Source organism: Mytilus trossulus, chromosome 5, assembly GCF_036588685.1.
Source record: "Mytilus trossulus isolate FHL-02 chromosome 5, PNRI_Mtr1.1.1.hap1, whole genome shotgun sequence".
Taxonomy (NCBI): Eukaryota; Metazoa; Mollusca; class Bivalvia; order Mytilida; family Mytilidae; genus Mytilus; species Mytilus trossulus.
Genome location: NC_086377.1, coordinates 65,435,842 through 65,507,252, shown reverse-complemented (window position 1 = coordinate 65,507,252; position 71,411 = coordinate 65,435,842). Strand labels below are relative to the sequence as shown.

At 33.4% G+C, this 71,411-nt stretch overlaps 2 protein-coding genes and 2 long non-coding RNA genes across 4 annotated transcripts; 1 reads left to right on the top strand and 3 right to left on the bottom strand.

Annotated features, from left to right (window-relative positions):
- Positions 1-4,078: 4,078 nt before the first annotated feature.
- Positions 4,079-15,007, bottom strand: LOC134719081 (uncharacterized). The gene is made up of 5 exons (XR_010107500.1): positions 14,806-15,007; positions 12,987-13,038; positions 7,816-7,869; positions 6,945-7,012; positions 4,079-5,758 (listed from the first exon to the last, which is right to left on the bottom strand). It is a non-coding gene; the product is annotated as an uncharacterized LOC134719081 (long non-coding RNA).
- Positions 15,008-19,068: 4,061 nt separating this feature from the next.
- LOC134719080 (uncharacterized) lies at positions 19,069-51,714 on the bottom strand. Its single transcript, XR_010107499.1, has 3 exons — positions 51,595-51,714; positions 24,737-24,938; positions 19,069-19,453 (listed from the first exon to the last, which is right to left on the bottom strand). It is a non-coding gene; the product is annotated as an uncharacterized LOC134719080 (long non-coding RNA).
- Positions 42,244-46,397, top strand: LOC134719258 (uncharacterized). The gene is made up of 5 exons (XM_063582262.1): positions 42,244-43,326; positions 44,107-44,190; positions 44,721-44,804; positions 45,335-45,418; positions 46,381-46,397. Exons 1-5 carry the CDS (start codon positions 42,894-42,896, stop codon positions 46,395-46,397), a joined length of 702 nt encoding a protein of 233 aa, XP_063438332.1. The 5' UTR covers positions 42,244-42,893.
- Positions 51,715-62,215: 10,501 nt separating the features above from the next.
- On the bottom strand, positions 62,216-66,736 carry LOC134718206 (uncharacterized). The gene is made up of 3 exons (XM_063580699.1): positions 65,226-66,736; positions 64,150-64,423; positions 62,216-62,971 (listed from the first exon to the last, which is right to left on the bottom strand). Exons 1-3 carry the CDS (start codon positions 66,695-66,697, stop codon positions 62,216-62,218), a joined length of 2,502 nt encoding a protein of 833 aa, XP_063436769.1. The 5' UTR covers positions 66,698-66,736.
- Positions 66,737-71,411: the final 4,675 nt, after the last annotated feature.

Sequence of the window (71,411 nt, the reverse complement as noted above, 5' to 3'; positions counted from 1 at the left end):
TCCTTACTTATCACTAAGTATCATAAGCTTTAACAATAACAAAATAGAAAATAGATAATAAAAAAAAGATTACATTGTGTTAAAACAAAGGAAAATAGATATTTTTGTTCACAAATTATGATGTTGTAATTTGCATACAGATTAATTAACTAAATACAATGAAAACATGCAATAAGTTTTTTTTGGACAGATACAGAGCTCATGTATCAATGAAACAGATTATTTTAGATTATGTTGGTTGTGATAGATGAATTATTTCATACTATTTGGTGCTATATACAGTACTTAATGTTTCTATTCAAATCTATATGGTGTTATTTTAAGTACTTATAAATAGTAAAATCTATCTGTTGTCATATTAAGTACTTTAGGCTACTGTTTAAATCTATTTTGTGCAACATTTTAAAAGTACTTTGTTTCTAGTAAATTCTATTAGGTGACTTATAATTACTTTTATTTCAAGGATATTATGATTATTTATTATTACAAATGTTAATAAACAAACTGATATCGTTGCACAATTTGTTCATATGAATTAATAAATGTCAGGGATTGTTGGAGTATTTAACGATGTTTGCATGTTTTAATTTCTAGGACACCTTCATCAGAATAAGAACTACAGATGAGTACAAAATGATGAAGTAATAATTTGCACTTCAAAGTGTCAACAGGGGGAATAATCATAAATAGAAAATGAAAGTAGGTATGAAAGTAAACTTTAAAAAGAATGTTAAATAAAATTTGTTTAAAAGTGTTTAATCAATTTTGCAGAGGTACATGCTTCCAATTGGCTTCGCTCAGAGTTACATGCCTCTAATTGGGACCGCTCTGCCAGTGGTACATTACTTCCAATTAGTGTTAGCAGACAGAGATATATATGCACTGCTTCCAATTGGCTTCGCAAGGACAGAGGGTACACTCCCAATTAGCTTCACTAAGAGGTACATGCTTCCAATTGGCTTCGCTCAGACAACCGTACATACTTCTTCAAGTGTTGAATTGGTACAGGACTGCAAGTCTGTCTATTTCCATTGTAGGAAATGATACATAATTGCAAGTAAAATGTCGTCCAAATTATTAAAAAAACATATTTTATTAAACATTCTTGATCAAGTTATCTTTCACATCTACTTTCACTACCTATTTATAATTTCTCCTGATGGTGACATTGTAAAATACTATTTTTTTCTTCAGGCTTTAGTATACCTCTGTAGTTTTAATTCTGATGAAGGTACCATAGAAACCAAATTATGTCTATCTTATCAAATCACTGCAGCAATCCCTAAACTCTTGTTCTTATAAATCATTTTATTCTGTGATTTATCAAAACCCAACCCTTCATACATGAATCGCTTTCAGATTATATCGTATTGGACTTTGGATTGATTGATTGTTGGTTGCTTTACATCCAGTGTCATATATTGCATGCATGTTCAGGACGAAGTTTTGGGTAGAAGATGAAGCTGGACAAATAAACAAAAGTTATCCTCTTTAACTGATCATTACAAATTAAACAAAGAAAAATCTTATCTTGCAGGTTCTTTAACTAATATTTATGCTAGATTTCAAAATATCATTTAAAAATTGAAATTGTTGTCCGAGGGTTATTTTCAAATCACACTTAAATATTTCATAACATGTTGAATAATCTTGTCAATTAATAAACTTAAATATGTCACATCAGATAAAATAAAAAGGTTGATACAATAAAACTACATAAAATTACAGAATGAATAATCATTACAACTGTATAAAAATACCTATATACCTATTAACAAATTGAGCATTACACACTAAATGCTTTGGTTTTTGAGTTATAAGCCAAAAACTGCATTTTACCCCTATGTTCTATTTTTAGCCATGGTGGCCATCTTGGTTGGTTTGGCGGATCAAGACACACATTTTTTAAACTAGATACCCCAATGATGATTGTGGCCAAGTTTGGTTTGATTTTGGCCCAGTAGTTTTAGAGGAGAAGATTTTTGTAAAAGCTAACGCCAGATGACGGACGCCGGATGCAAGGTGATGAGAAAAGCTTACCTGGCCCTTTGGGCCAGGTGAGCTAAAAAACAAAATATTTCATATTTTAAATAATAATTAAACAAAAACTTAACACTTCTTAACAAGTTTTCTTGCTATTCCCTGAAATGAGGGAAACTTTTGCCTCATAATTCAAAATGAATAAATGACACAACCTAATGTTTTTATAAACATTTACCAGTGCACATGTTTTTATAAAACAGACCAAGAAAGCTATTGTCCAGCTTGCACATTTTTGTGTGATGCATATACATACACTTTTAATTGGATACAAACAAAATAAGCAGTAGTCCGGTGAAATTTAAAATTGGTACTATGAATCAGAGAGGAGCATAAGTTGAGGATCAAAATAAGCAGTAGTCCAGTGATATTTAAAATTGGTACTATGAATCAGGGAGGAGCATAAGATAAGAATCAAAATAAGCTAAATATTGATGGTTGTTGAACTCCTTTTAAAGATATTTGATATCTAATACATGTATTTTAAAAATGATGGGAAATGGCTGACACAGACTTTTACCATCAAATAAGCATTGGCATTTTTGGGGTCTAAAATCTTAAGAAAAGAAATAGAGAATCTGCGTAAATTTTGGTAAATGACCTTTTATGAACTTTTAAAGTCTTAAAAATGAAAAGAAAAGTGAGTGATATAGTGCAAAATATTTTTCACTGAATCATAGAAAGAAAGCATAGGAGTTCAAAAATAATAATCTGACAAAATTTCCTAAACCTGACATGACTGTAAAAGGGTTTCAAATTTCATGAATTTTAACACTAGAAATAAAAATTCATAAGATTTGATCTTAGTAAATATAAAGTTTCACAACATTTTTGACATAGCAAATCAATGTGGAATAACAGCTCAAATCTATATATAAATTTTCATAACAATCCTAGCACAAAAAGAATATTTCTAACAAATACTAAGTTTAATTCATCAAATTTGACACTAAAATCTATTTGTAGTAGCATATTGTATCTATATGCATTTTGATTACAATCTCAGCATGTTTTGATTTTTTTTAACAAAAACTATGTGTTTACTGTAATGGATTATTTCCCTTTTGTATCCTTATTTATCACTAAGTATCATAAGCTTTAACAATAACAAAATGGAAAATAGATAAAAAAAAGATTACTTTGAGTTAAAACAAAGGAAAATAGATATTTTTGTTCACAAATTATGATGTTGTAATTTGCATACAGATTAATTAACTAAATACAATGAAAACATGCAATAAGCTTTTTTTTGACAGATACAGAGCTCATGTATCAATGAAACAGATTATTTTACATTATGTTGGTTGTGATAAATGAATTATTTCATACTATTTGGTGCCATATACAGTACTTAATGTTTCTATTCAAATCTATATGGTGTTATTTTAAGTACTTATAAATAGTAAAATCTATCTGTTGTCATATTAAGTACTTTAGGCTACTGTTTAAATCTATTTTGTGCAACATTTTAAAAGTACTTTGTTTCTAGTAAATTCTATTAGGTGACTTATAATTACTTTTATGTCAGGGATATTATGATTATTCATTGTTACAAATGTTAATAAACAAACTGATATCGTTGCACAATTTTTTCATATGAATTAATAAATGTCGGGGATTGTTGGAGTATTTAACGATGTTTGCATGTTTTAATTTCTAGGACACCTTCATCAGAATAAGAACTACAGATGAGTACAAAATGGTGAAGTAATAATTTGCACTTCAAAGTGTCAACAGGGGGAATAATCATAAATAGAAAATGAAAGTAGGTATGAAAGTAAACTTTAAAAAGAATGTTAAATAAAATTTGTTTAAAAGTGTTTAATTAATTTTGCAGAGGTACATGCTTCCAATTGGCTTCGCTCAGAGTTACATGCCTCTAATTGGGACCGATCTGCCAGTGGTACATTACTTCCAATTAGTGTTAGCAGACAGAGATATATATGCACTGCTTCCAATTGGCTTCGCAAGGACAGAGGGTACACTCCCAATTAGCTTCACTAAGAGGTACATGCTTCCAATTGGCTTCGCTCAGACAACCGTACATACTTCTTCAAGTGTTGAATTGGTACAGGACTGCAAGTCTGTACTATTTCCCATGTAGGAAATGATACATAATTGCAAGTAAAATGTCGTCCAAATTATTAAAAAAAACATATTTTATTAAATATTCTTGATCAAGTTATCTTTCACATCTACTTTCACTACCTATTTATAATTTCTCCTGATGGTGACATTGTAAAATACTATTTTTTTCTTCAGGCTTTAGTATACCTCTGTAGTTTTAATTCTGATGAAGGTGCCATAGAAACCAAATTATGTCTATCTTACCAATCAATCACTGCAGCAATCCCTAAACTCTTGTTCTTTTAAATCATCTTATTCTGTGATTTATCAAAACCCAACCCTTCATACATGAATCACTTTTAGATTATATCGTATTGGACTTTGGATTGAGTGATTGTTGGTTGCTTTACGTCCAGTGTCATATATTGCATGCATGTTCAGGAGGAAGTTTTGGATAGAAGGTGAAGATGGACAAATACACAAAAGTTATCCTCTTTAACTGATCATTACAAATTAAACAAAGAAAAATCTTATCTTGCAGGTTCCTTTAACTAATATTTATACTAGATTTCAAAATATCATTTAAAAAATTGAAATGGTTGTCTGAGGGGACGGGGCTATTTTCAAATCACACTTATACATGTCATGAAATGTTGAATAATCTTGTCAATTAACAAACTAAAATATGTCACATCAGATAAAATAAAAAGGTTGATACAATAAAACTACATACAATTACAGAATGAATAATCATTACAACTGTATAAATATACCTATATACCTATTAACAAATTAAGCATTACACACTGAAGATTCAACGAAAGCAAGCCAGAAATCTAATATGTCCATTTTTAGTTGCTTAAGAGCAAAAACAATATGTTCAGTTTTGTCTTGATTTAATGTAAGCATATCTAATTTGAACTCATCTATGCAATTAAATATGTCAAACCAGCCTTGTGGTAATCCTCATACAGAGCCTTGTTGTAATCTTAATAGAGAGCCTTGTGGTAATCCTAATAGAGAGCCTTGTGGTAATCCTAATTGAGAGCCTTGTGGTAATCCTAATTGAGAGCCTTGTGGTAATCCTAATTGAGAGCCTTGTGGTAATCCTAATTGAGAGCCTTGTGGTAATCCTAATTGAAAGCCTTGTGGTAATCTTAATAGAGAGCCTTGTGGTTATCCTCATACAGAGCCTTGTTGTAATCCTAATGAGAGCCTTGTGGTAATCCTAATTGAGAGCCTTGTGGTAATCCTAATTGAGAGCCTTGTGGTAATCCTAATTGAGAGCCTTGTGGTTATCCTAATAGAGAGCCTTGTGGTAATCTTAATAGAGAGTTTTGTGATAATTTATGTTCAGTTGCTTCAGTAAAATCTTGTCAATAAAATGGCATAACAGATATTCTGTAGAAGTATTCAAGATGTTCAATCAGAATCAGCTGGTCAATAACTTCAAATGCAGCAGATAAGTCTCACATACCAAGAATAGCACAACAGTTGTTATCAAGTGCTAGCTCAATGTGATGAACTTTATTGAAAGCTGTGTCCTTTGAATGAAAACATGCACGGTAGGCTAACTGTATGTTAACATTAAGATAAGACAAAATTAATTCCAATTCTTATATGCAGTCACAGTTATCATGGTAATGGTAGGCTGAAAAAGAATTAAGACACTTTCAATTTTTCTGGCATATAAAGCAAGTGGAATGATTGTCTATTTTTTAAAATGTTCTGTACCCAGTCAGGAATATGGCAGTTGATATCAAATAGGTTTTTTTCGCAGATTTAGGCGGGATTGTGGCAGGATGGCGCCCCCTTAAAATTTGCAAAGCATGGGTGTCCTCAGAAATAAAAAGTATTTGTTGAGAGGACGAAAATTTAAAAAGTAAGTTTATCACAACAAACATGATTACTTAACAACAAACCAATGGTTTGTTTAAGTTCTATAAATATAATATACTTCAAAGGAAGGTGTCAAACGCACTACAGCAGCATTTGATGAAAAATATCCTATAGGCTGGTTAGCTGTTAAAGTAAAACAATTGTTACATTGTAGTTGTGGTTTTTATAAACAACTTCTTTGATAATCGAAGTTCCAAAACATCCATAACTCCCTTTCCCACGAATTAGGTGAAAGCGCCCTGCTCGGGGATGGTTTGGATATTTCATCATGGCACGGCCAAAAAAACAGTTTAGGTTTAATTTTTTTCTTAATGAAAGATAGAAATACCAGACTGGTTCAAGCAATAGCTTAGTTTATTATTTGTATCATTATTCAATATCTCTGTGTCAATATATGTTTCTCACTTATGACCTATAAATTTTGCCGAGGCATGAGGTTGGTGCTTCGATAACAGTTCCGGGTAGAAAACTTCAGTGACTGAATGTTCGGCTCTCCCTTAACAGTCACACGTTTAGTAAGTATGGTTTTGAGAAACAATGATAGTCCGTCGGAAAAGGACGATAAATGGCTGACCTGTGTTAAAAGAGAGAACTATCTCTTGCACGTAAAACCCTTATAGATTTCGAAAAAGAGCAGGCTAGTATGCTGGTACAAGACAACACTTGCACTCGTAAAGTGGAAAGGAATTCATATAAGTTGTAATAACTAATTGTTTCCCAACCCACTATAAATAAACCAGTTTAAACTAAACAGTCAAGAGAATGTGTAATTGTGGTACAATAGACATTTATGGTTAAATTCCTGTAAAAAGGGTTGGATCAAAATGGAAATCAACCTCACACCATGGCAAACTATCGTAACAAGTATGAGAGCTGTCTATCAAATGTTTCCAGGTGTTGCAATCACAAGGTGATACTAGTACAATACTCTTTCTTACCTTAAAAGTCAACTCCAATGACTATTTAAAACATCAATCCATACTGACAAATTATAATAAATGCTGGCCTAAAAAGTAAAATGATAAGTCATTCGAAATTTGTTAAAAAAAAAATCAGTGTTCAAATATTATTAGATTCCTTTAACTTTGGATTGAAGAACATTTGTATTTATTGTTGTTAACTATTTTCATGAATTGATGGACAATTATATTTTTGTGGGTAACATTTTCAATTTATTCAGGATTTTTGTGGGTAACATTTTCAATTTATTCAGGATTTTTGTGGGTAAAGATTCCCATGGATTAAGGAAGAATTGTACTTTTTGTAGGAATTTGATTCAGTTTTTTGCCAAAGTCTGCATACAAGCCATAGAAAATTTGCTAGGAGATGAAGGGAACACAGTTTGACATCATCCCAAAAACACAAAAAATATGACATCTACTAGACTTTGACACGAACGTCAATTGTATTTGTTATTTTCATATATTTCCTGTTTACAAAAACATTGAATTTTTGAAAAACTAAGGATTTTCGTATCCCAGCCAGGAATAGAATACCTTAGACATATTTGGCACAACTTTTCTGAATTTTAGATCCTAAATGCTCTCCAACTTAATTCTTGTTTGGCATTATAACTATTTTGATATGAGCTTCACTGATGAGTCTTATGTAAACGAAACGCACGTCTGGTGTACTTAATTATATTCCTTGCAGCTTTAACTATCTATTTCAAATCTTTAAAAACTTCAAAGTCATAAAAATATGAAGAAAAAAGGTTTTCTCACCTCTTTCAGCTTTAAAAACTAGAACACTTCCTTTAAATTATTTTATTCCGAAAATAAAATGTGTTTCACTAGAAGAATTACATACCTACTAATATATATGCAGTATTTGTCCGAGTCCACATTCATGAAAACATTGTCGCTGAAATAACATACAAAAGAATAAAAATGAACACAAATATATATTTTACAAATCTATGAAATCAGCAGCCTAAAATTTAGTTTTCTAACATTTTTTTTTATATTAATTTCAACCTTAATTTTGTTTTACTATTTGCTCTTTCAGTTATCTTCCATTGAATTAAACTTCCATTTGAAAGAAAATCCTATCTCAGATTACTTTTTCTAATAAAAATTTTATTCCTGAAAAATGGTTCTCAAAAATTCAAAAATGACAAACCAGAAAACAGTGGGATAAAAACCAGCTTAAATTGGAGGATTCACTTCTGCTAATGCCCATACGAGAAAGTCAACCTACTCTCTTAACAAAACTTTTCTTGCTAGATTAATTCTGATAGACATATCCAATGGAATTGAATTTCTAGGCCAAATTGGCTCAGCTGGACCAACATTGCGAATGGGAAGAAGGTGTATAATATCTCATACTATAAGTCTTATACCTTCCAAAAGAAAGTTTCTAAAAAAATATTCTCGTCAAGAGGATAGCTGACCTTAGATTTTCTGCTTCAACCCATTAAAGAAAACCATAGTGGTGATGGATAGATTGTGAAGATTGAAGTCCAACATACTGATGGTGTGAGGATAGTAATATCTCACACTATCATTCTAAGGCCTTCAATATGGAGGATCCTTGACAATCTTCTAGTCAAGAGACAGCTTCCTCACATGACAGAAAACCAAAGTGGCGAAGTGGAAGGGAGTAAAGCATCCTAGTCTGTGAAGATTAATGTCTAAGAAATTGATGGTGTGAGGATGATTATATCTCACACGATCAGTCTAATGCCTTCCATATGGAGGATCATAGACAATCTTCAAGTCAAGAGGACTTCTGAACCCAATTCTTCGGCTTCATCACATGGCAGAAACCAAAGTGATGAAGTGGAAGGGTGTAAAGCATCCCAGTCTGTGAAGATTGATATCTAAGACACTGATGATGTGAGGATGGTTATATCTCACACTATCAGTCTAATGCCTTCCATATGGGGGAACCTAGACAATCTTCTAGTCATGAGGACTGCTGAACCCAAATCTTCTGCTTCATCACATGGCAGGAAACCAAAGTGATGTAGTGAAAGGATGTAAAGCATCACAGTCTGTGAAGATTGATGTCTAAGACACTAATGGTGTGAGGATGGTTATATCTCACACTATCAGTCTAATGCCTTCCATATGGGGGATCCTAGACAATCTTCAAGTCAAGAGGACTTCTGAACCTAAATCCTCGGCTTCATCACATGGCAGAAACCAAAGTGATGAAGTGGAAGTGTGTAAAGCATCCCAGTCTGTGACGATTGATGTCTAAGACACTGATGGTGTGAGGATGGTTATATCTCACACTATCAGTCTAATGCCTTCCATATGGGGGATCCTAGACAATCTTCAAGTCAAAAGGACTTCTGAACCCAAATCTTCGGCTTCATCACATGGCAGAAACCAAAGTGATGAAGTGGAAGGGTGTAAAGCATCCCAGTCTGTGAAGATTGATGTCTAAGACACTGATGGTGTGAGGATGGTTATATCTCACACTATCAGTTTAATGCCTTCCATATAGAGGATCATAGACAATCTTCTAGTCATGAGGACTGCTGAACCCAAATCTTCTCCTTCATCACGTGGCAGAAAACCAAAGTGGCGAAGTGGAAGGGAGTAAAGCATTTCCAGTCTGTGAAGATTGATGTCTAAGACATTGATGGTGTGAGGATGATTATATCTCACACTATCAGTCTAATGCCTTCCATATGGCGGATCCTAGACAATCTTCTAGTCATGAGGACTGCTGAACCCAAATCTTCTGCTGCATCACGTGACAGAAAACCAAAGTGATGAAGTGGAAGGGAGTAAAGCATCCCAGTCTGTGAAGATTGATGTCTAAGACATTGATGGTGTGAGGATGATTATATCTCACACTATCAGTCTAATGCCTTCTATATGGAGGATCCGAGACAATCTTCAAGTCATGAGGACTGCTGAACTCAAATCTTCTGCTTCATCACATGGCAGAAAACCAAAGTGATGAAGTGGAAGGGAGTAAAGCATACCAGTCTGTGAAGATTGATGTCTAAGACATTGATGGTGTCAGGATGGTTTTATCTCACACTATCAGTCAAATGCCTTCCATAAGGAGGATCCTAGACAATCTTCAAGTCATGAGGACTGCTGAACCTTAATCTTCTGCTTCTTCACATGGCAGAAAACCAAAGTGATGAAGTGGAAGGGTGTAAAGCATCCAAGTCTGTGAAGATTGATGTCTAAGACACTGATGGTGTCAGGATGGTTATATCTCACACTATCAGTCTAATGCCTTCCATATAGAGGATCATAGACAATCTTCTAGTCATGAGGACTGCTGAACCGAAATCTTCTGCTTCATCACGTGGCAGAAAACTAAAGTGGCGAAGTGGAAGGGAGTAAAGCATCCCAGTCTGTGAAGATTGATGTCTAAGACATTGATGGTGTGAGGATGATTATATCTCACACTATCAGTCTAATGCCTTCCACATGGAGGATCCTAGACAATCTTCTAGTCATGAGGACTACTGAACCCAAATCTTTTGCTTCATCACATGGCAGAAAACCAAAGTGATGAAGTGGAAGGGTGTAAAGCATCCCAGTCTGTGAAGATTGATGTCTAAGACACTGATGGTGTGAGGACGGTTTTATCTCACACTATCAGTCTAATGCCTTCCATATGGAGGATCATAGACAATCTTCTAGTCATGAGGACTGTTGAATCCAAATCTTCTGCTTCATCACGTGGCAGAAAACCAAAGTGGCGAAGTGGAAGGGAGTAAAGCATCCCAGTCTGTGAAGATAGATGTCTAAGACATTGATGGTGTGAGGATGATTACATCTCACACTATCAGTCTAATGCCTTCCATATGGAGGATCATAGACAATCTTCAAGTCATGAGGACTGCTGAATCCAAATCTTCTGCTTCATCACGTGGCAGAAAACCAAAGTGGCGAAGTGAAAGGGAGTAAAGCATCCCAGTCTGTGAAGATTGATGTCTAAGACATTGATGGTGTGAGGATAATTATATCTCACACTATCAGTCTAATGCCTTCCATATGGAGGATCCTAGACAATCTTCTAGTCATGAGGACTGCTGAACCCAAATCTTCTGCTGCATCACATGGCAGAAAACCAAAGTGATGAAGTGTAAAGGTGTAAAGCATCCAAGTCTGTTAAGATTGATGTCCAAGACACTGATAATGTGAAGATAGTTATATCTCACACTATCAGTCTAATGCCTTCCATATGGAGGATCCTAGACAATCTTCAAGTCAAGAGGAATGCTGACCCCAAATCTTCTGCTTTAATCACATGGCAGAAAACCAAAGTGATGAAGTGGAATGGAGTAAATCATCCCAGTCTGTGAAGTTTGATGTCTAAGACACTGATGGTGTGAGGATGGTTATATCTCACACTATCAGTCTAATGCCTTCCACATGGAGGATCCTAGACAATCTTCTAGTCATGAGGAATGCTGACCCCAAATCTTCTGCTTTAATCACATGGCAGAAAACCAAAGTGATGAAGTGGAATGGAGTAAATCATCCCAGTCTGTGAAGTTTGATGTCTAAGACACTGATGGTGTGAGGATGGTTATATCTCACACTATCAGTCTAATGCCTTCTATAGGGAGGATGAAAGACAATCTTCTAGTCATGAGGACTGCTGAATCCAAATCTTCTGCTTCATCACATCACAGAAAACCAAAGTGATGAAGTGCAAGGGAGTAAAGCATCCCAGTCTGTGAAGATTGATGTCTAAGACACTGATGGTGTGAGGATGATTATATCTCACACTATCAGTCTAATGCCTTCCATATGGAGGATCCTAGACAATCTCCTTGTCATGAGGACTGCTGAACTCAAATATTCTGCTTCATCACATGGCAGAAACCAAAGTGATGAAGTGCAAGGGAGTAAAGCATCCAAGTCTGTGAAGATTGATGTCTAAGACACTGATGGTGTGAGGATGATTATATCTCACACTATCAGTCTAATGCCTTCCATATGGAGGATCCTAGACAATCTCCTTGTCATGAGGACTGCTGAACCCAAATATTCTGCTTCATCACATGGCAGAAACCAAAGTGATGAAGTGCAAGGGAGTAAAGCATCCAAGTCTGTGAAGATTGATGTCTAAGACACTGATGGTGTGAGGATGATTATATCTCACACTATCAGTCTAATGCCTTCCATATGGAGGATCCTAGACAATCTCCTTGTCATGAGGACTGCTGAACCCAAATATTCTGCTTCATCACATGGCAGAAACCAAAGTGATGAAGTGCAAGGGAGTAAAGCATCCCAGTCTGTGAAGATTGATTTCTAAGACACTGATGGTGTGAGGACGGTTTTATCTCACACTATCAGTCTAATGCCTTCCATATGAAGGATCCTAGACAATCTTCTAGTCAAGAGGCGAGTCCTGGATACCGAAAGTGTTAGGAAGGTTATATCTCACACTATCAGTCCAACTTTCCGTATAAATGACCCTAGACAATCTTCTAGTTAAGAGAGGTGAAGTAGTGAAGGGGAGAAGCAAATTAGCTACGGTTCTACAAACAAATATCAAAAGGTAGTTTGGTGGATTTTCCTCAACAATAGTTAGAATTTCAGTTCTATTGGATTCGTCTATAAAAATAAGATCTGCCTATAGAAAGCTTTTGTTAAAAAGATAGGGTTAACTCATATGGCTATAGCAGAAGTGAATTCTCCAATTTGAGCAAGTTTTCTAGATCGGTAACATCCAATGTCTTTTGCACAGACGAATGCTTACCATCATAAAGCACATGTCCTACCGGAAATTCAGCACTATATCTATAATTTTGATGTACAATAAAAAAAAATGCCTGACCAAAATAAAGTCATCCTACAAACAAAGATGGTGGTCCTCATACTGACAGTACTATTTTTTAGGACCATATTAAGAATACAGTAGAAGATTTAAGTTATAAGTATTATACCTTGTGGTGATTGTAAATTAGTATTGTACCAACAATAATCCAAAAGACTTGTATGAATTTAACCATTTTTGACCTTGGAGAATATATTTTATCTACAGGTTACCTTTTCTGTGGAAGGACATCCTGATACTGGCTTCAGGATTCGGAAGAGCAATCTAAAGAAGTAAAAATAGTTTTTCATCAGTATTATCGGTATACAACTCAATGCTGTCAGACAGACATATACATCTTCCAATATTTCAAAACACAAATTATAATTGACCTATTGCTTATTATAATTGAAAAAACGAAAAAAAAAAAAATATATAGTATTGACCAAAGTACCATGAGGTTATGGTTATAAAAATGTATTTTTGGATACAATCTTGTCATAAACAATCTTCCGTCCAAGTTTGGTAGAAAAGCAGGATATTTTAAGAGAGTTATCAAAATTTCAAAGACTAACCACAGAGTAAATATTGGTGGATGCCGCCACCTTTTACAACGACAACAATGACAGAAAGTAGGATTGATTAAGGTCTTTCCTTTTACAAAAGGGAAAGACCTTACTGTATTTCTTCTGTTTATTATTATTCTTTTTCCGCCAAACTTTGACGAAGTTAGCAGCCTAAACCATAAGACGTGTCGCTTTCATGTTCACACTTTGTATCGGTGTCATGAATACCTATCTGGAACTCACCCTATTAGTCGAAATATTTTGTCGGTTCGGAGTAATTCCTCCGAAACCAAAAAACCTTGTTATCATTCCAACACCGTAACCGTAATAGGTAGAAAATAAACGAAGGGTGAAATTTGTTCAGGACCAGACCCCGGTTCTTCGTTACATTTGGATCGAAAAGATTCAACGACTCATTGGTAGGGTTATGCCCCTATGAAAATTAACCGGTGTCGGTGGACAACCAAAACTCAAAAACCGTAAGTCGTAAAGACCTAGGATTTTCACCATTCATCATCAATTCATGTGACTTTGAAAAATACCTTAAGGTCAAATGTGTATGTTGACCTTGACCTTTGACCTAACACCTTGTTATCAGAACAACTCAGAAACCATTATACTTACAGAAGTTTTATTTAGTGGAAAATGTTTGGGTCATTACGGGGCAACTTTGTTACATTTTGACCGAAGAGATTTGACCTTTTTGTAAGGGGCATAACCCCTGTTTTTGGTTTCTGAAAAGACAAAATCAGCTTTTACTATATAACCAAAGGTCCTAGGCCCATGGGGTCTTCAGCAATGACATTTGGGACCAATGACCTTGACAAAGGTCAAAGGTCAAGGTAATGTACCAGATAGCGAATTTAGTGATTTTAACCTTATTTAAGAGATTTTCAATGTGTTTTAAAGATTTTCAGTGTGTTTTAAAGCTTTTTAAGGTTGACCTTGACCTTTGACCTTAAAACTTTTAAGTCGATATCTCAAAAACGATTGTACTTACAGAAATAGTAAATAGTGAAAAACGCGTTGAGGTGGATGAGGCGCAACTTTTTGACATTTGACCGGAGAGATTTGACCTTTCTATAAGTGGCATAACCCCTGTTTTAGGTTTCTGAAAAGACAAAATCAGCTTTTACTATATAACCAAAGGTCCTAGACCCTTGGGGTCTTCAGTAATGGCATTAGGGACTAATGACCTTGACAAAGGTCAAGGGTCATGTCCCAGATAGCGAATTTAGTGTTTTTAACCTTTTATAAAGGATTTTTAGTGTGTTTTGGAGCTTTTTAAGGTTGACCTTGACCTTTTCAATACATTCTACGTCTGTTGGAACATGTATTTTACATTACAAAAGGAAAGACCTCTCAATTGTTCAAGAACAATTGACAGTTTAATTTGTCTTGCTTTTTTGTCACAGGCTCGACAAAAAAAAGGCAAAATTCTAAACGTGAAAATAAGTGCTAAAAAGGTCAAATGTTATAAACTAACCTGTTTGCTTGTGCTCGCCAGCTCAGCTGTGGCCTATCTGGACTTAAAAGTGCATGTAGACAAAGGTAAATGCCAACTGCAATACACCTGCCTCTTCCTTTCGATATACCAGTTTCAATTCTCTGTTATGACTTTGGCATAAGGTATTCAGCCAAGTTGTTATTTTTTTAAATAAAAAAAAGGCAACTAAAATGTTGATGAAAGTAAAATATCCGATTTACTATTTTGTAATTTACAAGCATTGAGAGTCATTAAATCATCCCCATTTAAAAACTTTACAAAAATATTAAATCATTCCAATTTAAAAACTATACAAAAACAGTTACACATTCCGATTTAAAAGCTTTACTAAAAACAGTTAAACTTCCCCATTTAAAAACTTTACAAAAACAAAAACTATATGTAAACATCCCCAATTATTTATTTTTTTTACAAAAATCAGTTAAAATCCAAGTTATTTTTTTCCTAAACCAGATTAAAATCCCAATTTAACAAGTTTACAAAAACAGTTTCACCATGTTCAACATCCCCATTTGAAAGCTTTACAAAAACAGTTAAACGTTCGAATTTAAAAACTTTACAAAAACAGTTAAATATTCCCCTTTGAAAGCTTTACAAAAACAGTTAAACATCTGAATTTAAAACCTTTACAAAAACAGTTTAACATCCAAATCTAAAAACTTTACAGAAACAGTTGAACATCCAAATTTAAACCAGTAATAGCAATTACTTGGTACAAATGGTAGTTACGGAGTGACCTAAATCGGTCAAATTGAGCCATCCAACTCTCAGTTAGTACCAGTAATAGGGCATACTTGGTAGATACAGAGTGACCTAAATCAGTCAAATTGAGCCTCCTCACTCTCAGTTAGTACCAGTACTAGGACATACTTGGTAGATACCGAGTGACCTTAATCGGTCAAATTGAGCCTCCTCACTCTCAGTTAGTACCAGTAATAGAGCATACTTGGTAGATACCGAGTGACCTAAATCAGTCAAATTGAGCCTCCTCACTCTCAGTTAGTACCAGTAATAGAGCATACTTGGTAGATACCGAGTGACCTAAATCAGTCAAATTGAGCCTCATCACTTTCAGTTAGTACCAGTAATAGAGCATACTTGGTAGATACCGAGTGACCTAAATCAGTCAAATTGAGCCTCCTCACTCTCAGTTAGTACCAGTAATAGACCATACTTGGTAGATACCGAGTGACCTAAATCAGTCAAATTGAGCCTCCTCACTCTCAGTTAGTACCAGTACTAGGACATACTTGGTAGATACCGAGTGATCAAATCGGTCAAATTGAGCCTCCTCACTCTCAGTTAGTACCAGTACTAGGACATACTTGGTAGATACCGAGTGACCTAAATCAGTCAAATTGAGCCTCCTCACTCTCAGTTAGTACCAGTAATAGAGCATACTTGGTAGATACCGGGTGACCTAAATCGGTCAAATTGAGCCTCCTCACTCTCAGTTAGTACCAGTAATAGGGCATACTTGGTAGATACCGAGTGACCTAAATCAGTCAAATTGAGCCTCCTCACTCTCAGTTAGTACCAGTAATAGAGCATACTTGGTAGATACCGAGTGACCTAAATCAGTCAAATTGAGCCTCCTCACTCTCAGTTAGTACCAGTAATAGAGCATACTTGATAGATACCGAGTGACCTAAATCAGTCAAATTGAGCCTCCTCACTCTCAGTTAGTACCAGTAATAGAGCATACTTGGTAGATACCGAGTGACTTAAATCAGTCAAATTGAGCCTCCTCACTCTCAGTTAGTACCAGTAATAGAGCATACTTGGTAGATACCGAGTGACCTAAATCAGTCAAATTGAGCCTCCTCACTCTCAGTTAGTACCAGTACTAGGACATACTTGGTAGATACCGAGTGACCTAAATCGGTCAAATAAAGCCTCCTCACTCTCAGTTACTACCAGTAATAGAGCATACTTGGTAGATACCGAGTGACCTAAATCGGTCAAATTGAGCCTCCTCACTCTCAGTTAGTACCAGTAATAGAGCATACTTGGTAGATACCGGGTGACCTAAATCGGTCAAATTGAGCCTCCTCACTCTCAGTTAGTACCAGTAATAGGGCATACTTGGTAGATACCGAGTGACCTAAATCAGTCAAATTGAGCCTCCTCACTCTCAGTTAGTACCAGTAATAGAGCATACTTGGTAGATACCGAGTGACCTAAATCAGTCAAATTGAGCCTCCTCACTCTCAGTTAGTACCAGTAATAGAGCATACTTGGTAGATACCGGGTGACCTAAATCGGTCAAATTGAGCCTCCTCACTCTCAGTTAGTACCAGTAATAGGGCATACTTGGTAGATACCGAGTGACCTAAATCAGTCAAATTGAGCCTCCTCACTCTCAGTTAGAACCAGTAATAGAGCATACTTGGTAGATACCGAGTGACCTAAATCAGTCAAATTGAGCCTCCTCACTCTCAGTTAGTACCAGTAATAGAGCATACTTGGTAGATACCGAGTGACCTAAATCAGTCAAATTGAGCCTCCTCACTCTCAGTTAGTACCAGTACTAGGACATACTTGGTAGATACCGAGTGACCTAAATTAGTCAAATTGAGCCTCCTCACTCTCAGTTAGTACCAGTACTAGGACATACTTGGTAGATACCGAGTGACCTTAATCGGTCAAATTGAGCCTCCTCACTCTCAGTTAGTACCAGTAATAGAGCATACTTGGTAGATACCGAGTGACCTAAATCAGTCAAATTGAGCCTCCTCACTCTCAGTTAGTACCAGTAATAGAGCATACTTGGTAGATACCGGTTGACCTAAGTTAGTCAAATTGAGCCTCCTCACTCTCAGTTAGTACCAGTAATAGAGCATACTTGGTAGATACCGAGTGACCTAAATCAGTCAAATTGAGCCTCCTCACTCTCAGTTAGTACCAGTAATAATGGTTACTAGGTACATATGGTGTGCTGAAGAATATTTTTTTTTCTCGGTCAAACTGAGCTGCCTCAGTTTGTGGATACGTTGTGTAACATATGGTAGGGGACGTTACTATACCTAAATGGGAGGTATAGTATCTGTGAACCCTAAACACAGATGGCGACTTAACTTCCCATATGTTTACACAAGTATCCATTTATACATAATGTTTTGTTTTTCATGTCAGTCACTGAAAAATTATAACAACTGAAGAACCTAATGCAATTCAATAATATTGGTATAAAAAATTATAAGTTTTTTTCTTGGTGTTATAATTGTCAAGTTCTAATAACCAGTCCATTATCATTGAATTAGTACATATTTTTGTTTAGCGGCCAGATGAAGTAAGCTGAGCGTCTGATTTTCTCGATGTATTGAAGACCCATTAGGTGGCCTTTGTCTTGTTTTCTGCTCTTTAGTTGGGTTGTTGTCTCTCTGACACATTCCCCATTTCCATTCTCAATTTCATTTTTCAATTTTAGTTGAAAGTATAGGGAAAGTTGTGGTCATAGGGTAAACACTGTGTGACAGAAACTGAACAATACAGCTCAACCAGAAATACACGAAGATGTCAAAACAGTTTTTAACAGTAAACTATCATAACTTTATACAGCATTAATAGTATTCAATTTGGTGACTTTTCTTATGTATTTAATTCCATGATAATTTATCATTGATTCATTATCTTTGATACATGATTAATAAATGGAGTATGTGAATGTCTCATTGGCAATCATTTCACATCTCCCGTGTCATCATTGGCTGAGAGTACAACTGTAGTATTTTGTGTTGCTTACAAATGAAACAAGTGTGGCATTAGCTCCAGTAAATCAATCTATGAACACATATACAATGTGTCATACACAAACATCTTATAGAATCTATGAACACATATACAATGTGTCATACACAAACATCTTATAGAATCTATGAACACATATACAATGTGTCATACAATTACATCTTATAGAATCTATGAACACATATACAATGTGTCATACACAAACATCTTATAGAATCTATGAACACATATACAATGTGTCATACAATTACATCTTATAGAATCTATGAACACATATACAATGTGTCATACACAAACATCTTATAGAATCTATGAACACATATACAATGTGTCATACACAAACATCTTATAGAATCTATGAAATAAAGATAATGGAAGGATACATACATTTTCCAAAGGTCTATTTGTGTGGTATGTCTCTACACTAAGCATATCAATCAAGAATCAGTTTATAAGAATTATGTAATAAGTGGCATGAAAAAAAAACCCAACTTTTCTAACATTTCTGTTTTCTTCTTTAATTGATTAAGGGTTACAATCATGTATTTATAAATAGTATTAAAACAACCATCAATTCATACACAGTTAGTATCTAAAACAAATTCTCTTCAAATCACAAGAAGAAAGTAACATTTACATATATTCATGTCTTTAAATGCACACACATTTGTTTGTAACATCTGATTCTTTGCCTTGTAAGTCTTGATGAATGTCATACAAATGTTAGTCAGATACATCCACTCTTTGTAATAACAATCAAATATGAATTATTGTCTCATGATTCAGTGCTGTACTAAGAAGATTCATTAAAAGTTGAGCTCTTTTCCTCTGTGATTCCTCTTCAAACAATATCTTGTTCTGAACTTCTCTCTACATACTGAAAAATAAACAAAAAACAGTATTCATTATCCTAGCTACGTTATCATGATTATGCTACTGGTTGGAATAAAATCATCCTAAAACTAAACATGCATATGCAAACATTTTTAAATTTGCTAATGAACATGATTGTGGTTGGTTCATGTTTGCCATTTTAATTTTTTTAGTATGGTATTTTCTGTTCATCCTGTGGATAAATTTAACTCCTTTGTTTAATCCTTGGTTAAGGGGGCTCGCGGGTCTAAATAATTTTTTTTATTTAATATAGGCCTGATTTCGCTATATTTTTCTATAAATGAATTTTATTTTATACTATATAGAAAAATGAAACAAAAAATGGGGTCACCGTTCATTTACGCTCACAATCTTCATTCGAAAGAAGCATACATTTTTGATAATGTCCTTTTTTTCTGTTGAACTAATGGGAGAAAAAGCGGTAATATGGAAATAAAAAAAGAAGTAAATTACAGAAAAATCGCTTAAACTTTACAATTACTTAGTTTATGTACAGCTTATTCGAAAACAACAAAATAAAAAATATCGGTCACCGATGAGTTGAAAAAGATATTTCAATTTTTAAATAAGGCAAAAAATGGCATTTTTGCACCAAAGGGAGATATTTTGGAGCTTTTTCAATGATATCTCCATTTAAAAAGTCACCTGGGGCCAGCAAAAAATGATTTTTTGGGATGATATTTGTACCATATGATAAAGTAACAACTACTAAAGGTAATTAATAAATTTGTAATGAAAAATAAATGTTTAATTTTTTTCTGAAAATCTTATACCCACGAGCCTCCTTAAATGATTTAGATTCAACCTTGCTTCAGACCTCTATTAATAGTTTAACCAACGGATATTTTGTCTAAAGTAGGATTCCCTGTTTACTACAAGATTGGAAAGGTCTCTTAATGTTAAATACAACATTTTCTCTGTTTTCTACCATCAATGTAGGTAATCAAAAACTAAATGTTACGTTTTACAGTCCTTTTTTGCATCGAGGTTTACCTTTACCTATCAGACATTTTCAAATCAACATTTCATTTATCCTGTCGTATTCTACATTAATAATCAAATTGATTGCAGCAAAATTAAACATCTTTAAGATGGAAAAACATTGCCTGAGAACAGTCCTTCGTGCAGAGTTGCAATAGGTGACGAACACCACTATGTAATGGAATGCAAGTCTACTGACAACAATAAAGCATAAATTAAAGAACCTTAGTGAGCATGCTCACATACCCCACGTCCCCACATTGTCATTGGAGAAATTAAATAAGTGTAAGGAAAAAAAATTGTATAAGAAAAAATATTGAATAATAATTTCCTGTAAATATGCACATCTACATGCATAGTGTGTCCTTATTATCTTCAAAGTTTCATGAATTTCTGTTGTGTGGTTTCAGAGGAGTTGAGATGACAAACTGTTCCAGAAGCACATTGAAGCAAATAAGTTCAAAGGGGTGTAACTCCTAGAAAAAACAAGTGAAACTGCGAGCTATTGCTCACTGATGATACCCCCGACGCATGTGGATAATATTAATAGTGTAAAAATATGAAAGTGTTCGGGAAACAGGAAGTTGTCGAGTGATGAATCTGAAAACGCATCACACAGTATAGCTGACTTATATAAATCCTGAAACCAAATTTCAGAAATCCTTGTATTGTAGTTCCTGAGAAAAATGTGACGAAAATTTTCAACTTGGCTATCATGTGTAAAACCATACAAGTGTTCGGTAAACAGGAAGTTGTCAAGTGATCAATCTGAAAACGCATCACACAGTATAGCTGACTTATATAAATCCTGAAACCAAATTTCAGAAATCCTTGTATTGTAGTTCCTGAGAAAAATGTGATGAAAATTTTCAACTTTTTTAAAGAGGGGGTATATAAATGAATCATAATTTCCTGTCGATATGCACATCTTCGTAGTATGTCCTTATTATCTACAAAGTTTCATAAAATTCTGTTGTGTGGTTTCAGAGGAGTTGCGATGACAAGAAACAGGACTGACGGGTCAAAATCTTTATACCCTCCGCAACCCATTGTGTGGGGTATAAAAAGAAGATGTGGTATGATTGCCAATGAGAAAACTATCCACAAAAGACCAAAATGACACAAACATTAACAACTATAGGTCACCGTACAGCCTTCAACAATGAGCAAAGCCCATACAGCATAGTCAGCTATAAAAGGCCCCAATAAGACAATGTAAAACAATTCGAACGATAAAAAAACTAACGGCCTAATTTATGTAAAAAAAATGAACGAAAAACAAACATAAACGACAACCACTGAATTACAGGCTCCTGACTTACAGGCACATACATAAATAATGTGATGGGGATAAATATGTTAGCGGGATCTCAACCCTCCCCCTAACCTGGGACAGTGGTATAACAGTACAACATAAAAACGAACTATAGCACTACTTATTGATAAGCTGTTAAAATACAATGCTATACTGAACCAAAAACAGAAATCTAAACTTCAAAAGTTGTGCCAATTTATTAGAATTATAAATGACAAACTGGATTCTCTCTGATGTTAACCTGTCAGCTAAACTGATCATACCATTGTAATACATGTATAACTCATATTTTTATGCACAAATGTACAATGCAATGTAATGTTAATTAATATGTTTTTTTCTGTACATATATACCTTTGTTCAACCTACAGGTGATACCAGAACAAGACAGCACATGCTGAAATGTCTTTATTTATCATTGATATTGTATTGATAGTCCTAAATATAAAGCTTTGTCACATAATCTTAACATTTACCAGGAAACTTAAACATTGACCAATGAACCATGAAAATGAGGTCAAGGTCAGATGAATAAAATTGAGAATGGAAATGGGGAATATATCAGAGACAATAACCCGACCATGGAAAAAAACAACAGCAGAAGGTCACCACCAGGTCTTCAATGTAAAGAAGTTGTTGAAAACTGATTATTTAAGTGATTTTTTTGTGTCCAAAAACCAAAACTTTGCACAAATTTATTAGAACAGAAAAACTAGAGGCTCTAAAGAGCCTGTGTCGCTCACCTTGGTCTATGTGAATATTAAACAAAGGAAGAGGATGGATTCATGACAAAATTGTGGTATTGTGTTTTGGTGATGGTGATGTGTTTGTACATCTTACTTTACTGATCATTCTTGCTGCTTAAAATTATCTCTATTTATAATGAACTTGGCCCAGTAGTTTCAGTGGAAAATGTTAGAAAAAATTTACTAATTTTGTAAATTGTTAAAAATTTACAATAAAGGACAATAACTCCTTAGGGGGTCAATTAACCATTTCAGTCACTTGACTTATTTGTAAATCTTACTTTGCTGAACATTATTGCTGTTTACAGTTCATCTGTATATAAATATAATATCTATAATAATATTCAAGATAATAACCGAAAAACAGCAAATTTCCTTAAAACTAACAATTCAGGATCAGCAACCCAACAACGGGTTGTGATTCATCCAAAAATTTCAAGAGCAGATAAATCTTGACCTGATAAACATCTTTACTCCAGATTTGGTCTAAATGCTTTGGTTTTTATGTTTTAAGCCAAAAACTGCATTTTACCACTATGTTCTATTTTTAGCCATGGTAGCCATCTTGAATGGTTGGCCGGGTCACCGGACACATTTTTTAAACTAGATACCCCAATGATGATTGTGGCCAAGTTTGGTGTAACTTGGCTCAGTAGTTGCAGAGGAGAAGATTTTTGTAAAACAAAAGCTGGACGATGACGGACGCCAAGTGATGGGAAAAGCTCAATTGGCCCTTTGGGCCAGGTGAGCTAAAAATCAAACTTGATCTGTTACTTCGATATTTGTTTGGTAGGGGTGTGCCATTTTTGCCTCAAAAAAACGTACCCATATTAATATAACATTCACTGAAATTCAGTACCTATAGTTATATAAATATTTAAGAGAGAATGACCCATACTTATATATAATACAATATTCAAAATATGACCCATGCTTATACAATGTTATATAAGCACTAACTCATCATCACTCATAATTCATAAATATTCCAGCTACCCTTAAGTTTTTATATATGAATTGACATCGTTTGATGCACAAATATTTTATAATGTAAGATTCTAAATAGCATATTTATATATGATATGTAGATCACACCCCAAATCAATATACAGTTATTAAACATAAATGCATTTTAATATAGGATGTCATTAAAAAGGAGGGTCATCCTTATATAAAATCTTGCAAAATTATAATGACCCATATGTTTGGCACATCCCTGTATACCCAATAATAGGAAGTTACCCCCCCCCCCCCCCTCTCCGTGGGTAACTCCCTGGATCAGTTTAAAATACTGATCCAGAGTCAGTATATTTAGATATCCAACCTGTGTGTACAATTTAATATGTAAATGTGTTAATTTATTTTTGTTTTTGCACAAAAATATTTTTGAATTATTGCACTCATTCGTTATTATATTTTATTAAGTGTGACTGTTTGCGATGCGCTGACATACATGTATAGTCATCAATGTGCTGATGGATCGTCGTACGATATAGATCTACTAAATTACTACATTCTTAGTATCCACTACAATAGGTTAGGAGTAAACACCCAATATGGTGGTTATTTCATCCCATGTACAATGGTAATCACTCATTGATTTATAAATGAGGTATATCTATTACTATAAAGTTTCTATAAAATTTTCATATGCTTAGGCAGCAACCATTTGATTTTCAGGGGGGACTATGGTTTTTTTTGGAAAAAAATGTTTGTTTCCAGGTTTTAGTGAAAAAAATAATTTGTTTTGGACCCCGAGAAAAAAAAAATGTTTGTTTCACCCTCAGCTGCCACGATATGTAATGTTAAAATTGAAAGAAAAAAAATGTTTTCGGTTTGTCGCTAAAAAAATAGATTGTTCTTCGCCAAAGGCGAAAAAAAAGTTTGCACAGAAAAAAAAACCATAGCCCCCCCCCCCACAAAATCAAATGGTTGCTGCCTTAGCATTGAAACAAGAAATGGGTGTATATTCTTTAGACAAACACAAGACTACTGTGGATTCATTTATTTTCGCGGTTTAAGGAAAACTTGCATATTGGTGGATATTAAATTTCATGACCAGTATAAAGGCAAAGTCTCCATTCATTCCTTTTGAAAATTTGTTATTTGTTGAATATTCAAATTTGTGGTTCCCTTATTTCAAAAAATCCCTGAAAATTGGTATCCAATGAATATCAATAAACCCACAGTATCTAAAACAAGACATACTGAAACGACGTCTCACCTAATATCACATAAACTTCACTGTCGTCACTATCCCTATACATGTCGAGCTTTCTGCAACAAAAGTGACAGGCTCGACAAAAATGAAAACACTGATCTTCTACCATGTATATTTATACAAATGTCCATCTCCTATTATCAGATTATTTGGTAACATCACCGACACCAGATCACCAGATCATTAAAACATCAGCTTTCTAATCCTGTACAAAATATAAAATAACAGGTCTACATAAGTCTAATGAACTAAATTATAACTGCAGTTACTGTGAAAGTACTTTAAAAAGTGGGTATCAATTTTCGTGGTTTGAACAATATTTACATGTTCGTGGGTTTTTAAATTCGTGGATTTTAGAAATCTATATAAAAAAAAAAAAAAAACGCCTTTAGAAACGAAGGTAACAAATAGTTTGGATCATGAAGGAAATTGCAAAGTAAACATTGACCGTGTAAATCGTAGTGATAACACCAATTAACCCAAGATAAAGTGATCACCAGATTAAAGACCATCAAAGGTGTTAATTAGGCCATAAACATGTCACCTAAGGCTAAAGAAAACAGTAATATAAACAAATGCTATAAACGTATCTTATATTGTCCAAGAATTCTTAATAAAGCCCAGCATGAAATTATTATTTCCCATAAGTGCGAGGACTATGAGGATATAAAATGGACACTTTATCATACTAGCATATCAATACCGGAAAGATGCCTTTCATCAATCAAAACTATTTTTTATTAAAAGATCAAAAGTTGTACAGTTTAGGTTATTAAAGATTAAATGGGTAAATCCTGCATGCAGTTGTAGTTCTGTGACCGCTATTAAGGTATTCTCAGTTTTGACGTTATTCAATATATCATTTTCTAGATCATATCAGTAGTCAAACATACCGATGGGGATCTTTCAATGTCTTGATTTAGACAATGGTTGTTTTATTTCGTTGGACACTTAAATTCGTGAATAAAGTCATCCACGAAAACCACGAAAATTGGTACCCCACGAATAAAAGTACTTTCACAGTACATTACATTAAGTATATTATTATTCAAAGACATTATTTTGGACCTTTTGTAGCTGCATGTAAAAATACATGTATCATTTAATATCCATCTTATATTATTTCATCGAGTTCATTGAAATACTATTTTAAAATAATATAGCATTTACTTACAGCGAATTTAGAAATTTGGTTGAATACAGGGAACCATTGAAGCATTCTCAGAGCGGGGCCCCTGACTGAAAATTTCTGGATCCGCCATTGTTACTAGCTATCATATAATTCATGCACATTCATTGGGACTTCAAAAAAATACATTTTCTCTCTATAACAGTCTAATTCAAACATGACACTATTGTAACACAACTATAGGAAATGTGTGCAAATATTTAGGACTTCAAATCAAATAATTAGTATCTGAACTATACTATCCAGAATATAGCAATAAAAATATTTCAAATGTAGCTGCTGTTTGTATATGTTATTTATACAACTTTTTTTTACATTTTCATGTTTTTAGAAATCCCTATAAATAAGTTGAGAAAACTGACCTTATGTTTTTATCGAAATTAAATTAAGGTGTCCACCAAATTATGAATACTATAACAGCATAACACTTTCTCTCAGTTCAAAATAAATCCTATTCTAACCAAACAATAGAATTTCCCTCCAAAAAATGGACATATGACTTAATTAACCAATTATCATACAGAACAGAGTTTTCATAACACAAATTAGTAAAACCTAGAGAGTTACATGTATAACCAATATATCAGAACTCACTGAGCCATGACAAAGTCTTACAATAAATATAACCACTGATGCATAACTTAAAACTACTCAATAAATATAAAGAATTAAATATGTCAAACTCATCAGATATATACATGGTATATATAAGAAATTATGTAAAAATTTAATACAAAAATAAAAATATAAAAAATTACCTGTTAACCACATATATATACACAATCAATCCAAAAACAAGTTGCTTTCTTTAAAAAAAAGAAAAGCAATACATGAACCTAAGACCGCTGACTGCCGGGTCACCAAAAGATTGTTGCTGAATTTGTGTTTGCTTTTGAATTGAAATAATTGACTGTGAATATAAGAAGTCAGTTGAAAGTATATATTTCCTCTTCTATTTGAATAGTTATTTTAAAGCTCGACTATTTTATTTATTACTTGGGAATGTACATAATTTTTCCGATTATAACCCTTTGGCAAATCCTAATTTCTACTAACTGGATGACTTATGCAAATTGCACAAACCTACTCAGTTTGCTTTGGAATGTGGAATTCTGGATGCATTTTTAACAGCTGGATAGTATTTACCTGTGAAATAATATCTGTCTTATTAAATATTCATGTTGTAAGTCATCTTGTTATAAATTTAAATATTTACTAAATTTATCTTACTTTCCGTTTTATGGATATATTACAATAAAAAAAATATTAATAATTACTCATAAAACCTAAATACTAAAATGGTATGAAATAATTAACGTAGAAGTATAATGATTAATTGTTTCTAAACATTTTTTTTGTAGGATGCAAGAATTTATTTAGATTTAATTTTTATGTTTCCTTCACAACTGAATATCTAAAAATACCAAAGCAGAGTATCTTATAAAATACTTATTTCTTAATTGCAACTCTGAAAATATTCTGATTTTAATCATTGTTAGTTTCTTCAGAAACATAAATACAGTACATATTTTTGTATATATTTCTTTGATTCCGATTGAATTAAATACTTTTGATAAGAATATTAACTTTCTGTTTTTCGATCAAATATCAATATTTTATTTTAACCAGGTTCTTCTCTCCCGTAAGTCTATGATGGAATACACACTCAGTATCCCGTGGTTAAATCTTCCAACATAATTAATTCACATGTTATCGAGACAACATACAGTACCACGTTATAATTGACCCAGATACACACAGTGTACAGTAGTCGTTTTAAAACAAAAATAATTGTGTCGTCAAGGGTCATCAAGGGACCATATCAAAGACGTAGATAACAACCTGTTAAGACCTGTATAAATGACAGAAAACTTTCGAGACGTTCCGAGAATTTTATTCTGACTTCCAGCCGAGAGATATCGAGTGGCCCATAGACACATCCAAAACTCACCAATATATAAGCATGAACCCCTCAGGGGGTTCATGCAAAAAATCATACCAACTGCAACAGAAAAGAGGTTAAGTACCAATTAATAATCCATTTGAATTTATTTTAAACCACCATTGCACATCTAAGCAGTTTAGGTAGGGCAAATACACTTTTGCCAACTTTATCAATTTAGGTAATATAAAAAAGAAGATGTGGTATGATAATGCCAATGAGACAACTGTCCACAAGAGACCAAAATGACAGTCATTAACAACTATATCCATACGTCCTTCAACAATGAGCAAAGTCCATACCGCATAGTCAGCTATAAAAGGCCCTGATAAGACAATGATTAAAACAATTCAAATGAGAAAACTAAAGGCCTTATTTATATATTAAAAAATGAACGAAAAACAAATACATAACCAAACGACAACCACTGAATAACAGGCTCCTGACTTGGGACAGAGGCACATACATAAATAATATGGCGTAAGGTCAGTTCCCTTTTACTTTATTCAAATCATTGCATGCATACTTTACCAATTTAGAAACGGCCAATTCCCTTTAAATCTATTTTAATTCACAATTGACAACCAAAAACAGCAAAATTTCCATAAAATTTCCATGATTATCAATTCCGCAGAAGCAAACCCAACAACCAGTTGTCTGATTCATCTGAAAATTTCAGGGCAGATAGATCTTGACATGGTTAACAAATGTTACACAGTCAGAATTCATGCTCTAAATGCTTTGCCATCTTTTTAAACTAGATACCCCAAAAATGATTATGGCTATGTTTGGCCCAGTAGTTTCAGAGGAGATGATTTTTGTAAAAGTTAACAACAATGGACAACGGACGTCAAGTGAGGAGAAAAGCTCACATGGTCCTTTGGGCCAGGTAAACTTAAAAGGTGATGTCCCATTCTTTTTGCAACAAAAAAGTTGGGGCCCTATGTTAGTTCATGCATTACAAAGTCACACCAAGTCTTCAAACCAATATTCCAGACAAGCAATTCAATTAAAATTAATGTTCTTTATTTAATTTTTTTAATTATCTTTTTTTGTGATTTGTTCCTTTATAATATCATGTCCAGCCAATTTGTTGTTCCACGCTTAGTTATTTTACAAATCTTTATAATCTCTTGCCATGCTTTAATTTATTAGAGAATTTTTTTTAGCCCAGGTTTAGTCCATTGAGGGGGAGTGGTTCCTAACCTAGAACAAACATGATAAAGGGGTCTAACTACATGTCCCCTTTAAAATGCATTGATCGTCAAACTAAAAGGGGACTCGATTCCCGCAACACCCCTCCCCCTGAATCTGCCACTGTTTTTATTCGTGTGGTTTATAATCACGGGGGGGTCTCTTCCTATATCATTGTATATAAAGGTATATACATATTATGTGCCGCTGGAATGGGTCCCTTTTTTGATCCGTCAAATATATCAATGGGGTGCAATTTTACCGAGGAAATATATCAATAGGTAGTAATTGACCGATTGTGATATACAAATGTATCAATGGGTCATAAATATATGAATGGGTTATGATTTCGCTGTGAAATATATGTATAGGTAGGGATTTCACAATTATTCAATATATGAATGGGGGGTGTTTTTAAAATCCCAGCTGCACACCTGTACCCAAAATCCCATGTTGAGACCCCCCCCCCGTGTTTATAATACACTAAAAAGATTTTTTCTTATGCCTTTTGTTACTTCATCTTTCCTGATACATGTACATGCATATATATATAATACTTAATACATCAGTCACTCCGTGTTGTAATTTTCAAAATTGATTTGAATGAATATCAAATTATTAATATGGGAATAAAAGCTGAATCTTTCTCTTGATTTTAGAAGCATGAATGGAAAAAAGTGCAATGTAAATCAGGTTTTAAATTGTTTTCTGATCATCAATGTGATCCATTCTTTTTAATTCTCTTTTCCTTGTCAGTAATACAATTATAGCATATCCATTGTACATGTATGTATGTAAATTCAATGTTCTGACCATTGTTTTCTACATAGGTGGGTCCAAGGACCCCCCCCCCCCCCCCATTTTGTGGGTTAAATTTGATTAATTATGATTATACAGGGATGCCAAGTCTCACGCATTTAGACTCTTGCATTTAGAATCATGCATGTTCATGCTTTTTTGGCATTGTTTTCTCTCTTTGATCTAAATATCAATTTTGGCCAAATCTCATGCATTTGCTTCATTAAAAAGTTGGCAGAACTGGATAATTTAGGGAATCACTGAAGCATTACTGGAGCGGGCTATATTTGTATAAAGAAACTACAATATTAACTCACAACAACTACTGTTTGAGGTGTAAACTTAAATAGGTCAAATATAATTACATAGCACGTGTAGACCCGACACACACTCCAGGTTCCACATCCTGTGTTGGGGATGAATTTGTATAGGGGAATGAAACTAATATATGGTATCAGGTCCGTTCGCGCCCAATACACTTTCGCACCTTACACGTTCGCACCTCGCACGTTCGCACCCAAGGTCCGTTCGCACTCTACACGTTCGCGACCAATTCTTATTCAAATTTCAGTTGAATAGTTTGAAAATCATGATTGTTGTTTTAAATTGCTTTGGTGTAAATACTGAATGTATTTATAGCTTTGTATGAGTGAAATATTGAAGATTTTAAATGAAAAACACAAAAGGTAATTGTTTTTAACAGCTTGGTCCCTTTGATCTGAAACATTGAAACAATGAAACATAGCAATACAGTAACACTAGTATGACCAAAACATGATAAAATTTATTCAACACGAAAAAAAACGTAGTCACAATCTCACTTCATTTTGAAACAAGTCAATGAAACAAAGTTATAGCAATGATCAGCAATACACTAACCAAAACATGATTAAGAGTTATTCAACGCACAATAAAACATTGACAAATTTAACTTTATTTAGAAAGGATTATTATTATTTTTTAACAATACACTATCCAAAATATGATTAAGATTTATTCTACACAAAAAATAAATGCTGTCTCACTTTATTTTGAGAAAATGGCAACAATTATACTTATAAGAATACACTTGCCAAACCTTGATTACAAAGTTATTCAACACAAGACCAATTTAAATTGGGCGCGAACATGTAGGGTGCGAACGGATTTTGGGTGCGAGCATGTAGGGTGCGAAAGTAAAAGGGGGCGAAAAACGATGTTGTCATAGAACAAATGGTTTAAAGCTTTTGAATTCAAAAGAAAGGGAAGGCATCAGGTGGTAAAGCAGTATACTGCAAACCGCATATCAGAAAGGGAGTAAAAGAGATAAAAAGATCAAAATTTTCAATTTGGTTAAAGCTGGATAAGCAAATACCTGGACTATCTTATACAGTTTATTTGTGTTTTTGTTATATAAAACCATATATGAATAAAGATGATTCAGAATTGATATTTACACAGCTTCAAAGTGAAATCATGCAGTTTAAACATCAGGGAGAAATTCTAATCTGTGGTGACTTTAATGCCCGAACAGGAGGACTGTAGGACTACATCCAAAATGATGATGGAAATGAAAATTTGATTGATTGTCCTGTACCTATTAATTACTCCCCTGATATTCCCGTAGTAAAACGTCAAATGGATAGAGAAACAAGAACTATCTTTAAAAAAAGATATCCGACTTATTTAATTTTAAGTATATTCACCAAAACCCCGCGGAAATCTCACATGCGTAGGTGCATTCTAAAAGTCATGTACGTTCGTACAACAAAGTTTACATTAAAAATTATATCATTGTCCCGAATAAACAGCTGCCATGGATGCAAAGAGCTATTGGAGAAAAAATATTTTAATCAAAATAGAAATCTTTGTAAGATCTAGTTCAAATATTTATAGTTTTTCACTTGCTTTCAATAACGATATAATTTTCGAGACGTTTTTTCAAACACAACCCAAGTCACCCACCATTACTGCATTTTGTCCAATCACAGAAAGGATTTTCGAGCATGCGTATTCTGTTGCTATATATGCTAAGCGTCCCGGGCTTAAGTTCAAAGGGCACACACCGAAACTATACCGACTACGTCGGAAAAAAACATGTTGGCACTGTTCTTGTGTCCCTTTGCAAAGCTTTGCAGTTGAGACTTCTTAATGGGAGATTTCTAGTCGATTCCTTAGGATTTTTTACTTTTTATAATTCTATTGGCCAAAGCACAGTTGGTTATATGTTAACAACACCTAATTTATTCTATTGTGTACAGCATTTTATGTTTAGATCTCCAGTGGAATTGTCATACCACTGTTTATTATCTGTATGCTTTAGATCATGTACTCAAAGAGACACAACTCTTGAGACTCTTTCTGATGTTGGTAAATTTCGAAGGGAACATTCCATGTCAGACAATTATCATGATGCTTTATTGCATAAAGAGTCTGTAAATGATATAATAGATCTAATGAACAATATTGATGATGAAAACTGAGATGATATCGATTTTCTTGTCTCATCAGTTAATAAAATTTATGTAAATGCAGCATCAGAAACTTTAGTCCATCTAATAAGAGAAGAAGAGCTAAACCAAAATAAGCATGGATGTCCAATGATTGTCTGCTGGCGAGGAAAGAAGTAAGGTCTCTTGGTAAAAGACTCCAAAAGGATAAAAATAATGCTAACCTTCGCCAAACATATTCTAATTGTGTAAAACATTATAATAAACAAACAAAAAAGAGCTTAAAAGCAGAGTTTTATAGGACATTTATTAGTAAATTGAATAGTCTAGAACACAAAGACTCCAAGTCCTTTTGGAAATCTATTAACAATATAAAAAATAACCACCAACAGGCACCGAGTCCATTATCAAAGCAGGAATGGGTAGAACATTACACTGAATCCTTATTAAACTCTAATTCAGAACTTAATTTTCCTGATGATCTTGAAACATCAAAAGACAATCATTGCTCTCTGGATTACCCATTTACTTGTAATGAAGTTAAAAAAAAGGTATCACAAGACTTAAATCTGGTAAGTCTAGTGGTCCTGATTTGATATTGAATGAGTTTATTAAATGTAGTGCCTCATCCATGGTACTAGTTATAGTAAAACTTTTTTTAATGAAATACTACAATGTGGAAAATTTCCAAAATCATGGAATCTGTCATATATTTCTTCAATTTTTAAATCAGGTGATCCAAATGATTGCAATAAGTATAGAGGTATATGTGTCTCTAGTATGCCTGTTTAGGTAAATTATTTACTTCATTACTGCAAAACAGATTAACTGTGTTCATAGAGTCTTAAGACTTGTTGAGTGCCAATCAGGGTGGTTTTCGTGAAGGATATAGAACAAGTGACCAATATATTCATAATGAAAACTTTAATTAATAAATATTTAAATAAGTGTAAGAAAAATCTTTACATTTGTTTTGTGGACTTTAAAAAGGCATTCGGCAGTGTTGTAAGAAAGACATTACTACATAAATTGCTCAAAAAGGGAACAGGTGGAAAATTTTATGACTTGTTAAAACATATGTATAGTAATACATTGTATTGTTATAAAACAGATGGATTCATTAGTGAATCATTCCATGCTAATTTAGGGGTGAAACAGGGGGGACAGTCTTAGCCCCTCCCTTTTTAATATTTTTGTAGATGACATAGATTCCTATTTCAACCCCGTTTTGTCTGACCCAGTTAATTCAAATCATAATATAACTTTAGTCATCTTCTTTATGCAGATGATTTAATCTTAATTTCAGAAACACCTAATGGCTTGCAACACTGTGTGAATGCCTTACAATCCTTTTGTATTGATTGGGGCCTAAATGTGAACACCAAGAAAACCCAAACTATGATTTTATCAAATAGTAAAAATAGATCTTTATTAGATAAACATTATTTTTATTTTGGTCCCCAACCATTAGAATCTGCTACGGAATATAAATACTTAGGTATAGTCTTCAACAATAGAGGTAAACTTAATATAGCAGCTGAAAATCTTGCTGATAAAGCGCGTAAGGCATACTTCGCCTGTATTCTAATTGTATTGCAGTGGAAAAATGGGAAAGACTTTTCTACTCATTAATTTCACCAATTATGACTTATGGATCTGAAATTTGGATCTCAGATTTTAATATAAATCTTGACACTGCTGATGAACTGCCATTTGAAAAGTTTCAGAATATAATTATAAAAAATGTTCTTGGTGTTCATGGTAAGGCTTCCAATTTAGCTTTACGTACAGAACTTGAGATTTATCCAGTGTGTTTTATATCATATAAACTAATGTTTAAATACTACTAGAACACACCCGTGATATCGCGGGTCCGTGACTGAATTAGAGTATATAACTATTAGGCCGGTGACCAAAGTCGGATTTATAAAATTTTAATCGTCAAAAATGGTACACGGCTATTTCATATATCATTGGATTCGGAAAAATGTGTACTTTAAGATTCTTCTGGTCGTCAAATGAAAATATGGTGCAGTTTTTCAGAAATCTTGATCAAAGGTAATATGTCGTTTTCAAGGAAAATTAAAATTGAATATCTAACTCCAATTTAAATACCCTTTTTACAGTAGAATGATTGAAAACTTAAATCTATTTTCTTCCTTATTCAATTTTTCATACAAAAAGTGGAAATCAATCATTATATGAGATTTCCGAACTCACTTATGCGACTGTACACAAAGGGGGGTAGTTTTCAGTTTAACATGATGTATTTTTTTCAAATAATAAGAACAACGTCTGTCAAAACTTAACAAAATTTATAGAAAATTATGAACAAATATATATTTATTCATATAACCATCTAGTTTACATCAATGAAAGTGAAAACTTAAGTTTTTGCCATATATGTTGAACTCGGTTCATGCAAAACAGACAACACAAATTATTTCAAAACATACTTATAGCTGAGTTTTGACAATGTCATGACGATTTCTATGGAATAAATTTGTATGAAATGGAAAATAAATCATTTTAAGAAAAACTTACAACTTTAAAAGGTATATTTTATGAAAGAATAGCCTTTTATTCTTTTGAAAACGAAGAAAGTTTCGGTTATTCAATCCCAAACTAAGTGACGCAAGATCATATTTTTTTTATGCGGGATATATTGACATAGCACTAAATATACCTAACTTTAATCAGTAATTCAGACCTCAAATGACTTTTGTAATGTTGGGACGTTATTAAGACGTTCTGATCTTTGGCCGGAATACGTATGTTCGCAAGTGGAAGTTTTAGAAAATCTCGAATGTCAGTGTGTAAAGAACACGACAAAATTGTTAAGCCACGAATCCTATAATGATATTGCGAATATCAATGTTAAACTTCGGACATTTAACGTGTTGTGCCTTGCAATAGAGTGGTGGTCAAATGTTTGTGTACCACATATAGCGAGCTTTTATCCATCACCATTGGACATCATCGTCATTGCTGAATACACTTTTGCCATGTCAATGTATTTTATAGGGTACATAAAACAACTGAAACATCAATGCACCTCTAGGACAAATTTCACAAGAACCCTGTATTGAAAGAAAAGTCTAGTCCTGCTGCATGAAACTAAACATATCTCTCAACAAAAGGCAGGAAAACAATGTGATCCGCATCGACACTATACACTAGACATGATCACATGACTGTAGTCTGTGCAATGTTTCCGATTGTCGTGGCCGTTATGCCCTACTTTCTGGTCTGTATAAGAGATTTCATATCTGAACTAGGGATAGCATTTATATCACACTGCTGATGATAAAAAAACTTTCTACTGTGAATGATCTTGTAATTTAAAATACAACAGTTTGACTCCCAGTAAAGGTTCATAGTGGCTATATGACAAATAAGCATTAAACAGCCTTTACTTAAATGTTCTGTTTTAGAGAATGAAATTCCTCGTCTTGGTTGTAGTTGTAGTTTTCTTTACAAAAGATGCAAGCATATGAAAGAGAGTCAAAAGATACCAAAGGGACATTAAAAATCATAAGTCGAAATAAGCTGACAACGTCATGGCTAAAAATGAAAAAAAAAACAAACAGACAAACAATAGTACACATAGCACAACCTTTGATAGCCGGGACTTCGGTTTCTTGACTTGAGCCAGCTGCCATTTTGTCTGTATGTCTTAAAGAAACACAGGCAAAAGTACGTAAGTTACCGATGGTTATGTTTAAAACAAAGCTAGGGGAGTTCCAGGAAAAACAAAAAATAGTTCAGTTTGGTTGTGTCAACAAGATGTTAGCCGTGTCATGCGAATCAAAACTATCATTATATTACAAACAGGAATGGAACCACAAATTAATTGCAAATTTTCAGATTCAGTCATCTGACACTTAGTATCTAAAATTTGTAAACCGCAAAAAGACTTGCTAGTGAGTTGGGCCACGACAGAGCTTAAATGTATCATTATTCGTGATACGGTAAAATAAAAACCTATTCTGTGTCTATTTCAGTCGCAAGTTCTTCATAATTAAGTATATGACACCAAAATTAAATTTCCACGTTCGACACTCGGGTGTTACAATTGAAACAGAATTTTCTAAACTTTCCGGGGGCACACGAGATAACCTTGTTTTCAGTATGTTTCGTGTTAATCTTTGGTGGTCTATGTAGAGTTTTGCAGAATTTTGTTTGTCATTTACATCGTTCTCCTAATTTTACCATGCCGTTTTTATATCATCGTCGTTATTTTGTTTGAATATCCCTTAAAATTCTGCGGCCTGTTTTAAGTCGTCAGGGGTACACCCCTATCCAAGAAGACTGTATTGACTCAACAAGCACCAGCATAGGGTATCATTTGAGATATGTGCTCTTATACGATGGCGCAGAGGAGTGTAGTACATTGAGACCTAGCTGGGTAATTGACATTTGGAAAATTAAAATCGCCCTCCAAAGTTTGTCATAGATTTTTTGTTTGTAGTCTTTTATTCGTCTCAATATCAAAGAAAAAGGCCAAGATATGTAGTATCCTTTATCACAAGCTAACTGGAATATTTAAGTTCTGACTGACTAAAATAAAGGTAAAAAGGAGAAAGGTAATCTTCAATATATCGGAATTTTGAAATCATAGAACTAAGCAAAAAGGTTTAATACTTTAGGTCTTTAAAAGGTTCCGCATTTCAAATTGCAGTGCGAACTGTAGATATCACTATGTCATGTAGACTTATGCATCATTCGTATCCATTTTTATTATAAACAATTTTCAAGCGAATAGAATGAACCCGATGATAAATGTACATCTATGAATTAAAGTCACAATTATATGCGCAATCTTGTGTATATTTCATCATTACATCAATCAACTGTGTCAAAATACCTCAATTTACTGTATGTTTGTAAAAATAAATCCATTATTCTACTTCTCCATTTAATAAAAATAACACTATTTAAGGTATTAAAATGAATGTTTGCTTCTTTGAAATGAAAACGCAAAGTTTCAACGGACTTTCTAGTTTTGTTATTTTTTGGGGATTTTGTCGGATCCCTATTTCTTAAATAAACCATTGAAAAACTTATTTTGCCTTTTACATAAATAAAATCAAAATAACACAACCTTAAAAAAGAATTACGGACACCAAATAATTCAACGAAACCATAAAACATCAACAAAAACAAATAATATCAAGTCCAAATATTACAGAAAAACTATGTCCGAGCCCAATCATGGACGGGACACAACTATCCGGAATATTTTTAAGTTAATGATTGATGAGAAGAGATTTTTAAAATTAAAAAAAAATATCGTTTTAAACAATATGACCTCATAAAAACATGTGTACATGAAAAGAAAAATTGTAGCTTTATTACTTTATAGTAGATACGATATAATCCATTCATCAGCGCTTTGTTGTAGGATGTTGGAATCGGGTAAAACACAAAATTTCGCCGTTAACAGTAGGTTTTACCTTCATAATTTGTCATCAAAAGGCTTTGGTGAATACCCTTTTTGCCTAACGCATAGAACATTATGTTTCACGTTTAAATAAAACAGAAAAGAAAGATATGCGATGGCAGCTTTTGAATAAAAAGCCAAACTGCATGCCACGTATGATCTGCATTTGATGTCAAATTTGCTGACTAAAAGCTGAAATAAAAAAAAACTGCACTATACGACTTTTTGACGACCAATCTTAAATTCAAGTAAAATCATTTTTCTAGGACTGTGCCAACTTTTAGCCGTGTACCATAAAGTGAAATTAAACTCCTTTAATAATCGACTTTTTCCTATTCTGTCACTGCACTATATGCGCAAGACTTATTTTTGTATTAGTATTGTCATCTGATAAAGTCATGCCGCCGATTTCAAGATAATTATCACAGTGAGTTTTCTCTGCTTTCAAATCTTTCTGTTTGAACCCGTCTAACTGGAACTTATCAATTATTTGTAATATTAATTATTTGGAAAACAAAAGGTCCTGGGATGGAGTATTTTTTTAAAAGGGCCTGGAGTGGTGTAATTTTTAATCTACACTTTTGTACTATATTAGTTATATAATATATAAAGTTGAATTCTTTGATTCGTCGTTTTTACGTGATGACGTCTGACAAATTGGACCTTGTAATTTTAGTATTATAGATGCTAGCTAGATTAACTGACATTGAAGTTGGAAACAACCCAAAATGTTTATTAAAATCTGCATTCATTGAAAATAAAAAATTGTATACACAGAAGAGCTCTTGCTGGGTACAATCATTAGATAAACTAAAACAGTTAATCAACTTTGATTCACTTCAAATATCACAAAATGTGTTTGAGGACTCACTAAAAACTTTTATATATGCAAGAATTTAGGTCAACTTGAGCATATTAAATCTAATAACACACAGTGTATATAAAGTGCGAATCCAGCTAGTTCATTTTTTCTGTTATATGCGGGTATGTCTATTGTAGAATAAAGGATCACGGGAAAACTGTATTTGTTTACTTTTTGAAAATATCAAGTTAAAGGATTTTAAGTTAAGTTTTAACATATTTTCATTGTGATATGTCTTTATAATATACAAACATACCATTAAAGGTCAAATAAGTGTTATAAAAGCATCATAATATAGCATATCGATTATTGAAAGCGATCCATTTTAACTATAGATGCGATGAATTATCACTGTTAGTGCAGTCATTATTAATGTAGAATTTTCAAAGATGCGAGGAATTTTTATTGTAGAATTATGTGATAAATGCACTTGCAACAAATGAAAAAAAAAACTTAATTTATGACTTTAGGATTTATGATACATGTATTTTCAAATTGAAATACAAACTCCTCATTCATTCTTCATAAAAAAAATAGCTTTTCAAAGTTGTAACAAAAGCGATTCTCAAAATGTCATATTGTATTCTTCAGATTACGTTTCTCCTTGATTTTAACTTATATAGGGAATCACTGGAGCGTGACAACAGCGGGCCCTCTTAAGCAGTCAGTGGGCGCCTACTTATGAAAAATTCTAGATCCGCGAATGGATACTACAGCAGAGGTAAAACCATGCACATTCGGGTTATTGTACACGAAATGCATGCTACAATTCATTTTTGTTGATTTTAGACCCTTTGGAACTTTATGTGGGCTATTTCAGCAACTAAACAAAAAGCTCCAAACTAGATACACGGTTAGATTCAGCATGTCAACGAATTCCAAATATCTAAATTAAAGGACTTTTGTCTATAAATTTGGACCCCACAAAATTGAAAAAGGGACCAAAAATATAAAAAAAAATGCATGCATCTGATACATTTGTTATTGAAGGCATGACTGTAACAATAGGATGAATATACAAAAACATCTTATTCTAGGGTCTCATTGGGGGGTTCTGATCCCGGATCCCGCTTACTGTTTTGGCAGATTCCCGTATTCATCTTATTGTTTTGTCAGATTCCCGTATCCGCTTATACTATGCAGTTCTAATTTTTTGTAATTATCCGTGTCCCGCTAGACTTCATTTCCCGTTTTTCACTACACAATCATTTGACTTTCACCTGTCACCCTTGCAAAAAATCGGCAATCCGGCGTGTCGCTTATACCCAAATGCGACCCACTATTTTACTCTATTTTGACTCATATTAAGCCCATTATAAATATATTAAAAAAGTAGCGTGGATTTTTTTTTATCCCTTTTTATCCCGTCTCGTTTCGTTTTTGAGCCATATATAGATGTCGTATGTGACAATGAGACAACTCTCAATCCGAGTCACAATTTATAAAAGTAGACCATTATACGTCATAAGATGAGATAAGAAATTTTATTTCAAGTCGGGTTACATTAAATACAAACATGAGCTCTGTAGAGCTTTTTGTCAAAATACGGTCTTCAACATGGAGTCTTGGCTCACACCGAACAGCAAGTTATATATATAAGGGCTCCAGTGTAAAACCTTTTAAACGGGAAAACAAAGGTGCAATCTATATCAAGATGTACGTAATTAGTGGTGAAGTGTCATGGAAATGGATAAAAAAAATAAAGATAAAGATCCCTATACGCTTTATAAGAAACTACATGGAATACATTTGAAATAAATGTTATTTCTATTGAATTTATTAGAGTGTTTTGAAACCAAACTTTCCTCCGTAACAGTCTTGCAACTAAGCCCGAGAAATCACATCAAAATGATGTTGGGCTTATCATCTGCACCACTTAAAAAAAAACATAATTTCAAATTAAACTGACACTCCAATTAAAATTTGTTAGATGACAAGAAGCACATGTTATTTTATCCTGATCCACAAGTGGTAATTGTTGCATAAATGGATTAAAAGTAAATACACAGCACTGCCTCCCCCTTTTTGACGGAGGTTTTATATAAAAATGACATACATAAAAATGCATTTACGTTTGATAACTATATATTGATTTGGGGTATGTATGATCTTCATTTCATTTATAATATGCTATTCAGAATCTTAAATTATAAATGGTCAATGTTATTATACTAATTTAAACTAATATATGAATTAATATGAAAGTTCACCTTCAAAATAAGTTCCAAATGCCCCTCCCCCTTTTTCATGGGAAAAATTTGGTTGAATATTTAGGGAATCACTGATGACTAGAGCGGCCCCCTATTTGGTCAGTCAGCGCCCCCCCCCTTTTTACAAAAATTTCTGGATCTGCTCCTGACTATAGGTGCTGAACGTAATGTTACATGTATATTAAAATTGGTACATTTTTTAGGCCAGAATGGCACACCCCTACCATAAAAAAAATATTGAGGTATCATTAAGTATCAATGGGATCTATCCCCTAGATGAGAAAAGACCTAATCATTCTTCTTATATTCTTTTCTTTTTTTTCTTCTGAACATCTTTTGACAATCTATCAATAAATGCATAAGAGGGTGTGGCTGAGCTCTAATAGTATTTTAGTAACAACAAATTAATGTATATGTAATGAACTTAATTAAGCTGTTGAAATTTACCGAAATTTACCATACTAGTATTAAAGATTCAAAGCTTAAATATAACATATAAAACTATGAAAAATAATACATTATTCAAAACTCGTGCTTCTTCTTTTTAATATCTGACGAGGTAATGTGTAGATGTAAAACTAAATCAGAATATTTACTTTTTACTTTTTACTTTGTAATTTCTTTACTTGAGGGTTTATCAAAAATTTGTACACTCAGTTTTTAATTTGTTTTAAACATCTGTTTTATGTAATATCATCTGTCCCCTAATCAGTAGTGGATGACATATTTATTTCTCTACTTAACCATTTTATAATTGAGAGAAGATATGAAATTTTCACTCTGAAGGGCTTAGTTGGAAGACTGGTAAGTTAAATTTTATCAAATCTTTCTCTTACTTTATCTATTGTTTGAGCAAGTCGGCTAAATTACGGCTTTACAGCTAATTTCCTAATGCATGTAAAGCAAAACTTTGGTTGGCTTGCTTGCTTTGTTTGTATAATTGTTTATACAAACTTTGTAAATAAGATTGACATTTTTAAACAATAGGAATAGGCATAGTTTAACCTGTATTTTTAATATTTGAATTAAATTGTGTGTTATCATAATGATTATCCAATAAAAAAACCAAGCAAATCAACTAAAGTCTTGCTCTACATGCTTAAAGAAATTAGCTGTAATAAATAAAATAAAATAAAATTATACAGTGAAAATGCACCGCATATACAATACTAATGATTCGCTCCACAGTGAAAATGAAAGAATAGTATCATTATTCGACAGTAAACATGACTAGCATTACGAAATCATCATAGTGGAATTAAGTTAAATATGAAGAAACTGAATGACTAAACATATTCTACGTTATACAACTTAAGAGCCAATCCGCCAGAAAACCATGCAATATTCAGAAAATCGTCCAAATCGACAATCACAACTTGACAATTTTTTATATATCATATCAATCCTTGACATAAAATAAAAAAAATTGGCCACTTAATTTTCGCCAGAATCGCATCTATTTTTAGTAACAGCCTCATTTGCATAATTATGTAAATTCATTATAAAACCAAGGAAAAATCCAACTTTTAATGCCTTTTAAGAACTACCCAAAAGCATATTAAATGGGGTAGTTGAGTTTTTAGAGTAATGTCAGGTGGAACCCTTCCATTTTCCTATGTAATGGTCAATCCAAATGAAAATTTAAACGATTTGGCACTTTGCCAGGAGCACGGACACAAATGCGGGTTTTTTCATACCTGAATTTACATGGTTTTCATTTGCTTGTAACTTGCAAGACCTATTCCAGATATGTTTGCAACTTATATCAGTTTGAACTATGGGGTATGATTTATTACAAAACAAAATATTAAGCTTGGCAAATGACTATTATATGTTTATTTTTACCTTGGAAGATTGGTAATTTTAGTCCCCTATTGACAAATTTTGATTTCATTTTAATTGAATTCTAAACACAATTGGAAATAAAATGACACATTTAATCATTTGGAAAAGTCAAATAAAGTAACTAAAACATGTAAATAAGAAGTGTTTGTACCGCAAGTGCAAAAGTCACTAAATTGTCTGGAACTAGTGAGTCATCTTTTATGTTTTTCTGTGGACTTATCTCCCTTGGGTAAAGTCTTCACTCCAAAATGTCAGCTTCCAGTGATGGTTTGACAGACGACATTTACAGTGAAGTTTGTGACTTTTCCTATCTTGGTGGAGGATGTGGGATATCCCATCACTATTCATCTTCACCTAATACACTTTTTAAAGTATATGAATGCACCAAACCTACTACTATTCACCTCAAACGTCTGAATAGTAGTGAAAGCTGTGATTTTCCAGAAGGGCTACTTATCCTGTATAGGACTGGTATTTTTACAATAGATGCAACAACAACTCAGCTTAGCATATGTCCTAAGCACAGGGACTTCTATGGTATCCATTGGAAAAATAAGAGTGCCCGATGTCAACATCCAGACCACCCCTCTTCCAGCAAAGCCAAGGCTGACCGAGGATCTTCACCTTTGTTGTGCAAGCAGAACTGGCTGTATACCCGACAAATTATTCCCGTAGGAACAGGTACAAATCTGATAGGCAATATTCATTTATTTTCTTATAGTCTGTAAGTCAATCTGAAATTAGGGGACCAATATGTTATCCCTAGTTTAAAAAAAAAGGGGGGGTGATGTTGATATTTTTTACACCTGTTTCTAAAACATCTTTTTTATTCATTTCCTATGGTTAGGAGTAAACAAATAATATCACTTTGAAATAATTTCATCTTTCTTGGTCAGTATAGGCAGAAAGGGGACAACCTTTTGATTCCGAAAAAGGGAAGGGGAATTAGAATAGTCAAAATATTTATCATGGTTATATATATCCACACCAGCTAAGCACAGAATACTCATTTTCAAGCTTAACAAGGTTACAACTAGTACTGTAAACCATACAGCCTTCAACAATGAGCACATCCCATACAGCATAGTCAGCTATTACCTCATTTCAACATACATGTACTGTACTGTACTGATATCCTAGATATAGGAAGATGTGGTGTGAGTGCCAATGAAACAACTCTACATCCAAATAACAATTTTAAAAAAGTAAACCATTATAGATCAATGTACGGCCTTCAACATGGAGCCTTGGCTCACACCAAACAACAAGCTATAAAGGACCCCAAAATTACTAGTGGAAAACCAATGGTCTAATCTATATATAAAAAAACAAGAAACGAGAAAATACCCTACATTTCCTGCTTCATTGACTTTGCTTTGACTTATGTCTTATACATGTATATTTCATAAACAAGGAACACAGATTTTTTTTCTTTCATAGTTATACATATTTTGTTTGTAGGACTTTGCAAGCAATGCTCAATAAAGATGAAGAATTTTGTTAAAAGTGACAAGACACAGGTCAAACTAAATATAGAAGATGTTGGTAAGATATACTTTAAACTTTCTAATTTAACGGTTCGTTAGATATATATGATAACCATGATAACCATACAAGTAAATGAAATAACTTACATTAAATTACCTTATTACATGTACAAAAATGTATGTACATTGGATTCTAAGGAATAAATGTCATTAGCATTGTATTACCTCATTTCAACATACATGTACTGTACTGTACTGATATCCTAGATATAGGAAGATGTGGTGTGAGTGCCAATGAAACAACTCTACATCCAAATAACAATTTTAAAAAAGTAAACCATTATAGATCAATGTACGGCCTTCAACATGGAGCCTTGGCTCACACCAAACAACAAGCTATAAAGGACCCCAAAATTACTAGTGGAAAACCAATGGTCTAATCTATATATAAAAAAACAAGAAACGAGAAAATACCCTACATTTCCTGCTTCATTGACTTTGCTTTGACTTATGTCTTATACATGTATATTTCATAAACAAGGAACACAGATTTTTTTTCTTTCATAGTTATACATATTTTGTTTGTAGGACTTTGCAAGCAATGCTCAATAAAGATGAAGAATTTTGTTAAAAGTGACAAGACACAGGTCAAACTAAATATAGAAGATGTTGGTAAGATATACTTTAAACTTTCTAATTTAACGGTTCGTTAGATATATATGATAACCATGATAACCATACAAGTAAATGAAATAACTTACATTAAATTACCTTATTACATGTACAAAAATGTATGTACATTGGATTCTAAGGAATAAATGTCATTAGCATTGTATTACCTCATTTCAACATACATGTACTGTACTGTACTGATATCCTAGATATAGGAAGATGTGGTGTGAGTGCCAATGAAACAACTCTACATCCAAATAACAATTTTAAAAAAGTAAACCATTATAGATCAATGTACGGCCTTCAACATGGAGCCTTGGCTCACACCAAACAACAAGCTATAAAGGACCCCAAAATTACTAGTGGAAAACCAATGGTCTAATCTATATATAAAAAAACAAGAAACGAGAAAATACCCTACATTACCTGCTTCATTGACTTTGCTTTGACTTATGTCTTATACATGTATATTTCATAAACAAGGAACACAGATTTTTTTTCTTTCATAGTTATACATATTTTGTTTGTAGGACTTTGCAAGCAATGCTCAATAAAGATGAAGAATTTTGTTAAAAGTGACAAGACACAGGTCAAACTAAATATAGAAGATGTTGGTAAGATATACTTTAAACTTTCTAATTTAACGGTTCGTTAGATATATATGATAACCATGATAACCATACAAGTAAATGAAATAACTTACATTAAATTACCTTATTACATGTACAAAAATGTATGTACATTGGATTCTAAGGAATAAATGTCATTAGCGCATACTTACAATTTTCTTCCGATCAAATTCCTTGAATTTGTCTTTTTATTTTCATAGTACATACTTTTTCCGTGTACTAAGTAACTACGCATCAATGACCACAAGGGTAAGATTTCATTTTATTGTAATCAAGATATTGAAATAAAATTGCTACTGACTATTTTGTAGAACAAGTTGTGTTCCAAATTAAACTAGATAGTTTGTAATTAGTTTTCAAATTATTTTTTGAACAGGCTTCTATTTAATCTTTGGATTTAAAAATATTTTTGACGATTATAAAATTCTTTCATTTATATAAAGCGTAATAAATATGGCACTTTATACCTTGATTAGAGAACAATGCCTTCTAAAATTGTAATCATTTATTTTCCTTGCAATTTCTGTGAACCCAAAAAAAGAGTGAACCATGAAACCTTGTGAAAGGAAGTTAAAGCAATTTGATCTATTTTGTCATGAATTGATTGAATTTTGGTTACTTAATGACCAGTGACAGATATTTCATGCATTTAAACTAATATTTCATGCATGTAAACTATCAACTAAACCACCTATGGGCACATACCAGGGGCAGATCCATCTATTTTTAAAAGAGGTTCCATCCGAAGATAAAGGGGGAGGGGTCCAACTGTATGTCCCCATTCAAAAATATTGATAATGCCAAAATTACAAAGCCAATATTAAACCAAATTTAGGCTTAAACCTAATTTGTGGTACTTTAGCTGGCTGCTCCAATTCATGCCCAAAATTTGAAAGGTTTTACTGCCTCCTGGAAATATATATAAAGTATCATATTTTATTCCCCAGCCAATGAGAAATTTTAAATGGCTACTTATAGACTTATATTAGGAAAAATATAGGGATGAATATTTTCACACTTTAGTGTAAATTTGAATTTTTCAGAATTGTTTGAGAGATTGTGTGGGAGCATTTCAAGTATCCATGAAGATAAGGAAGATACAGATTTAGGTAATTTTTTTAAGTTGAAAGGGTGTTTTCTAAAAATGACTTCCACATGTTAAACTGAATTAAGTGCAGAGGTGGATTTTAGGGGGGGCAGGCCCCTGGTCCCCCCTTTTGAGAAAAAATTTGGTTGATTATATAGGGAATCACTGAAGCATGAAAGAAGTGGGTCCCATCTTAGGCAGCCAGTGGGCCCCCACTTATGAAAATTTCTTCATTCACCGCTGTAGTGTTAAAAGGACAAAAACTATCTTTTCAAAATGACTGTCACTGCTTCCAAGTCACTACTAACACTAAATGATGATGGCATGACAGATTTCATCACTCTTTTTATCACATTTCTCTCAATTAACAAATTGAACAGTAATGTATGCAGTATTACAAGCACAAACAATAAAAAGTTTAAGAACAAGAGGAATCCTGTAACAAAGTCACACACATAATGACAACTCAAAAAAAGAAATACTGATGACTCAAAATAAAGATAAATAAGACATTTAAGAAGGGCAGGCTTATGAAACAGTTATTGATTTCTTTTAAGCCTTCCAAATTTGATTATAAGTGGAATGCTATGAAATAATACCACATGAATGACAAGGTTCTATAATAGAAAAAGAAGGTTGGGGTTATGGCCCCTACAGTGTAAAACTAGGGCAAAACAAATCTTTTCATATCAGTCATGCGTGTATGCTTGTACATATAATATAATAAAAAAGAAAATATGGAATAATTGTCAATAAGACAAGTCTCCACCAGATACCAAATGATATGGTAGTAAAGCTAGTGGCTACCATGCAGTCTTCAACAATGAGGTAGACTCTACCCCATAGTCAGCTATAAAAGGTTTTAATATAAAGATTTAAAACAATTAAAACAATTAAACTCATGTCTGGTGTATATTATTTAAGGAATGACTGTAATATTTTTTCTGTATATGAAGAAATAACATTAAAAATTTGGTGCACACTCAATAACACGTGTAGTTGGTTATTTAACAGTGTGCACCGCATTTTTAGCTGACCTGGCCTAAAATGAAAGTGGGAGTTCCAGGTGAAAGTTTTTGGTCAAGGTAGTTTTTGATGAAGCTGAAGTCCAATCAACTTGAGACTTAGTACACCTGTTGCATATGATATGATCTTTCTAATTGCAAAGCCAAAGTAGACTTTTGACCCCAATTTCACAGTCCATTGAACATTGAAAATGAAAGTAGGAGTTTCAGGTTAAATTTTTTGGTCAAGGTAGTTTTTGATGAAATTGAAGTCATATCATCTTGAAACTTAGTATACATGGGTTGCTGCCCCTAAATTGGTAATTTTAAGGAAATTTTACTGTTTTTGGTTATTATCTTGAATATTATTATAGATGGAGATAAGCTGTAAACAGCAATAATGTTCAGCAAAGTAAGATTTACAAATAAGTCAACATGACCAAAATGTTCAGTTGACCCCTTTAGGAGTTATTGCCCTTTATAGTCAATTTTTAACCATTTTTCGTAAATCTCTTACAAAAATTTTCTCCTCTAAAACTACTTGTTCAAATTAATCCAAACTTGGCCACAATCATCTTTGGTGTATGAAGTTTAAATAATGTGTCCGGTGACCCAGCATCAAACCAAGATGGCCGCCACGGCTAAAAATAGAACATGGAGGTTGAATGCAGTTTTTGGTTATTACTCAAAAACCAAAGCATTAAGAGCAAATCTGACAAGGGGTAAAATTGTTTATCTGGTCAAGATCTATCGGCCCTGAAATTTTAAGATGAATGGGACAACCCGTTGTTGGGTTGCTGACCCTGAATTGGTAGTTTTAAGGAAATTTTGCTGTTTTTGGATATTATCTTGAATATTATTATGGATAGAGATAAACTGTAAACGGCAAAAATGTTCAGCAAAGTCAGATGTACAAATAACTCAACAGGGCCAAAATGGTCAATTGACCCCTTTAGAAGTTATTGCCCTTTATAGTCAATTTTTAACCATTTTTTGTAAATCTTAGTTGACTTTTACAAAAATCTTTTCCTCTGAAACTACCAGGCCAAATTTAACCAAACATAGCCAGAATCATCATTAGGCTATTTAGTCTAAAAATTGTGTTTTGTGACTGGGCAAACCAACCAAGATGGCCACTACTGCTAAAAATATAACATAGGGGTAAAATGCAGTTTTTGGTTTATAACTCAAAAACCAAAGCATTTAGAGCAAATCTGACAAGGGGTAAAATTGTTTATCTGGTCAAGATCTATCTGCCCTGAAATTTTTAGATGAATTGGACAACTCGTTGTAAGGGTGCTGCCCCTAAAATGGTAATTTTAAGGAAATTTTGCTGTTTTTGGTTATTATCTTGAATATTATTATAGATAGAGATAAACTGTAAACAGTAATAATGTACAGCATTTAAGACTAAAAAATAAGTCAAATGACCAAAATGGACAATTGACCCCCTAAGAAGTTATTGTCCTTTATAATCAATTTTTAACAATTTTCATAAAATTTGTAAATTTTTACTAACATTTCCACTGAAACTACAGGACAAGTTCATTATAGATAGAGATAATTGTAAGCAGCAAGAATGTTCAGTAAAGTAAGATGTACAAACACATCACAATCACCTAAACACAATTTTGTCATGAACTGCCTGCTTCCTTTGTTAAATTCACATGTCCCAAGGTGAGCGACACAGGCTTTTTAGAGCCTCTAGTTTATGTTATTTCGAATAGACAGAAAAATTATTACAGTCATTTCTTAGGATTTAATTCTAAATTTCATTTTAAACCGTAGAAAAACATGAAAAAACGTTGATGACGTCATGGTCACATGACTTAATTATGTGTATGGCATGTATGGGCTCATAACAAAATAACGTCAGCCAATCAGAAGAAGCGTTACATTCAAAATTAAATTATATAAATATGTTTTGTTTTTTACAGATCTAGACTCACAGTTATCTTTTTTGTCGACAACAACGTTAACTGAGCTTTCACAGCAGTCGACATCAGATTGGGAGGCTGATAATGCTTCTGGAAGAGACAAATTCAACAGGGCCATGAATATTCTCGGCAATGCAAAGTTTCCAACTTTAAAACACCAATTAAAGCTTCCTTGGGATGATGTCTCAAAAAGTACAAAGGCAATGTATTTGAAGTTTACCTCTGATGTTGTTAATTTGATCATTCAATATATTGCACCTGGGCAAGAAAACAAAATTATGGCAGACTTAAGTGAGAAATATATGTATCTCAATGATGACAATCAGACAACACATGATGATATGACCAAAGCACTCATACAAGCATATTTGGACCAAAATAACAGTCAAACTCAAATTCAAATTCTTTCCTTGTTTGTTCAAAAATTTACCAAACAGAAGCTAATTGAATTAATTCCAGGACTTACTATGTCAAAAATTGACAGAGCTAGGAAACATGCTAATTTGGAAAAACCTGGACAAATGATAAATTCTCCTAGGATATACAGAATGCGATTAAGTCATCCTCAACTCATGCATTTCATTGAGTTTATTTCTAGCCCATCTTACCATCAAGCAGTTGGATATGGATCAAAAACTCTTCAGCTTTCATCTGGTGTTGAAATGAAAATTCCGAAGGTAGTTCGAAGCATTATTTCATCAAGACTCATAAAGGCATACATGGCTTACTGTAAAGACCAAGATTATGATACATTTTCAAGATCAACATTATATAACATTCTTAATGTCTGTATTGCATCTCAGAAAAAAAATCTACATGGCTTAGACAACACCACAGCTGATGGTATGAAAGCAATGGACACATTGACTGATATCATCAAGAAATTACAGTTGTTTGGACTAGAAGAGGAAAAAGTGGAAAAACTTAAAAATATCTTTGCATGTGCCAACCAACATTTAAAATTTGAAATAAAGGGTCATCTAGCCACATCTTCAACTTGTTTAGATCACTGTACCACATTTAGCCTCAGTGACTCAAAATCCACTCAATTTCGTTCAACTTGTGCTCATGAACATTCAGAAGGTTGTACCAAGTGCAGTATTATAGATAAGTCACTACTAGAATTATCAGATACATTCCAAAACATGAATTCCATCCCGGCAGAAATAGTAGATGAAATAGATCATGACTTATCACGAGCACAAGAGCAGATATTGACATGGAAGGCACATTGTGTCAGAACAGTTCACCAAGATCAAGCTAAACAAACAGTGCTTAGTCATTTAAAACCTCATCAGGCCCTTATAGTAATGGACTGGGCTATGAAGTTTTTACCTGTGAGACACAGAGAAGCCCAAAGTGACTTTTTTGGTAAAAAGGGAGTAAGCTGGCATGTTTCGTCGGTTGTCACACTTGATATTGAGGCTGAACCTGAATTTAAGACGAACTTTAATGTACACACTCTTGTGCACATTCTTGAGTTGGGCAATCAAGGATGGTTTTCTGTAGCTCACATAATAACTGACCTGCTACAGAAATTACCACTTATATTACCTTTGGTAACTGAAATCTTTCTAAAGAGCGACAACGCTGGATGTTACCATTGTGTGCCATTGATTTCTTACATCCAAAATATCAATATCAATAGGTTGATATTATCACTTGCTGGATTTATATTATAAGTATCTGAAACTAATTAAATGTTCGTATTTATTTTGGATGCGATTAAACCTCAGTTATAAAAGGGGCAAATAGGGGAGTGAAGAATTTATTGGAGAAGCAAGGTGTGATTATTGCGACTGCTTTGCCATCTAAACAAAAACGTAAAATGTTTGTAAACTTTAATGTACAAGAAGATGAAAAATATCCTAATATATATCTATAGGTCTGTTTTTTTGTTCATTAATATATGACAAGGTATATATTTTTGATAAACGATATATATGAAAAGGGTGGGGTATTTGATGTCTCAGCTGCTCACCCCTACCCAAAAAAGTTTGAAGTGCCCCCCTACCCCCCCCCCCCCCCCCCCCCCCAACCCCCGGGTGTAAACTAATCAAACAAACCTTTCATTCAAAAGGATTATCATTTACTAGTAGATATTTGTATAAAGAAACTACAATATTAACTCACAACAACTGCTGTTTGAGGTGTAAACTTAAATAGGTCAAATATAATTACATAGCACGTGTAGTAGTACCCGACACACACTCCAGAGTGATAGAGTGCGTGCTATTTTTACCGGAAGTTTATTGTCCGTTTTTAAAATTAAATACATACCGGTTAGGGACCCATGCAACTTCCGAGTTAGAACCGTAGTCATCTCAAATGTTCCCCGAAGAGATGCATAACCATACATACATGTACACGAGTGCAATCCTTGCTAAGAAGTTGAGAACTTGTCTCGTTGGTTGAAAAATAATTATACAAACTTAAGAACTTGTCTCGTTGGTTGAAAAATAATTATACAAACTTAAGAACTTGTCTCGTTGGTTGAAAAATAATTATAACAGTTTTGTAATATGATATTTTTTCAAAATGTTTCAGAAAATTGTACCATACCAGCACAGGCACTTGTCTCAAAAAAAAATAATTCCTATATACCTTAACATAACGTGTTATATTAAGGTATATAGGATTTTTTTTTAAACAAGAGCCTGTGCATACCAGAGACATATTGTATTATATGTCTCTGACCATACGGATTCACTTTAGTGAAAATTATTTCCAAGATGATTTTCCCTTGTAAAAGCAAAATACAGTTAACTCTCGTTGTCTCGAACTCGGTTGACTCGAAATTTCGGATGAGTCGAAGTTTTCACGTGGTCCCGAACTTTGTTCCATATAAATGTATGTAATTCGACTCCTGATGAGTCGAAATTGGATGTGTCGAAATTTCGGTTGAGTCGAACTAAATTTACGATCCCAAGGTTAACAAAAGCATTCAAAATTCATTATTTATCTCGAACTAAAACACATATGTCAAAACATGACCTCCGGCATTTAAATGGATTGAAGAGTTAATCTGACAATACACGTGTAATTAAATTTCCAGTCACTGACCACTGTATTGATTTATGACATGCTATTTCCACGAGTGTTTACCTAAGATTATCTTTTATAGAATTTTTATAAATAATAAGGGATACATTGTTTATGTTCATGAAAAAGTGTTTAAAATGTTTACAAAACAATTAATTGTGATTTACACTAATGAGCTTGGGTGTGTATAAAGTAAGGATTATGACTTCCGTTGATGATCACCTAAAAACTACTCAATCGGCGTCTTTAATCTTGTTGTATTTTCTTTTATTAAAAGAAAGAGCGAGATAAAACAAAATGAAGAGGAATCTAAATTTTCTAAAGTCTTTTGTATCCGAGAATAAACAATTTTGTCAACTTTAAACGACCTGAATTACGAAACTATCGATTGGAAATTACTCTCTCGGATAAAAGCCATAGGAAACAATTGTAACTGAAACAATTGAATAAGTAAAACAATGTTATTATACTAACGAAAGACCATGACATACAAATACATCGATCTGATACCAGAATATCGATCCCCTTCCCATATTCACCCGGATTTATTTTAGCTTTACCATGCTAAGCAAGAGTTGTGTCCCTTGTTCAGTCAAACTTCCGGTTTTCGTTTGAGTCGAACTATGTGTATCTCGAAATATTTCTCCGGTCCGGCCGACTTCGAGATAACGAGAGTCGACTGTACATGAATAATTCTTACATTATATCTTTTTCTATCTCAAAGCAAGGATTTGTATACAAATACAAGTCATTGCTCAAAGTTCATGACTACACTTGTATAAGAGTGTACTTATAGCAATTACAATTTTAGAATTCATAAGTTCAGAGGTAAAAGAACTAGAAACTGAATGTGAAGTAGTCTGGGCAGAAATCAATATCGCTGGCTCAAAAAACATCTTAATATCATCATATTACAGACCACCATCTGGTGACAGGATTGTCACTAAAGCAACTCCATCAATCTCTAAATCGTATCAATAGTCAATCCGCAAATGCAACTATCATTGTGTGTGTGTGTGTGGGGGGGGGGGGGGGATTTTAACTTGGGACATCATGATTGATTGGTCAACATCAAGCACAATACCAGGCAAACCTGACATACAACTTCATCAAAATCTCTTAGATATATATAATGAATGGCACAAACTTTTTTTAAGGCTACATCAGAATACTAGATCTAATAATGATTAATAACCCAACATACATCAACAAAGTAACCACACTACCACCAATAGGTTTAAGCGACCATAAACCCCACAATAGGTATACTAGTATAACAAAGCCAACTGGGACGAAATTAAACTTGGCATAGGTACCATCTGCAAATCAACCAATGACAACTATGATTCTCTTTAACACCAATGAGCTATGGGAACTATTCAAAACCAAACTCATCAGCTCTGTCGAAAAACATATTCCATCAAAGATCCTACGAAACAAACATCGATTACCGTGGATATCTGATAAATTAAGATGTCAAATTAACAAGAAAAACAAACTTTTCAAAAAGCGAAAAAAACAGCGAATACACTGAGAAATATAAAAATATGAAAGCTCAAGTACAAAAAGATTTTCTTTTATGCCTCTGCTGGTGGACTATAAGTCCCCGAGGGTATCACCAGCTCAGTAGCCAGTACTTCGGTACTGGCATGAAAATACGGATTTGTTTTGTGTTATTAAAATATGATGCTATAGGGTTATTGCATGAATAATTAGGGAATATTGTCCCGAATAGAATTTTATATTGCACGAGCTTGCGAGTGCAATATATGTTCTACGAGGGACAACATTCCCCAATATTCATGCAATAACCCTTTTATTGTATAGCAATATAATATTTGAAAGTAAAAAATTGGTTTAAACTAAGATTTAAACGTTGATGACGTCATGAATTTTGAAGATTTATTGCACTAGTGCATTATTTTAATTTATTGCACGCTAACTTTTGGTTACGTTCTGTGGGAAATATTATATTGCTATACAATAATACAAAATATTAGAATTTTTTATAAATTCAGGAATGTGTCTCCCTCATGCAAAGCTCTGATTCCTTTCACGGATTTGGCTATACTTTTTGGACCTTTTGGATTATAGCTCTTCATCTTTTATATAAGCTTTGGATTTCAAATATTTTGGCAATGAGCATCACTGAAGAGACATGTATTGTCGAAATGCGCATCTGGTGCAAGACATTTGGTACCGTTAATTTTATTGTAAATGAGACATGACCGAAATTGTCTGTAGGGCCTTACAGAATTAAGATTCATTTTAGGTGGGGGCTAGGAGTAACTTGATTCTCTTTGTGATTTGGAACCTTTCAGAGAGATCCATACACTAACGCACAAGTATAACTGTCCTCGAAACGACGATGACGATTTTAAAAAAAATGTTGCATATAGAGAAAAGTGATATAAAATTGAGAATCACTGCATGAAAATTGAAGTGGGGAATATGTCAAATGGACCCGACCAATTAACATTGAGAATTGAAGTTGGGAATATGTCAAAGAGACCCGACCAAATAACATTGAGAATTGAAGTGGGGAATATGTCAAAGAGACCCGACCAAATAACATTGACAGTTGAAGTGGGAATATGTCAAAGAGACCTGACCAAACTTAGTAACATTGAGAATTGAAGTGGGGAATAGTTCAAAGAGACCAAACCTAATAACATTGAGAATTGAAGTGGGGAATAGTTCAAATAGACCAAACCAAATAACATTGAGAATTGAAGTGGGGAATAGTTCGAAGAGACACGACCAAATAACATTGAGAACTGAAGTGGGGAATATATCAAAGAGACCCAAAATAATATTGAGAATTGAAGTGGGGAATATATCAAAGAGACCCAAAATAACATTGAGAACAACAGCCATATGCCACCAATAGTTCTTCAACAGCAACGAGCCAGTTAAAAATATTCTTTGACCTTACACTTGGAACAATGTACGGGGATCCATGTCTTCTTTTTCGAGTGACAGAAAGGAGAAATGCATACTTGTTTTTTTTTTAAATTGGGCTAGATTACATAGAAATACTCTAACAAAAAATAATTACAGCATTTTTATCGACTCCTGATACACGTTTTATAATCGGAACGCCTGCTTTCCGATTCAGTTGGCAGTAACGCTTGCTTTCCGATACACATCACACTTGATTCAGATTTATATTGACGAAGAAGCAGGAGAAACGACTTGGAATTCACAATACTTTAATCTGATGGTAGCTGTATTCCCTTTTGTATCTCACGGAACACTAGAAATATTTTTCTTGTTAAAGATGCAGAGGCGGATCCAGCCATTTTAAAAATGGGGCTCCCAACCCAGGACAAAAAGGGGGGATCCAATAATATATCCCCATTCAAATGCATTGATCGGCCGACAAAGGGGAGTTCAAACCCCCTGAAAATTTTTAATACATTTAAAAAGAACTCGGGTTTCCAATCCTCTATTTATTCTCCTTACATTTATAGTCAATCTTTCACAAGCAAAAGATAGATGATATTTTTAACCAGCACCTGTGCATAAATTTTACGGCACAATTTGGAACTATATATAATAATTTATCTAATGTTGTATGTAATTTTTACATCAGAGGACTGTCAGGGCCTCGGGTGTATTGCCATCGCCTAATTTTCCGTCCAATTTGAATATATGTATACATAATTAGTTTTGGTTTGATAACCGACATATAAAAATTATAAACCCGCGGACCGTTATATAGTGCAGAATAAAATTCCTTATCGCTTCTTTTAAATTCATGTTTTCAATGGATACTCAGATTTTTCAGGTAATGACTCAATTAGTCATCAAATGCATGTTAAAAGAGACAAGTGTATCAGTGTACCCTTATAATTTTTATTTAATTTGTCATTTGAAAAGGCAGAGTTTCCTAGTCAATGGAAAACAGCTATTGTCATGCCGTTATTCAAAACCGGAGACAAATCACTGATTTCCAATTATAGACCAATCTCATTATTATCAGCAGTGGGTAAAGTTTTTGAAAGAATTGTGTTTAAATATGTATTTAATCACTTAATAGCAAACAAGTTATTATACAAATTTCAATCAAGTTTTATTCCAGGTCTTTCTACCGTTCACCAGCTAACAGAAATTTACTATAGGATATGCATGTCACTTGATGATCGCTGTATAACATCTCTTATATTATGTGATATCTCGAAAGCTTTTGATAGGGTACGGCATGGTGGCCTCTTAGTAAAACTAAAAACGTATGGTATTGATAGAAATCTGTATCGATATAAATGGTTTGAAAGTTATATTTCAAATAGAAAACAAAGCGTTTTTGTTTCAAATAACATTGAGAATTGAAATGGGGAATGTGTCAAAAAAGACAACAACCCGACCATAGAAAAAACACAACAGCAAAAGGTCACCAACAGGTCTTCAATGAAGGGAGAAATTCCCGCACCGGAGGCGTCCTTCAGCTGGCCCCTTAACAAATATATACTAGTTCAAATATATACTAGTTCAGTGATAATGAACGCCATACTAATTTCCAAATTGTACACAAGAAACTAAAATTAAAATGATACAAGACTATAACAAAGACCAGAGGCTCCTGACTTGGGACAGGCTCAACAATGCAGCGGGGTTAAACATGTTTGTGAGATCTCAAGCCTCCCCTATACCGTGGCTCCAGCCAATGTAGAAAAGTAAACGCATAACAATACGCACATTTAAATTCAGTTCAAGAGAAGCCCGAGTCTGATGTCAGAAGATGTAACCAAAGAAAATAAACAAAATGACAATAATACATAAATAACAACAGACTACTAGCAGTTAACTGACATGCCAGTTCCAGACTTCAATTAAACTGACTGAAAGATTATGATTTCAACATATGCACATCAGGCACAATCCTTCCCGTTAAGGGGTTTAGTATCATACCATCATAACATATGAGCCTTTTGATAATACTAATGCAGAAGTTCCGGAGTTCCGCAAGGCTCTGTATTAGGTCCTTTACTATTTCTTATTTATGTAAATAACATAGCTGATAATTTGACAAGTCTAACTCGATTGTTTGCTGATGATACATCTCTTTCTTATTCCAGCAATAACCCTGACACTATAGGATGTCTTAAATAGCGATTTAGAACTAATTTCGGTATGGTCTAAAGATTGGCTTATTAATTTAAACCCTAATAGATCATAATAAGACAAAGGCATTGATATTCTTCTGCCATTCTTCCCCAGATGGTATTGAAATAGAATTTCAAAACCAATCAGTAGAATTTGTCCCCTGTCATAAACAATTAGGGATTACTTTTTATTCCAATGGTAAATTTAATATATATATAGAAAACATTTTAAAGTGTGCAAGCACAAGATTAAATGTTCTTTAAAAAAAGAAATATATGTATTGAATAGAAATTATCTTGCTCGTATATATATTTAACTTTTATAAGACCCGTTATGGAGTATGCATGTGAGTTATGGGATGGTTGTACTCAACAAGAAGCCGACAATTTAGAACATGTTCAGTTAGAAGCAGAGAGGTTAGTAACTGGGTTGCCCGTGTTTGCTAGTCGGGAAGCTATATATTTTATACTGGCTGCATGGCAATTGCTTGTGGACAGAAGAAAGTCCAGAAAGCTCAATATGTTCTATTCTTTACATAATGGGACTGCCCCTGATTATCTCTGTGATTTAATGCCCCCCGCATGTTGGTCAAGTATCTAACTACGATTTGCGAAACAGTAATAATTATATATATGTAGTATCCGGTTATAGACTAGACATTACTAGAAAATCCCTTTTCCCATCCTCTACTATTGAGTGGAATAGCCTTAACCCCGAAATACGAACGTCCAAAAATATATTAATATTTTTAAACGAAAGATGAAGTACAAATTGATACAGCCACTTTCCTATTTTAGTTGTGGGGATAAAAAAACTTAATATCATTCATACACGTTTGAGAAATATGTGCAGTTCCTTAAATTCAGATTTACATCGTGTTAATATTAAACCCAGTCCCGCATGCAGCTGTGGCCATCCTGTTGAAGATAGTATACACTATTTTTTCAGAGTGCGCTTTTCACAACGAAGCAAGAGAAATACTGTTTTCAAAATTAGATAGATACATATGCTATATCCATTGTGCTTCTATTGGCTAATGATGGTGACCTTTCTTTTCAGCAAAACAAAGACATTTTTGAGTCCGTACAATCTCATATCAGAATAACGCAAAGATTTAAAGATATCAATTAGCATTCTTAGTTTCTACTTTACAACCTTTCACTCCAGTCCAGTTGTTTCATTATTATTCCTTATTATATTGGTTTTTTTTTCTTTTTATTTCTTATTTTCGTTTGTAGTATGTATTATAATATAACATGCATTCCTACTATGTTTTTTCGTCATTATATAATGTACTTTGTGTTTATATCTATATTGGGAGAGGACGTCACTAATGTTGTTATAACTTAATTGTGTCCAATCCCTTTCGCTAAAGGTAGGAGTCGGCAAAGTAGTAATTTGTATACGTATGCTTTCTAAACTGACATGAGTTGTTCGTCATTTGGTGTTGGGAAAATTTCTACTGCCAAAAATTTAAATAGTGCGTAAAAATACACCCAAACACTATATTCTGGTAAAGGTTAAATAATTACTTCGACTAGACATGTAAATGAATTCACAATTCAAATTCAAATTCAAATTCAAATATTCTATTGGACAAAGCACATATGATACAATGCGTATTCCAAGATACAAACACATTACACATGACAATTTATGCAAATACAACATAAAGAAACCATTTCAAGTTCTTATTATATATATAATATCACAGTATTACACAGTATTATACTTATGGTAGACCAACTGACATTAAATTATTATTACGAAGTTCGAAAGCTTGACTTAAATAAATACATATTTGTCTGGTGTCAACCAGATTTACTGGGTTAAGTAAATGAATCGTTGATTTAATACCATTATCATTATTAAGGTTTTTGAAAATATCAAACTTCTCTCGAAGGTCTTTATATAGAGGACAATATAAAAGAAAATGAACTTAATCTTCCACTTTATCTTTACAAAGTTTGCAGTATCTTTCACTTGCTAAAAATTTTGGTTTGCTATACCTCCCGGTTTCAATTGCAAGTGAATGTGCACATATTCTAATTTTTGTAAGCAATGATCTATCATATTTCTTAATATCAAATCTTAAGTTAGCTTTTAAGTCAAATCTTAGTTTACCTGTGTCAGTGTATGTAAAGTGCGGATCCTACAATATCATTTTTACTGTATATGCCATAAATGTCTAATATAGAATGATAAATAAACAGACGAACTTTTTTTAGTTTTTGAAGAAATTGAAGAAAATTAGTTAAAATGTATATGTTCAGAAATACATAATACTAATAAAACAAAGTAAGAGATGCGAGTGGGGTTTTATCGCGCCTAAAGCCATCCAGCTGTGAAATATATACCAAAATAGGTGAATATTTAGGACATTTCACGAACAGATCGTGCAGGTGCTTTATAACTAACAGATAAGATGTTGTTGCAGTAAAAAATATTCATTTTAATACAATTATTTTTAGAGCCAATCTGCCAGAAAACCATGCAAAACCGTCCGAATGCCAATTTTGCCAAATGAGTTCATATTTGGTACATTGGTGCACCTTAGTCATGTAAATAACCTCACAAATTTTTTTTTGAAAATTTTGAACCGATGTGGATTTTTTTGACCACCATCTTTAAATAGATGAAATTGCTCGAAAACAGCAAAAATAAGCCTTTTTTGGCATATTTTGCAGGTTAAAATAAAAAAATATAGCAACAACAATTATTTTTTGATAGTTGTTCCTAGTAAAACATCACATTAAGTGTAAGAATGCATAAAAATATCAATGCTGTCTATTACGTGTATGTATAATCTATCCGTTTCAATATGTCTCGTTTAGCCTCATGTCCAAAATGGCTGATTTTGGTCATCTTTCAGAGCCAAAATACTCCAAGACCCGTTTATTATTGTAAAACAACATATTTGCTTGCAAAGTATAACTATATATACCCAATCAAAAAAAAATATTAAGCTCGGCAAATAATGTTGGTATCTGGTATATGCCAAATCAAAATGGGGTAACCTGCATATTCAAATTTTCTCAATTTTGCCATCTAGTGTGTAACTACTGACATAATATTGGAGCTGGACTTATAAATAAGTATAACAACAAATTGAAAAGAATAATTCATGTTTAATTTAATGCTTTAAGCAAATAATCAAACAAAAGAACAATATAATTCATCATAAATGAAGAGGCTCATAGGAGCAGAATACCTTTAATTAACAAATTATGCACTAGAAGCGGATAAAAACACACATTTTCATTTTTAAAAGAGATTTAATATTTAAACAATTAAGTAAAAGTTCAGACTGTAAAAGAACAGTTCCTACTAACCATTAATGCAATTTATTCTAGTATATATTGATATAGTTGTTCAAAAGCAATGGTAGATTCAATCATATCAGGGACAATAACTGGAAGATAAAATTACCAATTTTTCAAAAATATATTGATGTGTTTAGACCATGTTATGTTGATAGTTTATATTTAAATATATATGAAGAACCCTTCTTCTTTTGTCATCAAGATAATGATAAAAAAGACTAACAACAGCAACATTACAATAGAGAAATAATTTTGACAGACACTTAGTACGCTAACAATGTTTCTTGGCAATGATGTCAATACACACTTAGGGTGAAAATGTATGTTTGAAAACATCCCCAAAAAATACATGAAAGACAAGTAAAACACTTTATATGTTGTAACATTACACATATTGCATACAACATTTATATTCACAGACACTGCATATTTCCATCACATAAAACATGCTTTATAACACCTTATTATAATTCTTATCCTATATTTTCTTTTCACTGAAAATCATCCTTATACTCTATTTTAAAGCAGCCATGGCTCAAATAAGTAAAATACCCTAACTCAATGCCTTTTTATTTCATGACATTCTTTATAATATCAATTAAAATCTTCATAGTTGAACTTCTATTAAAATATTGTCTTTCTATATGCATTGACCTTAACAATGACCTCTTGTTAGACCTTTGTCGCCTACACAGTGAAAGTGCAAGGGGAAAACCATGATGTAAACAAATGTGCATAATGAGGAAGGTTAAAAAGTAATTACTTGTTCTTAAAAGCACAATTCAAAACATTTAATCATTCAACAACTGTGAGGGAAAACTTTAATTCATAACTGGGAATCCATGGAAAATTAAAAGAAAAAAAATGATTGTGGCTTTATCTATTCACATTTGTCAATTATCTGTTAAATTTATTCGTAATCAACATAAAGAAAAACATGGAAAAAGAACTTAGTTCAGTATATATCTGCATGCATTGCTTCAAAAGTTATGATAGTAAAATGGATATTTCATATCACTTTTTAAAAAAAATCTTGGAGAACATCAAGAGCAAAACATTTTTCTACACATAAATGTACCACTTACATGACTTACATATTAAGGCAGTCATTTTGAAATTTGTTGAAAGGAATGTCTTTTTTTTATGAAATCAAGCATACCAAATCGTATGTCAGAACATGCAAACAGTTGCAATATTAGTATCTTTGAAATGAAATATTACACAGTTATTCAACAAAATACAATACACCAAATAGAGCATTATGAACATGCACACATGTACATCTACAGAAACTGCTGCACAACATCGGTTGCCAATTCTGTCATATTGTTGTGATATTCAAGTGAATCGATTTCCTCTAAAACATTTTCTATCACAGCAGTATCTTCTGATTTTAAAGAAGTTTCAGCACCAAGTCTGACAAAATTAGCAAAAAGACTGCGTATTTGTGATGATGATAGCCATTCTTCCCGTGTGAACATTTTGGTGCCATCATTCTCATGTCTTGTTGTCTTGAGTTCAGTTGCTAATGTATCAAAATTTGGTCTTCTCCCTGATCTTTCACACTTTACATATATATCAAAGAGAAAGTCTTTTACCTTTTTGGTGAATCTTTTAAAAGGTTTGTTTAGTTTCAGAGCCCATCCTTCATTGACATTCATATTGATTGAAGAAACCGATTGTATGAGAACTTTGTGTTCTCTGTCAACTGCCTCACATTGTTGTGCCCAAATCAATTTGACAGAATCGTAACTATTCTCACTAGTTGAATACACATGATTTCCAATTACTATATGTGCTTCTAGGAAATGAGGTTTTGTAAACACCTTGGTGCAACTTTGATCTGGACACGCAAATAAACCATCATTACTCACATCTTCTTCCATCTCATTCTCCACAGTTTCAGTGACATTCTCATTACCATTATTTTCAGTGTCATTATCATTGCCCATATTTTCATGTTCAACATCAATATTATTCCTTGCAAGAACAACTCTCCCATGATGGTCCGCAACAAAATTTGAAAATGGAATAATTACCTGCAAAAAAAGGTAAATTATGAAAAAACTATATTACCACTGAACTAGTATATATTTGTTGAGGGGCCAGCTGAAGGAAGCCTCCGGGTGCGGGAATTTCTCGCTACATTGAAGGTATGTTGGTGACCTTCTGCTGTTGTTTTTTTTATTTGGTCAGGTTGTTGTCTCCTTGACACATTCCCCATTTCCATTCTCAATTTTATTATTCTGCAGCAATATATATTCCACATGTGTGTTCACAATGGGACATAAAAATGATAAACCAAGAAGAGAAACAGTGCCTATCCAAATTGGTACTTATAAGCTACGAGCATAAGTTTCAAAACATTTGGTTGAGACAAACTTAAGTTAGAGAACAGAAATGTAAACTCAGCAAATTTTACTTTTGTAAAGGTGCGTTACTCTAGAATGTTAAAAGTGATGTCACCAAAATTTATACTTGATCTGCGTTTTGTTGTAATAAACATTGTATATAAGTTTCAAAACATTAGGTTAACTCAAGTTAGAGAACAGGAAATGACATTTTGGCCTACAGGTCTATGAAGGTATAGACAGACATTGCTGAAAAGTAATGACCCCTCCTCTACGACAGGCGCATAAACATCTATCTTTTTTGTATTCATATCATTTATATGATGAATATTTTTGTACGTAGTATTAACATGATTAAACACATTGTTTGTGTAATAGTTAAAAAATTAACTTATATTAACTCAGAGAACTATCAGATCTGTAACATGTGACTTTTGTTTTTTTGCTAGGGTTTAAATTTGCTTTGGATCAACATGATCAATTAGATGAGTATATTCCTTTTCTGTTAGCATAGTTTATTTTTATTGACTGGTCTAGCCACTGCCACATTCCATGTGTGCCTTTTTTGTATAAATAAAATTTGATTTTCATCTTTAGTTTTATACATACATAAGGCTGCTAATTTTAGATTTGTCAATTTGAGATTTTATTTCTCACTAATGTTGTATGGTCTTTACTCATTGTTGAAGATTGTATGATGTAGTTACTAACTTTTAAATCACTTGGTATCTGGTTGAGTGTTGTATAATATAACCCAATCCTATTATTTCTTAAGTTATCAGATCGATTTTTCAATTTAAAAATGTACTTGGTACTTATATCATGGACATTTATCACATGTTTCTTCATAAATTCACTAAGTTTACCTGAAAACCTTCCATGAGTTTGTTGTCCTTAAACTGAAGGTTTGGTATGAAATTGCCATTTCCTATTCCATAGGCACGCCTCACTTTAACACCTTCACTGTCGAACTCAAAATTGTTCATTGCACTAATGTTGGGTATTTTGGTTTTTGTCTTGGTCTGATGATTCTGATCAATTGCAACCACAGCATTGAAAACCCCTTTAACACCTCCATTTGAGTTTAAGGCAGTTGACATATCTTCTGCAGACAAAACATCATGTCCCTCACCAGAGTACCTAAAAAACAAAAAAAAATGCATTCATTGTATGAGCAAGGCTTTGTTTTAGTGAGCCAGAACTTTGTTGGTGAGGAAAATAAAAAGAAGTTTGTCCTATGGTCCTTGGTCATGTTGGCAGAACTGTGAAATATTAATAGGACCTTTAACAAATGTGTATTGAAAAATTGGAATATATATCTCCTAATACATGTAAGAGTGTTATAAATATTAACCTGATTATATAACTAATGTTTATTCCAGAGATTAGCAAATGATTTAAGCGAGTACGGTAACTTCATATAACAAAAATAGTGCATATACATGTACATGTATATATATTCTGAATCAGCAGTTGTCATGTGTTGATGTAGTTCATAAGTGCTTCTTGTTTCTAATTATATAGATTAGATTGTTGGTTTCCCTGTTTGAATGGTTTTAAACTAGTAATTTTTAAGGCCCTTTATACATTGTTATAGCTTGCTGTTTGGTGTGAGCCAAGGCTCTGTGTTTAAGACTGTACTATGACATATGACAGTTTACTTTTACTAATTGTGACTTGGCTGGAGATTTATCTCATTGGCACTCATACCACATCTTCTTATATCTCTAATGAATGATTATTTCATGATTTTGACAGGATTGTCTTAAGTCATTTAATCATTATATTTAAAATGGGAAGTCTTTTTTCCATGTTTTCTAAAACAATTGCAGTATTCATAATCATATGATTACAAAATTGTTTTAAAAATGTCATCAAATTACAGTATTGCCATGATTATCATGATTATAGAAGATATTTTAACAAGATATTACAAACATACCTCAATATATGCATCTTGCAGTGAGATGTTTTGGCATCACATATATCTTTGCCAGACTGTGCTTCACTAAAGTTGTATTGCAGAATTTTAACTGGCAAGCCTCCATTTACATTGATATTTTGGATGTAAGAAATCAATGGCACACAATGGTAACATCCAGCGTTGTCGCTCTTTAGAAAGATTTCAGTTACCAAAGGTAATATAAGTGGTAATTTCTGTAGCAGGTCAGTTATTATGTGAGCTACAGAAAACCATCCTTGATTGCCCAACTCAAGAATGTGCACAAGAGTGTGTACATTAAAGTTCGTCTTAAATTCAGGTTCAGCCTCAATATCAAGTGTGACAACCGACGAAACATGCCAGCTTACTCCCTTTTTACCAAAAAAGTCACTTTGGGCTTCTCTGTGTCTCACAGGTAAAAACTTCATAGCCCAGTCCATTACTATAAGGGCCTGATGAGGTTTTAAATGACTAAGCACTGTTTGTTTAGCTTGATCTTGGTGAACTGTTCTGACACAATGTGCCTTCCATGTCAATATCTGCTCTTGTGCTCGTGATAAGTCATGATCTATTTCATCTACTATTTCTGCCGGGATGGAATTCATGTTTTGGAATGTATCTGATAATTCTAGTAGTGACTTATCTATAATACTGCACTTGGTACAACCTTCTGAATGTTCATGAGCACAAGTTGAACGAAATTGAGTGGATTTTGAGTCACTGAGGCTAAATGTGGTACAGTGATCTAAACAAGTTGAAGATGTGGCTAGATGACCCTTTATTTCAAATTTTAAATGTTGGTTGGCACATGCAAAGATATTTTTAAGTTTTTCCACTTTTTCCTCTTCTAGTCCAAACAACTGTAATTTCTTGATGATATCAGTCAATGTGTCCATTGCTTTCATACCATCAGCTGTGGTGTTGTCTAAGCCATGTAGATTTTTTTTCTGAGATGCAATACAGACATTAAGAATGTTATATAATGTTGATCTTGAAAATGTATCATAATCTTGGTCTTTACAGTAAGCCATGTATGCCTTTATGAGTCTTGATGAAATAATGCTTCGAACTACCTTCGGAATTTTCATTTCAACACCAGATGAAAGCTGAAGAGTTTTTGATCCATATCCAACTGCTTGATGGTAAGATGGGCTAGAAATAAACTCAATGAAATGCATGAGTTGAGGATGACTTAATCGCATTCTGTATATCCTAGGAGAATTTATCATTTGTCCAGGTTTTTCCAAATTAGCATGTTTCCTAGCTCTGTCAATTTTTGACATAGTAAGTCCTGGAATTAATTCAATTAGCTTCTGTTTGGTAAATTTTTGAACAAACAAGGAAAGAATTTGAATTTGAGTTTGACTGTTATTTTGGTCCAAATATGCTTGTATGAGTGCTTTGGTCATATCATCATGTGTTGTCTGATTGTCATCATTGAGATACATATATTTCTCACTTAAGTCTGCCATAATTTTGTTTTCTTGCCCAGGTGCAATATATTGAATGATCAAATTAACAACATGATTAGTTAGACCCCTTTATCATGTTTGTTCTAGGTTAGGAACCACTCCCCCTCAATGGACTAAACCTGGGCTAAAAAAAATTCTCTAATAAATTAAAGCATGGCAAGAGATTATAAAGATTTGTAAAATAACTAAGCGTGGAACAACAAATTGGCTGGACATGATATTATAAAGGAACAAATCACAAAAAAAGATAATTAAAAAAATTAAATAAAGAACATTAATTTTAATTGAATTGCTTGTCTGGAATATTGGTTTGAAGACTTGGTGTGACTTTGTAATGCATGAACTAACATAGGGTCCAACTTTTTTGTTGCAAAAAGAATGGGACATCACCTTTTAAGTTTACCTGGCCCAAAGGAGCTTTTCTCGTCACTTGACGTCTGTTGTCCATTGTTGTTAACTTTTACAAAAATCATCTCCTCTGAAACTACTGGGCCAAACTTAGCCATAATCATTTTTGGGGTATCTAGTTTAAAAAGATGGCAAAGCATTTAGAGCATGAATTCTGACTGTGTAACATTTGTTAACCATGTCAAGATCTATCTGCCCTGAAATTTTCAGATGAATCAGACAACTGGTTGTGTGGTTTGCTTCTGCGGAATTGATAATCATGGAAATTTTATGGAAATTTTGCTGTTTTTGGTTATTATCTTGAAAATTATTATAGATAGAGATAAACTGTAAACAGCAATACTGTACAGCAAAGTAAGACCTACAAATAAGTCAACATGACCAAAATGGTTTATTGACCCCATAAGGAGTTACTGCACTTTAAAGTCAATTTTTAACAATTTTCATAAATTTGGTATCTTTTTACAAAATATTTTCCACTGTTGCTACTTAGCCAAGTTCATTATAGATAGAGATAATTATAAGCAGGAAGACTGTTCAATAAAGTAAGATCTACAAACACATCAGCATCACTAAAACACATTTTTGCCATAAATCCATCTGTGTCCTTTGTTTGATATGCACATAAACCAAGGTGAGCAACACAGACTTGAGCCTCTAGTCTTCATTCGCTGCTGCATTACCATGGAACTTTTATTTTTTTAGGTAAAGATTTGCAATCAAAACCTTATGGGACTGGCTTGCTAACCTCTTGATCTTTATTAAAATTAGAGTTATCTTCCTTTGTCTAGAATCTATAATACTAAAATAATGAGGTCCAATTTGTCAGCCGTCATGGGGAAAAAACAACAAATCAAAGAATTCAACTTTATATATAGCTAATATAGATAAACTCATCATAGATACCTGTGAGGACTAAAATTTGTATATACTCCAGATGCACATTTCATCTACAAAAGACTCATCAGTGACTCTCAAATCCAAAAAAGTTAAAAAGGCCAAATAAAGTACGAAGTTGAAGAGCTTTGAAGACCAAAATTTCTAAAAGTGTTGCCAAATACAGCTAAGGTAATCTATGCCTGAGGTAGATCAAAATTTTGTAAACAGTAAATTTATAAATATGACCATATCGATGACAATTCATGTCAGCACAAAAAGTGATGACTACTGGGCTTGTGATACCCTCAGGGAAATAAATTTCCATCAGCAGTGGCATCGACCCAGTGGTTGTAAATAAACTCATAGATACCAGGACTAAAATTTGTATATACGCAACGAAGGTTTAACATTTGTTTAATGTCCTACTTTATAAAATGGCCTGAAATTGCCATTATAATTACAATTAATTGGTAGTCTTAAAAACACTGTTAACAATAAGTCCTAAGTATTGGTAACTTGAAACATACTCAACATTTTTATCCATAGTTTGATAGTTTGATATTTTACATTTATTAATTCATGCATAAGTTGTCCCACTAAATTTGTTTGGATCTCTGTAGAATCTCTCCTCATCAGAGGCGAATTAAGGGGGGAGGGAGGGGACATCAAAATGGATTGGCCCTTCCTTAATTTGTAAAATTGTCAATTGTGAATTAAAATAGATATAAAGGGAATTGGCCGTTTCTAAATTGGTAAAGTATGCATGCAATGATTTGAATAAAGTAAAAGGGAACTGACCTTACGCCATATTATTTATGTATGTGCCTCTGTCCCAAGTCAGGAGCCTGTTATTCAGTGGTTGTCGTTTGGTTATGTATTTGTTTTTCGTTCATTTTTTAATATATAAATAAGGCCGTTAGTTTTCTCATTTGAATTGTTTTAATCATTGTCTTATCAGGGCCTTTTATAGCTGACTATGCGGTATGGACTTTGCTCATTGTTGAAGGACGTATGGATATAGTTGTTAATGACTGTCATTTTGGTCTCTTGTGGACAGTTGTCTCATTGGCATTTGTAGATTATTGCGTTGCGTTGTGTATTTGATCGTAAGTTAACTAAGTCTAAGGCGATAAAGATAGAACTACGTCTGCCATTATACGTTTCTATTCAATACAACATAAAGTATAACAATTACGCGACGTCACAAAGATAGCGGCCGTACCGCAAAAAGGTACGTTAATATTAGCGCAATTCTTAACATTCTGGGGCCGCAGAAAATGATATTTAACTTAAATTTGAAATACAATATGAAAAATTCGTAAATTGTGACATAAAATGAAATAAAATCATAGTTAAAGTCTCTCAATAGTTTTTTAACTGTTCGCGTCTGAATAATTTAACACTTTCACAAGTCTATTTAATAACCGTAGTTAATTGAACAGTCTATACATCCACTAATTTCTCCAGGGCAGAAAAGTTCATTCACTGTCATCATGTGTACTGCGTATTTCCAACGGATAGAGCTTCACAATCGGACGGTTGGTAATTCCTGTGTCGGTCTTAATAACAGCTGATCGAATGAGTCCATCCTTTCCACGAACTAAATCTTGTACAACTGCTAATTTCCACATTATTCGATTTGTGTCATTGTGTACTTGTACAATGTCACCTATTTGTATTGTTTGTTCGTTTCTTCCAGATTTATGGGGGAATTCACGGAGTGACGTCAGATATTCGTGTTTCCATCTTGAGCGAAAATGGTTTATTAGTTCATTATTTCTCTGTAGATTTTTATTCAGTTTCACGTGCAAGTCTTCTGAAGTAACACTGTCAATATTCTGTTCCGATTGGTTGTCAAGTCGACGACCATATAACAGGTGCGCTGGCGTCAGCGGTTCGGGATCTTTAATATCAGTAGAAATGTGAGTTATAGGACGATTATTTAGAGTTCCCTCGATTTCGATTACAATTGTATTCAACATTTCCGTAGTGACACATGACTTTCCTAGTATTGCTTTAATTGACTTTTTCGTGAGTCCAATTAAGCGTTCCCAAAAGCCTCCAAACCACGGTGCTCGGTTGGGTATGAATTTCCACTCAGTTCCTTGATCGGCAAGTTTTTCTTGTATTCGGTTGTCTTTGCTTGATCTTGTAATCTTTTCGGCGGCTGCCTTGAAGGTTGTTGCATTATCGGACAACATAATCCTTGGTGTAGATCTCCGAGCGACAAATCTTTTAAAAGCAAGTATGAAAGACCCCTCTATTTTAATGTCCAATTTAGCTGCTAGTTCTTCCGTTATAAATGAGCGCTGAGCTCCCTCGTCAAAGAGTATTCTTGCATCTATACATGTATTCTTGTGAACGACTGGACTGAATGCGGTTTTCAGTAAAACAGTGGACCTTTCTTCGCTAGCGGTATACAACATAGAAGTTTCTGTGTCTACTTTATTTTGTGATTTTTCAGTTTCAATATGATGTTTATTTGAGTACGAGTTCTGTTTACATAATGAAGAGTGATGCTTCCGGTGGCAACACTTACACGTATTCTTTGATTTGCAATCGGCTATTTTATGCTTACCCAAACAATTGAAGCATAATCTCTTTTCTTTTATAATGGCTACTCTTTTATCGTGTTCTATGACATTTTTACATTCGTTTGGCCAGTGGTCTCCGTCACAATATGCGCATTGTTTCTTCCGATTCGAGTTAAATGATTTGTCTGTTGTGTTTATCGGACGGGGTTTATCTGAAGTTACTCGTTTAACGCCTGTTACGAAATTTGCGCTAGGAGTTGCGGTTGAATATGTCTGTGTATAATCTCCGTATCCGGACTCTTGAATAGAAATCTCTTTACCTATCGCGTTTCTAAGCGATTGAATATTCCAACTGTCGCTCCCATTTTCTCATGTTATATTTTTTCGTACTTCATGCGGTATCTTCCCGAGAATTACTGGTATCAATAGCGATCCGTACATTTCCTGACATTGTCCGAGAGACTCTAGACCCCGTATGTAAGCTTCTGATTTGTCATGAAATGTTCTCAAACTTTCTAATGTATCATGTGGTGCAGGTATATCAAGTAGTGCTCTCATATATGCATTTATGATTTTATGTGGTTGCCCATAGCGGTTTCTCAATAATTCAATTGCTTTGTGGTAGTTTGGATTTGTCATGGTCAATCCTGAAATTACGTTTGCAGCTTCAAATTGAAGCAATGAGTTCAAGTACGAAAATTTCTGAATGTCAGTTAATGTGTGATTGTGATGAATCGTGGTCTCGTATGAATCCCAGAAATATTGCCATTGTAGAATGTCTCCATTAAAATTGGGAAGAGATAGCTTTGGTAGGCGATGGTTATTACTTGAGGTAGAACTTGACTGAGATAATGGCTGACTTGTGTGAGTAAAGGGGTTTGTGTACGGAACAA

What these genes read in the sequence shown, in the direction of transcription:
- LOC134719258 (XM_063582262.1), top strand. Translation starts at nt 42,894, where the DNA reads ATGTCAGCTTCCAGTGATGGTTTGACAGACGACATTTACAGTGAAGTT. An exon ending in AATTATTCCCGTAGGAACAG is followed by an intron (nt 43,327 to 44,106) that starts GTACAAATCTGA and finishes TTTTGTTTGTAG; the next exon opens with GACTTTGCAAGCAATGCTCA. An exon ending in ACTAAATATAGAAGATGTTG is followed by an intron (nt 44,805 to 45,334) that starts GTAAGATATACT and finishes TTTTGTTTGTAG; the next exon opens with GACTTTGCAAGCAATGCTCA.
- LOC134718206 (XM_063580699.1), bottom strand. Translation starts at nt 66,697, where the DNA reads ATGGCAGACTTAAGTGAGAAATATATGTATCTCAATGATGACAATCAG. An exon ending in TGCAAGATGCATATATTGAG is followed by an intron (nt 64,424 to 65,225) that starts GTATGTTTGTAA and finishes TTTGTTTTTTAG; the next exon opens with GTACTCTGGTGAGGGACATG. An exon ending in AACTCATGGAAGGTTTTCAG is followed by an intron (nt 62,972 to 64,149) that starts GTAAACTTAGTG and finishes CTTTTTTTGCAG; the next exon opens with GTAATTATTCCATTTTCAAA.